Genomic DNA, 72,089 nt, shown 5'->3' on the forward strand with positions numbered 1-72,089 from the left:
CAAAACCTGAATATGTGTACTAGGGAAAAATAAGTTTTCAAAATAACTTATAAACAGCTAATATATATACCTACTTGTTTATATTTATAATTTTTATATATATGTGCACATACATATTTATGTATAGATACACAGACAGAAAAAGTTGTAAAATTTTATGAAAAAGTTATATATTAATATTAGATATTTCCACCTGATAAAACTAATAAATATGCTGAAGCAAGAGAGAAAATATCTTGCTTTTTATTATTGGCATTGAGAAAAACAAGATTGGTAAGAAAAAATGGTAATTCTGATATCATCTCTTTAGGAATTGATAAAGAATTTTGTAATTGATTCTCATACCATGCCTGTGAAATAAGCATTACACACATTATAAGCAGTGATTAAAACAGAAATACCAGAAAATTACTTACTTTGGCTTATTGAAAAAATTCGCCTTAACTGTAGAAAACAGATTATCCAAAAAATTATACCAGGATTAAACAATATCCTTTAAAAATTTCATGAACAGAGAAAATAAAACAGACTGTGAATATCCTTCCAGATCTTTCACTGTTCACCTGTGATTTCAGATTGTAAGAGAGTTTGAATTAAGTCCAGTGGAGAAATTAGGCCCAAGTTTTTCTGTAAACATATTGGGGAAGGTATAAATATGAAATCTGCTATTTATATTATAAAATAAAACCTGCCCCAGTTCACAATCCATCTATATGAGTCTTCCTGTATCTCCTGGACCACACAGACTAGTTCAGTGCTGCATCTGCTCCTTGGGGGATTCTGATGGGAAAGACTCCTTGCACACACCTACGGCCAGCCACCTGTGCCTCTCCAAACCCTTCAGAATTCAGGACAGCTTGATATTTTTTAAACTGTAAAAATGTATTAGTACTATATGGAGAGAAGAGAGAAATAAAGAAGACATGGATAGTTGGCACCCCATAATGAATTAGAACTAGGAGCAATACTAGCTGAATAAGGTCCAGTAATTACTCGTCTTCCCTAGTAGACTAGTTCCTCTTTCAACACTGACTGAAAATAAAAATATAAAATGTTTATCTTAAAAAGTCATCCTCTTCACCTCAGTTTCAGGAGGAAAGGTCATGTTCTGCAGAAAAAGAGACAAGATGCTTACCTAACCAGCTCAATCAGGCATAATCAACGTTGGTACTGAAATAGTTACAGATAATGCAGGCTGTTCAACCTCATGTCCAAATGCACATCCCTTACATGCAGAACCTCTTCTCCAATCTGACTGCCACTGTCCTCATTCAAGTGACATTATTTCTTACCTGCATGATAGCAGATGCCTACTAACTATTCTGGCATCTCATCTCTACCCATCCTACTCCATTCTGTGCAAAGATTCTAGATGAATATTTAAGTCATGGCTCCAGGTTGTAAGCCACAAAAACTGACTTGGGCTAACGTGCATAAAGGAATTGTACACAGATTACTAGGAAGTCCTCAGAATCAGTTGAAAGGCTATAGAACCAAGTTCAGGAAATTGGAAAAAGTCAAAGAAAGCCAGAAAGTGGGGATCACAGTCATGTTACAAGAAGAGTCAGAGGAGAACACAGTCGCTTGTGCCACTGCCACTGGACACTCTCCACCATCCCAGTTAAATGTACTGTTAACATAATGGGTTGCTGTATGTCACTACATCACTGTGTTCATCCCTTAAGTTAGAGAATTGCATAGTGGTTTTTAATTGGCTGAGTGAAGGCCATGTATCTCCAGCTCCAAGTGAAAAGAAGAAATATGTGCCCCCTCTTTGGTTTCCATAGTGGAAGACAGATGTCAACCTCCAACTAATACCTCACTATAGGGAATTCCCACAAATTGGAATGGTGATTGGATTCTGGGCACCCAAACAAATAATTATGTTACCTACAATCTTCTTTAAAGGAATTCCTTACCTTTGAATCCACAATCCTAAATACAGCATCAAGGCAATATTTCCATCCCCCAGATGACTCCTTTTTCAGCATTTTTTTCTCTTTTTTTTCTTTAATTATTCACTGACCATTCCCCAGTCTCACTGCACCTCTCAGATAGCTCTTTCTGCTGGTAATTACCTTTTCTTGTTTCTATCTATACAAAAGTTACACCACCTTCAAGACTTCTTCTCAAATCAACCTCTTCCAAAAATCTTTCATGTTCCAAGATAATCTCTCCTTTTCAGGGGAGGGGGGGGTCCCAATCTATAATACTTACTTTCTTCCCAAATTATATTTTAATTATTTGCATTGCATTTTATCTGTCCCTCTAGATTATAATCTCTTTAGGAACAGAGAATGATTTATTTTTCACATTTTTACAAATATCTTTAACATAGTGCCAAATAAATGCTGAACTGAAGGTATAAATGTAGCACTCAAGCCCTGGCTGGTGTGGCTCAGTGGTAGAGTATAGGCCCATGTACTGAAGGGTCAAGGTTTCAATTCCCAGGTCAATCCCAGGTCCTAGTCGCAGAGCATGCAGGAGGCAAACAATGGATGTGTCTCTCTCACATTGATGTTTCTCTCTCTCTCTTCCCCCCCTCCCTTCCACTCTCTCTAAAAATTCAATGGAAAAAATATCCTCAGGAGAGGATTAACAAAAAAACAAATGTATCACTCATACAGATATAAAACACAATAATACACAAGCAGAAATTGATGACACAATTGCTGTGGAACAAAAATTCAAAGGTGATATAAAAATAGAAAGGGCCTCTACTTTAAGAAAGCTCTATGTAAATATAAAAATCTGAACTTAATCAATCATCTCTCTTTATACATTTACCTAAAAATGTATTCATTTTCAAAAAGTCATGATAACCTTAAAAAGGTAAACTTGCTAGCAGTATTAAAATATCACTTGCTTTGCAAAAGTTTGTTATTTTAAAGGTCTATTATATAAAGAAAGGTACACATCTATGTACACAGAAAGGATAAAATCCTTTCATCAACCTACATGTCCAAAAATATCCTCTCTGGCTCTCTGAGCTACAAGTAAGCGAAAAGAGCTGGTTTAGTAGAAAGCTACAAATCGTGATTGAAGGGTTTGGAAAAAATCTATTAAAGAAGGTCAAAAGAATGGATATCATTCAGCTTGAAGTTTAAAGGTTGATTTGAGATAATTTAATAACAATCTACAAATAAATGAAGGGCTTTCACACAGGGAATAATCACCAGCCTCACTCCAACTTCAATTTGGACCAGAACAAGAAAAAACTTGTTAGATAAAAGGAAGAATTCTTGAGAGTAGGAATTATTTAATACTAAAAGGGGAACTTAAGGAGAGTTGTGAACTCTTGTTTCCTGTGAAAGGGCTTTAAAGTGTAGCTCAAAATATACGGCCTGCCTAGGAGTACAGAAATGCACTAGATAACCTTTCAAAGTCTCTTTCACTCTCTAGAGTCAGTAGTTCTAAATTCATTGTCTTTTAGAAAATTTTACTATTTTTTGGATTCCTTGTTTTGCCTCTGAAAAACAGTGTTGAACAAATAATTTTAAGATTTGGTTATATTCCATTTGCTTCCCACATCCATCTTAAAGTTCTGCCATTTTGATGATTACTTTCTGGCATCCATTTGAGTGTTAAGCATAGGGGAAAAGTGAGCAAAAACATATGCAATATAAATTTTGAAATAGTTAACTTCTTTTACATTATAGTTTCTTGATAAAATAAGCTAACTATAATATAGTTCAAATTTTATATTGCATGTTCTTGCTCACCTCTTGCATAGGTTCTTCTCATCCTCTTCATTCCTAAGAGAGTTCCAGCAAAGCATGACTCTCCACTTCCCTAGCTCTACCTTTCCCCATGCCCCAAAACTGGTTTATATCTGTATCAAATAATCCCTTCTGCCTCTGTTGTTACTTCCCACAAGCTTGTCTGTAATTCTGATATAGATCAACAAAATTAATAAAGGGTGAGATGAAAACAATGTGAAGATAGCCATGACAAAATTAGGCTCAAGGTTAACCATGTTACATCTTACATTAAATTTTATATTTATTTTCCACTATCTCCAAATTAGTGGAGGAAAGTAACCTAGTATGTTGAAAGTCTCACAATTTAAAGAAAATAATATTTTTTTCTAAAAAAATCTCTATACACTAACAATGCATTCAAGTACAGAAAGTTAAAGAGTTGTTAAAATAATTGTATTGGTGTATCAGTCAGGGTTCTCCAGAAAAAGCAGAACCAACAGGATATATGGAGAGAAAGAACCAACAAGATATATGGGGAGAGAGAGAGAGACAAAGAGAGAGAGAGAGAGAGAGATTTTAAGGAACTGGCTCACAAGACTGTGGGCTCTCAAATCTGTAGAGCAGATCAGCTGGCTGGTAACTCAGGCAAGAGTTGATGTTGCAACCTTGAGTCCCAAATTCGTAGGCAGGCTGGCTGGCTGGTAATTCAGACAGTATTAATGTATTACAGTCTTGAAGCACAATTCCTCACTCTTTAGGAAATCTCACTTTGAATCCTTAAGGACTTCAACTGATTGGATAAGGTCCACTTACATTATCAAAAGTAATCTACTTTACTTAAAAGTCAACTGATTGTAGGTATGGTTACATCTACAAAATACCTTTACAGCAAGTTCTAGACTAATGTTTGACCAAACAATTGGGCACATAGCCTAGCTAAGTTGATTCATAAAATTTAACCATTGCAACTGGATTTCTTGCTTTTAAACTTAGAAAGTGAAGGTTTTTATTGGTTTATTTGTTCTGAAATCCCTGATAATAGGTATAGGCAATTTGAAACTAATTTGATTTGTATATTTCTTAATTTAGTCAACAAATATTTATTGAGCACCCCTATAACCTGGCACTATTCTGTGCACTAGGGATATAGAAATGGAAAAGATGCACAAAGCCCTTGCCATCATATACTTCACATTCATCTTATTTAGAATACTTATTGCCACTCAACATTTTATATCTGCTAGCTTTTTTATTAGTTTATCCCCAACAATAATATCATTTTCAATAGCCTGGGAAATTTTTTCTTCGTGTTGTTTATAACCAATCCATACAGGTCCAGGTAACCAAGACATGTGCAAAATAAATAGTTTGCTACAGTCTTTCCATCTTGCAGATGATAAAACAAAGACTCAGAGAAGCTGACTTACTTAAAGTCATACATTTTTTGTCATTCAACCAAGAATAGACCACAAGTATCGTGGTTCAAATATATTCTAATAAACCACATACAAAAAGCACGCTCAACCAATTTTTATGAAAACCATTTCAATATATTAAAATAATGGTCACAATAAAGAGCAATTACACTCATGAAGCAGTCCAAGAATATCATTCATCCTATATCATCTTTTTTCCTTTATAAATTAATGTCAGTGTGATGACCTTCATTCTTAAATTTTAAAAAATTGCCTTGGTATTTTAGAACAAAAATATAACCAGTGCTCCAGTGACAAGTGCAAAAGAATTAGAATGAAGAGTTTCAGAGCCTTAATATAAATAATTTACACTATCAATCCACACTGCCTAACACTGATGCACACAGTTCAGTTCTTGAACTAAACTGTAATAGTTTGACAATCTATCTCATGTTTCCTCCAAAAATATCCCTACTTTCCTCTCAGAAATTCATTTCATGAGGTTGAAATAAAAACAGTCCCCAAACTCCTATATTCCCTTCTGCACCATGAGTGCAGGGGTAGGACCACAACCAGAACAAGTGATTCAAAGTATTTGATTTCTCAGAAATTGGTTTCTGGAGAAATCTACAATGTGACACATTCAAATTAAATAGTCAAAAGTCAAAGACAAAGAGAGTTTTGAAATCAGAAAAAGCGACTTGTCACATACAAAGAACCTTCCATAAGAATATCAATATCTGCCCGTGGCTCAGCGGTTGAGCGTCAACCTGGGATCCAGGCGATCAGGGTTCGATTCCTGGTCAGGGCACATGCCTGGGTTGCGAGCTGCAGCCGATCAATGACTCTCTCATCATTGATGTTTCTGTCTCTCTCCCTCTCCTTTCCTCTCTCTGAAATCAATAAAGATATATTAAAAAAAAAAAAAAAGAATATCAATATCTTTCTCAGCAGAAACCTTAGACAGCAAAAGAGTATATTCAAAGTATTGAAAGGAAAAAACTTCCAACCAAGACTACTATACTTAGAGACAGGGTTGGGGGTTGTGGGGGCACTATCCTTTAAAAAATAAGGAAGGGATATAGGCTTTCCCAGAAAAGCAAAAACTGAAGTTCATCATCACTAGGTCTGGCTTATAAGAAAGGTTAAAGTGAGTTCTTCAAGTTGAAGCAAAAGTACAGTAAACAGAAAAATAAAATTATAAGTATAAATTTCACTGGTAAAGGTAAATAGATAGATGATAGATAGATGATAGATAGAGAGATGCTAGATAGATGATAGATAGATAGATAGATGATAGATGATAGATAGATAGATAGATAGATAGATGATAGATAGATAGATAGATAGATAGATAGATAGATAGATGATGATAGATGATAGATGATAGATAGATAGATGATAGATAGATAGATAGATGATGATAGATGATAGATAGATAGATGATAGATAGATAGATAGATAGATAGATAGATAGATAGATAGATAGATAGATGATAGATAGATGATAGATGATAGATAGATGATGATATAGATAGATGATAGATAGATGATGATAGATAGATGATAGATGATAGATAGATAGATGATAGATAGATAGATAGATGATAGATAGATAGATGATAGATAGATAGATAGATAGATAGATAGATAGATAGATAGATGATGATAGATAGATAGATAGATAGATGATAGATAGATAGATAGATAGATAGATGATAGATAGATAGATGATAGATAGATAGATGATGATGATAGATAGATAGATGATAGATAGATAGATATAGATAGATAGATGATAGATAGATAGATAGATAGATAGATAGATAGATAGATAGATAGATGATAGATAGATAGATAGATAGATAGATAGATAGATAGATAGATAGATAGATAGATAGATGATAGATAGATGATAGATAGATAGATGATAGATAGATAGATAGATAGATAGATAGATAGATAGATAGATAGATGATAGATAGAGAGATAGATAGATAGATAGATAGATGATAGAGAGATAGATAGATAGATGATAGATGATAGATAGATAGATAGATAGATAGATAGATAGATAGATAGATAGATAGATAGATAGATAGATGATAGATAGATAGATATAGATAGATAGATAGATTAGATGATAGATGATAGATAGATAGATAGATAGATAGATAGATAGATAGATAGATAGATGATAGATAGATAGATAGATAGATAGATAGATAGATAGATAGATAGATAGATGATAGATAGATGATAGATAGATAGATGATAGATAGATAGATAGATAGATAGATAGATAGATAGATAGATGATAGATAGATAGATAGATAGATAGATAGATAGATAGATAGATAGATGATAGATAGATAGATAGATGATAGATAGATGATAGATAGATAGATGATGATAGATAGATAGATAGATAGATAGATAGATAGATGATAGATAGATAGATAGACAGATAGATAGATAGATAGATAGATGATAGATTAGATAGATGATAGATAGATGATAGATGATAGATAGATAGATAGATAGATAGATAGATAGATAGATAGATAGATGATAGATAGATAGATAGATAGATAGATAGATAGATAGATAGATGATAGATAGATAGATGATGGATAGATATAGATAGATATGGATAATGATAGATTAGATAGATGATGATAGATAGATGATAGATAGATTAGATAGATAGATAGATAGATAGATAGATAGATAGATAGATAGATAGATAGATGATAGATAGATGATGATGATAGATAGATGATAGATAGATAGATAGATAGATAGATAGATAGATAGATGATAGATGATGATGATAGATAGATAGATGATAGATAGATAGATAGATAGATAGATAGATAGATAGATAGATAGATGATAGATAGATAGATAGATAGATGATAGATAGATAGATGATAGATAGATATAGATAGATGATAGGTAGATAGATAGATATTCTCTTTATTCTTTTCAAACTAAATCATACTACACTCTAGTTTTGCTTGTTTGTTTATTTGGACATCTTAAAATTTTTATTTTATTAAATTTATTGGTGTGACATTAATTAATAAGATAATGTAAGTTTTAAAGAAATTCACTATAAAGGATTTCTTTTGTGAGGACCTCTTGTAATTTTTCAGAGACCAAGACAGCATTATCACTACTGTGAAAGCCCACTGAAATCAATTGCAAAGGTCTCCTTCTAAACGTGTATGAATTGCTTTCATTCACAACTTTAGAAAAGAAAACCTGTCAGGGCATTATAAGAGTAAAATCCATTCTTCTGTTCACTAAACCTAAACCATTGGATTGGCGTAGACCAAGACAAACACAAAATATCACAATAATGCTTTGGGGATATACGCTTCATTAAAGATAATCCACTACAATATGACAAAACATAAAGTAGCTATTCTTTCTGGAGCAACACAGATGAAGACTTTATTTTAAACCCATAGCAGATTGAATTTTTGCAAGATGTTTTCTTTAAACTGCTTTGCTTAATCTAGAGATACATTAAAACACTCATCCACCAGCTGTGCAGGTTTCAGCTGCAGCAAATTGATGATTAGCTTCCTCCTGACAATATTTTCCTCCCACAAAATCTTTAAACTGACTGAAAGAACATTAAAATTCAGGAATGGAAAATACAACTTCATTATTATTAAACTTTTTTAAGCTATTTCATCTTTAAATCATTAAATAACTAACACATTAGATAAAATTATTAATAATAGAAAACATTAATTAGGATAATTAGTATTAACTTTTTATGTTTGAGATAAAACTCAAAACAAATCATCCCCAAATCAAGCAAATAGGAAAAATTAGTTGTAATTGCCTGCATTAAACTCCATCATACAATTTTTCACTCTTGTCATAGTCTCAGAACTTGTCAGTAACTTAAGGTAAGCTTAGCTATTGATGCAGACCAATTTTTTTTTTTTTTTTTTACCTTCTCTGCTATCTGATTAAAAGGCCAGAATTTTCTTTTAGTCAAATTCAAGTACTTTTTTTGTATTTAAAGTTAATTAAATTTGACTAAAAGAAAATACATGTACATGAAAAAAAGTTACATTTAGAAGGATCTAAGCAAGAGTTGGCAAACTAGGACTTATGGACAACTGCCTGTTTTTGTAAATAAAGTGTTATCAGAACACAGCCACACAAATTCATTTCCTATCGTCTGTAGCAGGCTTCACTCACTGACAACGTTGACTAGTTGCTACAAAGACCTTATAGTTTTCAAGGCTAAAACATTTACTATTTGATTCTTTAAGAAAAAGCTGTCTAACTCCTGGCCTAAATAAAAAGTTTCAAACCACCTCTCACCCCCATCCCGTCAAGATTTTATGTATGTTCTTCCAGGAAGAGAAAAAAATAAGAACTAAAAAGTTAGTTCTCTAAATTGAATCAATTACATTAAAATTAAGAAAAAAATTTTAAAATACCCACCTCAGCATTCAGCATTTCACTTGTCCCTTTGCCTGACAAAGATATGGCATTGTTCATGCTTATACCATTTTGATTAAAATATGTACCCTTTTCACTTTCCACTTATGATATCTCACATCTATCATTGTTTTCATTCATGTTATTTTGCATTTCCTAAAATTTGTAATAATCAGTACCAAATAAAGGGAAAGTTAATGAATTCTGACCCCTTCAAAGTATAGGTGGTTAAAGGCTTCTGAGCACAATTCCAGTGGATGGAGGGCTCCTCCCCATCACTGGGTGTCCTACAAATCAACTCAATTCTGACACTACCCAGAGATAAAGGCATATCCCACACAGTGAGAGCTTAGTCCCATAAGACTGCCCCCTCAACACACACACACACACACACACACACACACACACAAAACACGTTGTAACCTGTGCTTCTGACTGACCAGCTACAAGATTGAAGGTTCCCACAAGCCCCTCAGACACCAGTCACAAGTTTAGGTTTTCATGCCCCCACCTTGGTGGAAGAGATGCATAGGGCAAAATATAAGGAAAGGGTATGGAGCTCCCATGCCCTCACCAGGTGTGCCACTCTTCCTGATTCTCCATGTGTTCACCAACCTGAGAGCTCTCCAAACCCAGTCCTTTGGGAGTTTCATAGAGACTTCATTACATAAGCACAATTGATTAAATCATTGGCCCGTGGCAACTGATTCAACCTTCAACCCCTCACCCATCCCTGAGATCAGGGGATGGGACTGAAAGTGCCAACGCTCTAATCACATGGTTGGTTCTGCTGGTAACCAGCCCTCATCCTTAGATACAGTCCAAAAGTCACCTAATTAGTATAACAGAAGCCACCTTTTTTTTATCACTCTCATCATTTAGGATATTCCAAGGGTTTTAGGAGCTCTGTGACAGAAACAGGAGTGAGAACCAAATATATATTTATTGTAAGTCACAATATCACAGAGACAGACCAAATTACTTGACATCCAACACATTTAGATTAAAACCTTTCTTAGATCATTTATGGTCAAAATCTATTACCTTTCAGAATTCTACAAGCCCATATGGGGAGGTAGTCATAAGTGGTCTTGTAAACTGAATATGTACTAATTGGTAGAGTCTCCTTGGTTATGAGATCCTGCATGTGCTGAGCACCGACTTCATTAATAAAATTGAAAATGTTTAGATTATCTTCAAAACTTCAATTGAAAGAATATTACAACCAAGTACCTATTGCTGTTATGAGACTCAGTATCAGATAAGCTACTGTCAAACACTGGAAACATTTTCTACCTTCCATCTGACAGCAGAATTAAAGAAGAACTGAAGCCCAGAGAAACAAACCCAAATTCACAAAAATCCCTAAGAGTACTTTTTTAGGAAAGTCTAGTTCTATGAGTTCTAAACCTTCCTGCACATCAGCACCTAAGAAACATATTACAAAATAAAAGATACTATTGTGGGCCCTCCCTCTAAGATTCTGACTCAGTAGGTCTGTTGTGGAATTTAGTATTATACGGATTTAATGAACACCTCATGCCATTTTGATCCGTGGAGACATGGAAAGATGTTTGGGAAGTGATGCAGTTGATATCAGCACAATGTAACAAAAGACTGATAATCTAGATCAATTTTTATTGTTTTTTTTCCCCAGTAACAATCTGTTTTGCAATCAGTGTAGAAAAGAGGTAAATCGATCTCTAAAAGTCCAGAATTCCTTATTCATATCCAGTTTTGTGACTATCAATCCCTGTGATACTGGACAATTCTGTTGGATCATGCATGCTTCTTGTTAACCTACCAATAAAAAGTCAAAGGAAGAGACCACAAGCGTTTATTTGAGATAAAAAAGAATTAACATCAGGGGCAGAAACAAATTATGTACATATTTGTGGGGTGAAGGCAAGGAATTTTTATGAGAAAAGGAAGGGAAATAATTACATTAATAGAAGAAAGGAATTTCTATTGGTGCTAAGAAGCTAGGTTACTCTTCAGCTATACATGGCTCGTTACTGATTCTAAAGAGTGTCCATAAGCATCAGTCCTTGTGGTCAGGATGGCTGCTTCCCTGTTAGCTTTACAAACAGTTGTTTGTAAGAAAATGTTGACTTGGCACAACCCAAGCATTCCAAAGTTTTAAGGAGTAAGATGTACAAAGCATTTCCCCTGGAATGGTTCTAGCACTACTTTTTAAATGGTTCCATTTATGTCAACTTTTCACATTCTGTTTTCCAACCTATTAAGTGATAAGGATTCCTGTCTGTCTACCTCACAGAAATATGAGAGTAAATGCCAACATATTTTAAAGAAAGTAACACCAGGGACACCAGGGTACATATGGCAAATTGGACACACACCTAACTCCATTCTCCTAAGTGACAATCATGACATTAAAAGTATATTTAAAGGAATTATACCATAAAAAAAAAAAAACAGAATGGGAAAGGTCACTGTGTCAACAAAATTTAAGCAGAGGATAAGTGGTGATTTAGTACACATGAGAAAGCCAAATCCAGAATAAGAGTTACAGAAAGTTGATATGTAGCCCAATTTGTACTGCAGAACCCTCAAAAGGTTCAACACTGAGTGGAGGTAAATGTAAAATTGGGGCTGTAAACAAACAAACAAAAATGGAATAGTTGAAAGTTTAAGATGTAATTAAGTCCCAGCATGCACTTAACTGGACAACCACCACTCGCCTTGTCCAGCAGAAAAATTAAGCTCTATTTTCTGAGTGAGCCAAAAAGATGTTACCAGATTTGGGAGATGCCAGGCATGACTGATGGTGAAGTTACCATATAAAATCAGGGAGATTCAAGGAACATTTCACATCAAATATTGGAAGTCCCTGCTCTATTCTTTAACTCAGCTCCCTAAACACTGCCAGGCAAGCTTATATTGTAGGCAGGCAAATGGTTCTTTCTACTACATCTGACCAGATCAAGGGGGGAAAAAAGCCACAAAAGGTTCCAAGATTAAATGGTCAACAAAATACCCTATGGTTCGCATACAATCTCCCAACTTCTCAAGTATATAGAGCTTATAGTAAGCACAAGGACCTGTGGAAAGCCTCTAACACAAAAGACAGAAAGCCAAACAGAGTAAATACCACTAGGAAGAACAGCACCTTTGCAGGAAGATGGAGAGCTTTAAAAACTGTAATTAGGTCTGCAATCTATGTGTAAATGGAATTTGTTTATTTAACTATATTTCTGACTGATTTGCATAATAATTTCAGAGACACAAACTTTTAACTTCTAAACTGCAAAAACATTCATTTCAAAACGTAATAAAATAACATAACATTATTTACCATAATTTATCTCTTGATAAACCCAGTAGTATCTATATATTTAATTATCTTACACAAGCCCAAGACCATGCTGACTAATAAAAACAAATCATAAAAAGTAAACAAAATGTTTTCTGCCATAATTAAGGCAAATTTCAATTGAGCATGTATTTATTTCATATACATATACATGAAATATCCTCAGTGAGATCTGTGTGCTTCTGCTTGTCCACCCCCTACAGACCTTTTTCAACAGAGCAACCAGAGTGATCCTGCTACAATAAAATCCTGAATCATGTTACCACTCTGCTTAAAATTTTCCTTTCTCATTCAGAGTAAAATCCAAAAGCCCACCTCTCTCTGCCCACTCCCCTCTATGATCACCCTCCTCACTCACTCCTCTGCAGCACTGGCCTCCTTGCTGTTCCCTTGGGAGCACACTGTCACATGGGGCCTTTGTACTGGCTGTCAGTTAGCTTGGAATGCTGTTCCCACAGATGTCCATGTAACTTATTCCTTCAACTCAGTCTTTGTTGAAAATGTCACCATTTCAATAAGGCCTACCTGGATTATGCTGTAACCTACCACTCTTCTAACAATATCAATTGATCCTACTCTCCTTTACTTTTACACAGAACTTTTTGCCACGTAACATACTATATATTTTAGTTATTAATTATCTTAATTGTTTATTGTCTTTCTCTCCTTGCTAGACCATAAGCCCCATTATAAAAAGGCAATGTATTTGTTTTGCTTATTTATGTATTACAAGTACATAATAATTTCTTTTTTTTAATCCTCACCTGAGAATATATGTTTATTGCTTTTTAGAGAGAGAGAGAAACATCAATGTGAGAGAGAACATCAATGGGTTCCCTCCCCTACGTGCCCTGACCGGGGATAGAACCCTAGGTATGTGCCATGACTGGGAATCAAACCCACAACCTGTTGGTGTATGGGACAATGCTCCAACCAACTGAGCCACCCAGCTATAGCCACAAAAAATTATTTTAAATAACTACATGTTCCTGCATAGTAGTCACTCAATAAATATTTCGCTGAAAAGAATAAATAAATAAATAAATGAGAAGACTGGGATGTTTCTTAAAATAAAAGAGAAATAATCAGAGAATAAGAAAGTTTTCTATAAAAATTAAAATATGATAGAAATTTAAAAACTCAATATAAAAAATATATGAAAGAAAGCAAAAAAGACAAAGAGACTTAAAAAAATAGCAGAGAATAAAAACACTAAAGGTTTAGTCCAGAAAGTTAATATCAAAATAGGTGTTCCAAAAAGAAAAAAAATAGAAAAACAAAGGGGGGTATTAAAGAAATAATTCAGGGAAATTTCTGAAAACCAAAAAAACAACCCAGTAAGTTTCTATTTTGAAAGGGCCCATTAACCTCCCAGTATAATGAATGAAAATAGGCTCACACATATTAGAGCATAACACAGTGCAATTTTCTGAACACTATGCATAAAGAGAGGATATTAAAAGTATCCACAGAAAAAACAGAACAGTTCCCATATAAAAGCTTAAGTGTCAGAACGACCTTGAATTTTTCAAGACAACATTGAAAGCTGGAAGACAATCAAGGCATGCTTCTGAAAATCTAAGGAAAAGTTATTTTCAACCCAGAAAACCATAAAGAGTAGAAAAATAAAGATAGTTTAAGGTATGGAAGATCTCAAAAACATGAAAACTTCCATTGCTCCCTTTTCTAGGAAACTAATGGAGAATATACGCTACAAATGTTAGGGGTAGACTAAGAAATGGAAAGACAGGGGATCCGTGAGAGAGAAGCAAATTAGAGAGGCAAAGGCTATCCCAGGAAAATGGTGTTATGTTGACGTCCTAACCACCAAAACCTGTAATGTGACCTCATCTGTAGTCTTTACAGACGTAATCAAATTAAGAGGAGGTCATAATTGGATTAGGGTGGACCCTAAATTCCATATGATCCCTGTCCTTATAATAAGAGGAAAATCTGAACATACAGAGATACACAGAATGCCATATGAAGAGAGAGAAAAAAACTAGAGTGATGCATCTGCCAGACAAAGAATGCCAAGATTGCTCACATCCACCGCAAACTGGGAGAGAATCATACAATAGTTTCCCTCAGAGATCCCAGAAAAAAGCAACCCTGCCAACACATTGACTTCTTACCTCCAGCCTTCAAAACTGTGAAAGAATTCTGTGTTTTTAAGGCAACAAGTTTGTGGTACCTGGTTACAGCACCCCTAGCAAGCTAATACAACTGGTGATAAGAAATCTTAGAAAGACAGGTGTGCAGTCAGTTTAGAAAACACTCTGTCCAGGTCAAGGCAGATCAGAGAGCTCTGGGAGAACGGCATGAGGAGGCACAATTGACAGAATATCTGATATGCTTTTAAGGTACTGAAAGGAAAAGTAGACAACTAGGGAGGGCTTGGAGAACAGGAAAACCAAACAAGTAGAAATAAAGACAAATATCAACTCAGGAAAAACAAAGAGTGTGCATCAAAGGGGGAAATCATATTCTACCTTGTGGCTCAGTGGTGAGTAGGGTTTTCATAGTAATCATAGTGTAAATCCTGAATATTGAATTAGCAAAATTATAACTACACAGAGAGATGATAACAAGAAATGAGAATATATGTGGTAGAGATTGGGTGGTGAAAGAGCTAAATCTTCAACTTCATAGGGATAGATAATGCCAAAAATTGAAAAACACTGAGAAATATAACTATAAGCATGTTATCAATAATATGAACATTATCAAAAGGAAGCCAGAGCTCAAAAATCTCTGTTAGGAAAAGCTAACCTCAACCTCGCTTCCTATTACAAGTACAGTATATTAAAAGTAATTTTATATTAACAATTAACAACAGGTAAGTATTAAGGTCAAATTCCATAGAAAGTAGATATAAAAGAGAATATAAAGCAGAATAACATCTCAATAAACAATGAAGAGATGTCAGAAAGAGATGGCCATAGAACACATAAAAACTATAACTTTCTCTTTCAGAGTAAAATATATTAATAAAATTATATAAGACACAGAAAACATAAGTTAGAACAACAATTAACAAATGAGGTGACAAAACTAGAAAAAAAACAATAAAGAAAAAAATTAAATTTCAGAAGTGGAAACTAAACTAGAAGGAACATGAGTGTAATATATCATAGATAATGACTTAAGAGAAACAGGAGGAATAGAGAAAAGAAAGAAGGGGAAATATAAGTCAAGAAAAAGTGACAAATATTGACCATAGGCAAGGAAAATCCTACATATAGAAAATTAGCCCCTAAAGAAGAAACAAAACAAAGAGGCAAAACCAGCACTAAAAACTATAACTCAGCAAACTTACCTGAAATAAACAAAAATTTAAAATTACATATGAATACAGCAAGTGTGAAAATACTGGCCTACAATGGCCAACATAAAGATGCAGAGAAATAGAAAAAATATTTTGGATACATAACTTATAAAGGAAATAAAATTAGATTAGATCAGACTTTAAGACAGTGATAAGTTATGATGGAAGAAAATGGAATAATATTTAAGATACTAAAGGAAAAAAGTGAGCCCAAGATTTTACATCCTGCAAAATTGACTTTAGGGTATAAAGGGCAAGGTTAACCTCTTACCAGAATGCAAGAACTATTTTAGTCTTACGAACCCTTCCTGATGAATCTACTAGACAAAAAGCTCATACAACCAAAATGTCTAGAGAAGCATCAACATAATACCTGATAGTGGGCATTAAAAACATAATTAATACCTGATAGTGGGCATTAAAAACATAATTACTTATACAACTAAGTCTAAATGAGTACCAAACAGAAGACAGTTCAATGTGAAATAGCTATACGCTCAAAGAATGTATATATAGTATAACCATAAAAAATTTGAGAGAAGAATGGGAAGAGTGTATTTTAAAATGATCAGTAATTTTATTGGTAGTATTAACTTTGCTATTTTGAGACTATTGTATTTGTGCTGTGGATTAAAGTAAATTATGGGATATTCTAATTATATCATCCCCCTTGGTCCTTGAGAGTCCAGATTCTCAGTGTAAAGTAGATACAGATGTAATACAGAAGGTCAGTATATAACCCTGTAGTTGTGATTTTGACTTGCAAGTATCAGCAAGAACTCATAAATATTTCTTTAAAATATTATATATTAATATATTCCTAGTATGTCCACTAAAAAAGGCCTAGAAGCAATGATCAGCCTACAAGTAAAGACATCCCTTGACTCCAGACTATGGTCTTGAAAAACCATTTCCCATGAAAGGAAACCAGGAATGATTAGGTCAGAAAATGTAAAAGATGAATGTGTAAGAATTTTATCATACCAAATAGTAAAAGAGCTATGAGAAGCTAATAAGGTAATGTCAAAGCAACCAGAAGTTTATTTAAGGAGGTTCCCAATGGCCAAAAATGGGATAATTCGAATTTCCAAAAAACTAGTAATTGCAATAAATTGAAATCTATCAGTTTTATTTAAGTCAATGAATTCATTATGACATTAAAACATAAAACTAATTGATTCTTCATGAAGAATTATAAGAAAGCATTCATTATCTTGAAAACTGGTACATAAAGGGAAAGAATCAACATATCCTGCCTATACTATCTAACTATAAAACTGGCAACTAAATACTAAATGAGGATATATATCATGAAAGTATTGCAACTATAAGTAAAAAAGAAATAATAGATATAGAATATAATTTACACATTCCAATAAATTAATGTGTCTAGGTTTTCAGCATCAACAAATGCTTATATCTCAAAAAGAGACACAACAAGACATTACGTGCTTCCTGATGAAAGAACAGTACTACTTGTAGTTGTACCAAAAGAATCAAACATAGTCTGATCCAGCCTCTGGATCCAGCTGCCAAGTCGTGGGAAATTCAGAGGACAAAGAAACACATTGAATGCCTATATGAGCATGCAATTTAAAAAGTCCAAGCCATGCCCTGGCCAGTGTGGCTCAGTTGGTTGAGCATTGTCCTGTATACTGAAAGGTCGTAGGTTCGATTTCCTGTCAGGGCACATACCCAACCAATCAATGTTTCTCTCCCACATTGATGTTTCTCTCTCCCTTCCTCTCTCTCTAAAGTCAATAAAAACATGTCCTTGGGTAAGGATTAAAAATAATAATAATAAGATAAAAATCCAAGCCATGGGACATTCTATAGATCCAATGACCAGATTCTTCAACAGATAAATTGTAAGGAAAGGAATAGATGAAGAGAAAACATGTAAATTAATAGTAAACTTAAATACACCTCAAGTTTTTATAAAAACAGGCAAGACATTAGTGTCTAAGATACACAACTGGGTGATAAAATCAAAAGGATCCCCCACAAAATGATTACTATGATAATCAGGATAGTTGCTATTTGGGGGAGGAGGGGGAGGTCTGTAATTAGGAAAGGAAACAAAGAGAGGCTTTGAAGGTTTGGAAAAATTCAATTTCTTAATATTAGTGGTAGTTACAAAGCCTTTTAAAATTTACTAAGTTGTACATTTATTTTGTGCAGGTTTTCTGAACCCATTTCTACAATAAAAATCTTCCAAATTACTCATGTGAAAAAGTACACAGAAAAGAATGGCTAAGAAAATTTTCTAGAATAATAAAGAAGATGGATTTAACCTACCAGCTGCTGACACTCATTATATAATATTGTGATTATATGTACTATAAAGATATCTTGTGATATCTAGCAAAAGTTGAAAATATTCATGCACTATAACTTAGCTATTTCCCTTCAAATTACTTTCTCTAAAAAACCTACATGTGGAGAGAATTAAATTTATTCATATTTTTATGAGTAAAATACTGAAAGTCTGTGAATAGGAATTAAATTGATAAACGAATTGCGCTTTACTCATAAAATATGTTAAACATCAGGAAAATGAAGAAACTAGATCTACATGTATCTTTGATAATCTCAATAGGTAACCATGAGTGCCAAAGGAAAGCTACAAACTCTTACGTACAATACTAGAACATTTATGTACATTTTAAGACACACAGAGCAGTAAAAATGCAAAATAGTAAATATATTTAAATATGGTAGGAAATGGACCGTGGAATTGGGGAGTAACACAAAAGGAGCCTCACCAGTATCCATAATCGCTTGGAGAAACAAATGCTCGGAAGCAAGTGTTACACGATTATAAAATAAAATATGTCAGTGTACCATGTTACCTTCCTTATTTTGTCAATAATTTATTCCACTTAATAAAAATAAAAGGTAGTTACTACATTAGTTATGAATGCAGGTTCAATATAGGTTCAATATACTAACTTGCATCAACACATAGGCTTTGATTAATGTTTTACATTAAAGAAAAAGTAGCCTAATCCTTTCAGTTTTTTAATTCAAATCATTCATTCCACATGCCACATTAGTTCTCAAAAAGACACCTCATTCACTTCATTTAAATTCATCTTTCTGAGAGAGCTTACAGCTCTTTCCAATAAATATGCAGTTCTTAAAAACATGCCAGTGAGAGGTATGCAAAAAAACAGGGAGTAGTGATGGGTTTGCTATTTCAGACCAGCTATCCCACTGAGAACAGCAATCTGAAGATGTCAAAGATATAACAACAAATAAGTGAAGAATTTCCAGGCCACAATTCGGCGGGGGGGGGGGGGGGGGGGGGTGTATAGATCCAGCAAAAGCACTGGCATATGGAGTACCTCTTTTCTGAATGGCAACTCCTGAGAGGACAGCTGAAAGGCTGAGAGACTAATTAAGCAAAACTTTGGGGAAGTTTATGGACAAGGATAGGCCAGATTTAGCAGTTTGGGAGAGCCCTGGTGAAACCCCCTCACTTTGATTTGGGTTCCCAAAGATTTGCACCCCAGAAGTAAGAATGAACCATAAGTGCATAGGTCCTCAAAGGGATTTAAGCTCAACTTCAAATTCTCTCAGTCTTAAAATCAATTTGTGGTAATCCCTGACAGAAATTCTGAAGTCAGATCACCCTGGATCTTAAATCATTTTTGTAAGCAATGTTGCAAATACAATGTCTTGCACATAATAAAAAATCAGCAGGATGCCCGGCTGGGCATGGCTCAGCAGCTGAGCATCAACCTAGGATCCAGGGGACCTCAGTTTGATTCCCAGTCAGGGCACATGCCGGGGTTGCAGGCTCGATCCCCAGTCGGGGGCATGCAGGAGGCAGCCGATCAATGACTCTCTCATCATTGATGTTTCTCTCTCTCTCTCTCTCCCTCTCCCTTCCTCTCTCTGAAATCAATAAAATATATTAAAATAATAATAAATCAGCAGGATAAAAAAGACACAAAGAAAATTTTTAAAAGTCGGGGGAAAAACACAAGAAAAATGGGCAAGGAGATCAAGATATTGGAATTATAAGAAATAGACTTTAAAATAATTCTCTGGTGTGCACTGAAGCTGTTAAAGGCTGTGAACACTGGATAAAACGCAAAAAGGAGCTACCTAAAAGCACGAAAGAGAAAAGAGAAAGTAGGCAGACACTGCAAGGAAATGACACCTGAAAGAAGGTTGTGACACAGGGTGAGTTTCCTGATTTTGCTGCTTTTAGTCTTGGAGCACAACCCCATCTGTAACAAGGAGGACAGCTAAGATCTTAATATATAACTTGCAGCTTACTGAATTCCTAGATGACAGAATTTAGGGCAACTATAGCCACTCCAAAGGAAGGAGAGAAGTCTCAGGAAGAAGAAAGCAAGAATTAATTAGTCTAGTTCTGTATATAAAGTATGCTCAAATCTCTGTCTGACTCCTGAACCACAAAAATGCAGAGGACCAAAAGACCATGTAAGAATAAAAATAAATAAATAAAAGAATTTAGATGTGAGCTGCTACCCACAGCAGAAGAGGCACTTTTTCCAACTTAACTACCTAGTTAAAGTCAATAATCTTCAGGGAAATATAACAACATCAAGAGACTCTCTCATTCTCAATATCCAGAATACAAAGAATTAGAATATAAGACAGGTTTTCAATGGAAAGGACAGAAAAAGAACCCTGAGATGATGAAATATTAAAATTATTTTTAAATCATTTTAAATCAGCAATTATAACTTTGCTCAATAATGTAAAGAAAAATATGCTCATAATGAATGAAAAGATAAAAATATCTCAGCAGAAAATGGAAGCTATAAGAAAAAACATCAGCCCAGCCAGTGTGGCTCAACAGTTGAGCATCAACCTAGGATCCAGCAGATCAAGGTTTGATTCCCAGTCAGGGCACATGCCAGGGTTGCGGGCTCAATCTGCAGCAGGGGGCGTGCAGGACGCAGCCAATCAATGACTGTCTCACCATCGATGTTTCTCTCTCTCTCTCTCTCTCTTCCTCTCCCTTCCTCTCTCTGAAATCAATAAAGACATATTAAAGAAAAGATTATATAATCTGAAGAACAAAGAACAAAAAACATTTAAACTATAAACAGAATCTTAAGAGGAATTAGTGGGGGAAAAAAAAAATGTTTAGCATACACTAAATTGAAAACTCAGAAGGAAAAGAGAGGGCAAGAGAATGGAACAGTAAAAGCATTTGAAGAAATAATGCCTGAAATTTTTCCAAAATCAGTGACAAACATAAATTTACTGATTCAAGACACTTATCAAACCACATGCAGAAAAACACAAAGAAAACCACACCTAGGCAAAACATAGTCACATTGCTTAAAATCAAATCTGAGAAAAAAATTTTTAAAAGTCAGATCAAAATTATAACATTGCATACATCAGATCAATAATTCAGATGACTGATGAATTCTCACCAGAAATAATGGCCATAGAAGACAATAGAACATGTTTAAAGTGCTAAAAACAACAACAACAAAAGACTGCCAACTCAGAATCTAACATCTAACAACTAACAAAAATATGCTCTAAGGATGAAGGCAAGACATTTAAAAATGAACAAAACTAAGAAAAACATTTTTTGGCAATATGCCTACCTTACAGGAAATACTAAAAGATGTTCTACAGGCTGAATGAAAATAGAACCAAATGGAAACCCACATTTGCAGATAGTAATGAAATTCATCAGAAATTATAAATATGTTGGTCTAAATAAAGACTATTTCTTCTTCATATTTAAATTATTTCTATTTAAATCCTTTAAAGACATGACTGTTTAAAGAAAAATTATAACATTGAGGTGCAAGGTTTATAAAATACATAAATAACATATATATGACAACAATAATGTAAAGATCAGGGAAGGAAGCAAACAATCCTATTTGTTTCTAAGGTTTCTGCATTTTTCCTTAAGTGGCATGATATTACCTCTAAATAGATTACAAAAAGTTGAGCATATATATTGCATTCTCTAGAGTAACTACTAAAAAATTCAAAATATAAAAATATATAACTAAAAACCAATATATATATAATTTTTTACACTTCAATTATTTTTTTAAAGGCAGTAAAGAGGAAAAGAACACCACCAGACAGTATAAAAAAAAACCACAACAAACAAACCTAAATCAAGCCACATCAATGAGTACATTAAATGTTAACGAATACAAAACCACAATAAAAGGTAGAAATTGTCAGAATGAATTTTAAAAAGCAAGGCCCAACTCTAAGCTGTCTATAAGAAACATACTTTAAATGTAAAGATACGGTAAAATATGAAGTAAATAGATGGAAAAGAATATAAAAATAAACCTAAGAAAGCTGGATCAGTATATATATTTAATATCAGATGAAGTAGAATTTAAGACTAAGAATATTAACACAAATGAAGACAAGATTTCACAAAAATCTTTAAGACATAACAATATTGTGTATTCATCTAACGATGGAGCTTGAATACATGAAACAAAAATTTACAAAACAAAAGAAAAAATAGAGATAGTAACACCTGTATCTCAGCAATTGATAGAAATACTAGATTAAAAATTTAGTAAAAATACAGAATATTTCAACAATGCTATTAAGTACTTTGACTTAATTGATATTTATAGAGCACTGTATGCAGCAACTGCAAAGTACACACTCTCTTCAAATATGTATGGCATGTTAACCAAGATAGATCAGATCAGCATCACATTTAAAATTTTCAATAAAGGATTGAATGCATACTGATTATGTTCTCTGATCACAATAACATTAAATTAGAAAATAACTATGGTCAAAGAAATATAGAAGAAATTTGAGCATTTTAGCAGAAAACTGGAAACTATTTTATTTATCTATTTATTCTTAATTTATTGATTTGAGAGAAAGGAAGGGGAGTGGAAAGGGAAGCAGTGATTTGTTGTCCCACTTAGTTATTCATTCATGAGTTGATTCTTGTATGTTTCCTGACCAGAAATCAAACCCGCAACCTTGGCTTATCAGGACAAAGCTCCAACCAACTGAGCTACTCGGCCCAAGCTGAAAATGCTGCTTTTTTTTTTTTAAAGGACCATCATGGACATGGACATCAGTGTGGTGATTGTGAGGGCGATGGGGATGGGTGGAGATGGAAGAGGGAACAGAGAGGATAAATGGTGATGGAAAAAACAGAAGAAAAAGAAAAAGAAAAAAAGAGCCAAATAAAATTTTAGACCTGAAAATTTAAATAAAGGTATTAAGAATTCAGTGGATGAAACAGAGCTAAAGAGGTAAAATTAAGTAGAGGTCGGAAGAAAATGTCAGCATAAATTACAGAGACAGAAGACATAGACAATGACGTGATAAAGACAAAAAGCATACAGTGAAGAGAGCAATCATAGAGCAATCATAGATGCACTAGAAGTTTTAGGAAAAGACAAAAGAAATAATTGGCTAGAAACAATAAAGAAATAATAGCTGAGGATTTTCCAAAACTGATATTTAAAAAATCAAGCCACGGAGCCAAAAGCACTATAAATGACAGCAAGATAAAAAAAATTTTAAACTACATTGAGGTACATAAAAATAAAACTGATGAAATCAAAAAAGAGGAAATCTTAAAAACAACCAGAGAACAAATACATTACCTTCAAAGAAGCAAACATTAATAATAGCAGACTTTTCAATAGAAATAATTGAAGAAAGGGAATCATTTTATTTAATAATTATTATATATTTAATATTTTAAAATAAAATTTAAAGTGCTAATATTCATAAATTCAACTTAGAATTTTATATACACAGAACATATTATTCAACCATAGGTAAAATACATTTTTGGGAAAAACAAAAACTGAGAGACTTCATCATCAGAAGACTTGCACAAAAGGAAATAACATGGGGTTTTGAGAAAATAATTCCAGATGAAACTCAAAAGTGCAGAAAAAATGGAAAGTAATGAGAAAAGATAAGACAGAGATAGAGATAGGTAGAGATAGACATAGATACACATATATATTCACATATAGTATGTTTACTACATATAAATATATAGATAGATACATATGAAGATATAGTAACTATATAGTAATTGTAAAAACCAATATTATATATTGGAATAGAAGTAAAATATGTGACAACATAGTTGGGAGATATTCAAATGGATTTAAAATATTTAAGAGCCCTTGCTTCTTCTAAGAAGAGGGTGAAAAATGTCAATATCAGACATTGATAAGTAAATGGTGCCTGTGTAATTTCTCAGAAAACCACTAAAAGAATAGAAAAAAAGGGTTTAATTTCTAAACCAGCAGGGAAAACAAATGAAATAATAAAAATATGTAATCAATCAAAAAGATGAAAGAATAGATAGAAAAATATTGAACAGCATAGACAATATAAAACATTTAATAAGTTCATCAATTTCAATAAAATTAAATAAGTAATTACATCAAATGTCAATGGGACCACTGTTCCTAATGAAAACATAGATAGAATTGTGTGTTGAGGAGGGAGGGGTGCGTGTGTGTGTGTGAGAGAGAGAGAGAAAGAGAGAGAGAGAGAGAGAGATTAAAACTTGACATTTGACATTTTCAAGTGTATTCTAAAAATTTAGGCATAAATGTAAAGGACCAAAGGCCAAGAGTAGCCAAAACCCTATTGAAGATTAATAAGATGAGAGGATTTGTCTCCTAGATTTTAAGACTTATTATTAAGCAACAGTAATTAAGACAATGAGGTACTGCCTCAAAGAAAGACAAACAGATCAATGAAATAGATCAGTTGAAGGGATAGTCCAAAAACAGACCCACACTTACGTGGATACTTGATATACAACAATTGTTGTCTTTGTTATAAAGGTGAATGAAGAAAAATCTTTTCAATTAATGATGTTGATACAATTCTACATACATATTTGAAAGTTGATATTTGACCCTTGTCATAAACACAAAGCAAACAAACATAAAAAGCAATTTCAAGTAAATTTTATATCTAATGTATACGGCAGCAATATAGCTCCTAGATAATCCTGTAAGAGAATATCGTCATGACCTCAAAATAGAGGACTTCTTTAAAAAAACACAAAAAGTATTAACCACAAAGGGAAAGGCTGATAAACTGTACTAAACTAAAATTGAAAACTTCTGTCCATCAAAAGATACCATTATTAAAGTAAAAATGCAAGTTCAAAGCAGGAAATGTTTGTAACATATAAATTCAATAGAAGACTCATATCCAGAATACGATATTAAGCATTCCTATAAGTCAATTTCTTAACAGACAACCTTATGAAAACTAGTAAAGAGCCCTGGCCCGTGTGATTCAGTGGTCAGTGGTTAAGGTAGGACTTCTTATTTGCAGCATTTGCTGATTTCCATGAAGTAAACATTCCTATGATGGCTGATTCCAAGCTACCAACAAAATGTCACTGAACTCAGAGTTGGGAAGAGATGAGCATAATTAGCTCTTATGAGCTAGTAGGAGTCAGCTTCAATATACAACTGAAGCTGACAATAGAATAGACAATTTCTATGACAATAGAAATGTATTCACATGTCCAAGAAGAATGTTCGTTAAAGTATTATTAGCATTAGCCAAAAACCAAAAACAGTCTTAATGTTCTTCAACAATATAATGAGTAAATAAATTGAAGTATATTAATACAATGGACTATTACACAGGAATAAAAATGAACAAACCATGATTACATGGAATAAATCTGCTACATAATAAAATAAAATATTGAAAGAAAAAGACCCAAAATAATAAATATAGTATAGTTACATTTATTTTTAAAAGTTAAAAAACTACCTAATAACAACTGACTTCTATGGCCATTATAGGATTAAATAAGAACTATAAGTAAAACACAAAGCATATGATAGGAACTAAAAATTGTTAATGTCTATTACTCTAAAGTTCTTATGTTGAAAACAGGGGGCCTTAAATATCAGTCATTCATACATAAAATATTTTGTATATTTCTGGGTTTTGTTTTATTTTGTTTTTGTTTTAGCATCCTTTATGTTGGTGACTTTAGCCATGTGTGTGTTTGTGTGTGTGCATGTGTGTGTGTGTTGAGAATAGTTAAATTTTATGTTACATACTTCACATGAGGGATCTAGGCTCTATTGATCTTGCCTTGTGCTGAATTGTGATAGAAAAAAAGTGAAACATTAAGCATAAGTGCACTACACAGACTTCTTAATGAATTTCCTATTTGTCTTACCCTCATTCAATCTGTTATAGCACAGATGGATGAACATAAAGCTGATACATTCTGTATCAGCTTTTCATATGCTTTGTTTTAAAAGTTCTGTTGATTTGGGATATTCTTATTTTAAAAATTTTGAAGAATTTCTGCTAATTGAAAGCCAGATGTTAAAGATTATGGGAAGAGAATTTCTTAAATTTCTTGCCATCTTTGTGAAAAGCATGATTTTACTGAATGGTCTGACCATAGTTGGCTAAGTGGACATAATTTCTGTGTCCTCTCTGATTTTAAGTCAAGGTTCTTCTACTTCCTGTCAGCATCATCTTCCTTGAACAGTTTGGCCTCACAGAAGCTGAAGGAGGGAACAGAGCCTTGCCCTCAGTGTGTTTCACAAACTCTCATGAGCAGAGTGAGAAGTAACTGTGAAGGTAGGTGTTCAAGTGGAAGTTCACTGCAGTTGAACTGAACAAGGACTCACTGGAACAAAACTGTCATTCCCTCCATGAGTCTTTGATATTCTCCACTACACCATATTGATGAATGCTGGATGACTCCCAAATCTGCCCTAAGACCCTCACTGCCCTTTCAGTTTCTAATGGTATTGTGAAGCTCTTTAGGGGGTCTTGACTTCATGCTTCTGTCAGATTGACTCTTTTCATGAGTCCAAGTTCATGCATATGACAGTATAGCAGACACTATTAAATATCCCAAATCACATATCAAAGAGACATTTTAAAAGGGTTGCTAAAGGTAAGAGATATTATAACACACATAAGAAGAGAGAATTCCATTGATCCACAGGACAGAAGTTCTGTAGGAAGCCAACTAAACCATAAATGTGTTCTCACATTTAAGTCTCAAAAGTTAACCCCATGCAAAATATTAAAATTGAGGAAATGTGATGGGAAAAAATGAGTGGGCCTGATTTCATAGACAATAGCAGGTGTGTGAGCCAGGTTACACAGTGTATGGGATGAACACACACAAACACACACACACACACACACACACACACCCCTTCTGCTCCTCTACTTTCCACGAATTAGATTCTTAAAAGCTATTCATTAAGAAATTCCTTGTTTGGTAAATCCAAAGTAGCAACATTGTGCAAGGGATTTTTGAAAATATTAGGAAGCGGGTTTGCTATTTCACTGTGAGGTTTGATTGCATTGGAATAGTAAGATCCTAACTATACGAGCTTCTACTACACCTCTATACCACATGGTAAGAGAGGCTGAAACTTGTCTATTTACCTTGGAAGATGATTTTCAGTTACTTGGCCCATCATTTGTCCATCACACCATTCCTTCAGGGCTAGGATGGCCATACTCTACTCTCAGCACCAATTGCCAAGAGCAAAATACCCCTGGCTCTTAACAGAGCAAGAACAACCATTTAAAGGGATTTAGCCTAATGGCATGTCATGAAATGCAGTCAACCTCAGCATATATGCTAAAAACAGAACAAATGGGCTACTGCTCAGAGCCTCACTTAAGTAAAGTGGTAGACTAATTCAAATATAATCTTGAAGAATGGATTTCAGGAGAATACATACTTTTGAAAGAAAATTCTGTACAAATTTTAAACATGAAGGAAAATGGGAGGGAACATATGACATGCATTGAATAATATACAGCATATTCAAAATACCCTAAATATTCCTGTCACTTGGGCTGTCATACATTCTACAGGCATCTCTAACTTTTTCATTAGAGGCGCCCAGGAAATTACCACAAATGATATTTAACTTTGCTGCAATTTGAAACACTTGTAAAATAATATAAATTTTACAAAGAGTTACAAGGTTTTTTAAAAATTTACCCCAAGGATATTTGCATTTTTATTGTTTCCTTTAATTTAGTTTTAAAAGCAAAGTGTCAAAATTATTGATGGTTTAATTTGAATCTCTAAAAATTTTAAAGATACAAATAATATATTCTGCAAGGAAACAAAAGAAACAGCCAAGAGTAGCGCTCTAGTGAGGCCATTAAACAGGATATAATTGCTGAAGAAGACTCACAGGATCCAGAATGACAATGCTTTTTTTCCAGAAAAGCACACAATAGATGCTCCACATCACATGGCATCAAGGAAATGCAAATTAAAACAATTATATATTACTACACATCTATTAGAATGGCCAAAATCTGGAACACTGACAATACCAAATGCTGTCAAAGATGTGGAGCAACAGTACTTCTCATTCATTGTGGATGCAAATGAAAAATAGCACAGCCACGTTGGAAGACAGTTTGGTGGTTTCTTACAAAACTAAAACATCTTCTTACAGTACAATCTAGCTACTGTGTTCCTTGGTGTTTATTTAAAGGAGTTAAAAATTGACGTCCACACAAAAATCTTCACATGCATTTTCTCACAGCTTAGTTCACAATTGCCAAAACTTGGAAACAGCCAACGTGTCTTCCAGTAGGTGAATGGATAAACTGTAGTAAATTCAGACAATGGAATATTATCCAGAGCTAAAAAGAAATGAGCTATCAAGCTATGAGAAAACACAGAGGAAACTTAAGTGCATGTTAGTAAGTGAAAGAAGCCAATCTGAAAAGGCTACCTACTGTATGATTTCAACTATATGACATTCTGGAAAAGGCAAAACTATGGAGACAAAATGATCAGAGGTTGCCAGGGATTGGGGCCAAAAGGCAGGCAGAGCACAGAGGATATTTAGAGCAGTGAAAATACTCTGTAGGATATTACAATGGTAGACACATTCACATTATACATTTAGAGTACAATCAAGAATGCACCCTAACCCCAGCTGGCCGTGGCTCAGCAGTTGAGCATCCACCTAGGATCCAGGAGATCCCAGCTTGATTCCCAGTCAGGGCACATGCCTGGGTTGCAGGCTCCAACACCAGTCAGGGGCATGCAGGAGGCAGCCGATCAATGACTCTCTCATCATCAATGTTTCTATCTCTCTCTCTCCCTCTCCCTTCCTCTCTCTGAAGTCAATAAAGGTATATTAAAAATTTTTTTAAAGAGAGAGTGCACCCTAAGGTAAATGACAGACTTCGTGTCATCATGATGTGTCAATTCAGCGTCATCAGTTGTAACAATCCACCACTCTGGTGGGCCATGTTGATAATGGGGAGGCTATTGCTGATGTGGGCAGTGGAATATATGAGAAATCTCTTTACCTTCCCCTCCATTTTGTTGTGAATTTAAAACTGCTCTTTAAAAAACTAGTCTTTATTTTTAAAAAATTGGAGACAGAAGTTCAAAAAATCAAGTAGAGCCAGTCAGACTGAATATCTACAAAACTCTGATATTTTTTAAATAAAGTTTCAATGCCTAGAATTTTTTTTTAATTTTAATATGTTTTTATTGATTTCAGAGAAAGGAAGGGAGAGGGAGAGGGAGAGAGAGAGAGAAACATCAATGATGAGAATCATCGATCGGCTGCCGCCTGCATGCCCCTACTGGGGATCGAGCCACAACCCGGGCATGTGCCCTGACTGGGAATCGAACCATGACCTCCTGGTTCATAGGTCGACACTCAACCACTGAGCCATGCCAGCTGGGCATGGGATTTTTTAAAGGATACAATACAGCGACAGCATTAAGTAAGGACATGCATCTCAGCCAAAACCTGCCTCATAGCAAGGGCTCAGGGGAGGCTGGGTATCGGCTCCTTCGCCCTCCTTCTGTAAAACTGCTCTTTCTCTCTTGGATCAGGAACCACCAGTACGTGCATGGGACTCAATGGAACCAGAAAGCCTAACCTGGAGTCTCAGCTGGGTTACTTGCTTGTGTTTTAAGTTTGCTGGTTATGGAAGCATAATCCGACTACATCATTAGCCTCCACAGGAAAGCCCTCCCTGAGTCTCACTGAGACCAAGCAAATCACCAGTCTCGCTGTAATTAGGAACAATGCTAACAAGATGATGCAAACCACCCCTGAACTCCTGGTCTGTGCTTACAAAGTAACACTTCCTCTGTTTCATGCCGTGGCCAGGAGCCAGTGTAGCACAGGCACATTCTTATTTCAGAAGGATACCTCAGGCTAATTCCAGACCTGTTGATTTGGCCTCACAGAGCAAGTAAGTTTCTTTGGTGAAGAACAAATCAGGCGTATTGACCAGTGAAGCAATTTTCCTTTTCTTTGTATACTTCGTTACTGCTTAGAGCTTCAGCACTTTAAGGAAGTATACCATCTGCTCTAAGCGAAACTGGAAATTCATTGTTGTCAATAAAATTCATGCACAATTGTCATGAAAAGTCTTGCCAGTAGAAGGCAGGGATCCTCTGTACTTGGTGACCTCAAGAATAATTCAAAACAAGAAGGGAGAACCAAGTCCCATCTGACAGACATTTAACTTCAGTCTTCTCTTTTAGGAAAATAATTCCCGGCACCTTAGTGGAGCATGGGAGCACTTTATAGCAGATCATATAACCCAGAATGAAACGCGGAATCTCTAAGAAGCTTATGCACCCCGAACACTAAGCTGCTGAACATAAGAACAATTAAGACCTGTTGAAAACTCTGGCACTGCCACTCCTCGATTCTTTCTTCATCCATAACCCAAGGCTCAAATTTAAAGCTGTAAATCCTATTACTTATAATAATGCTGCACAGGGAAGAGAGTTACATGTCCCTGTCTCTACCTCAGGGATATGGGGGGAGTTCAGAAGGAAGAGAAGTTGAAGCCGAGTAAGAAACAATAACAAAGGGGGTACATGAAAGCTACCCTAATTCTTACCTGATGAATTCCACCTATAATTTATAGCTGAGAGGTGAAGCTGAGCAGTGATCATGAATTTAGCCAACTATAACAGAATGAAGTTTTGAGTCAATTAACAGGCATTTATTGAGCATGTGACAAGTGCCCAGCACTGTCTTATCCTTGGCTCTCAAGGGGTTCACAAACACAGGAACTTGAACTTGTCCCGTGTTTGTCTTGCACTTCAAACATCATGAGTTTGTGTCACTGTAAAAACACTGGTTTCAAGCTGGGTCTCATATTGAATGAAATCCTACTTCAGCTGCTAGGATATTTTGATAGTCTACTGTAGTTGTTTTAGAAAACTTAAAGCTGGTTTGTGATTTATTTTTGTCTCTTAGTTTGTTTGCTTTTTAATTACTGTGATTTGTAGCTGAGTAAAAAAATGCTGGCAGTTTAATTAGTTGAAGTTCCAGCTACTGTTTTCTAGTTTAGGGTTCTCAGTTTGGCTCTAAGTCCTTCTTAGTCACTATATTGTTTTAAATAAGCAAAGTATGAGCTTCCCTCAAAATACTTTTTTAAAATATTCACCTAGTGACATCACCTTTTCAAAGCAAATTAGTCTTCTTGGAATGTCCATAAAGAAGAAAATAAAATTCTGAAACTACCTGCTTAGTGAAAGAAGAAATTTTCTACATAACGTGAGAAATGCGTGAAACTAGTGAATGGCTCAGGGAAACAAAACTTTTCCTCAGTCATAACAATTACTCCCACAGAGGACACATGCCTATTCTTACTGTGAAAGCTTTCACTTCATTTCCTTATTTCCCACCAAAGAGGGTGAATAATATAATTAGTAATAACAATAATAATAATGTTAGTGAATGAGTGACATTACTAGGACCACTAACCCCACTCTAATTGATAAGTAAATCAACTACAAATTTTAATACATCAACAATTAATAGTAACATTATTTGCAACACACCTTGCATCTTGTCAAAACGCACTGTGTCAAGACACCGTGGATGAGACGTGCAGATGACACAGTATTATCCCAGGGCTGAACATGCCTTAGGACGTAAGCAGAATCTAAGAACCTCGACGAGGCATTGGGTGGGAAGTTTTGTACTGTTTTGAAGGTAGGGTGCTGATAGAAATAAACCAGCAGAGTAAAGGGAATTGATCAAATAAAAGAGAGAACTATAGACGCAAAGTTCTGAAAAGACAAAAAGAAATGAGATCATCCAGGGCACAAAGAGGGTGGAGAACTTGACTCTGGTTGGGGCCTGGGCACACCAGGGAAAGCAACAAACAAACAAACAAATGAAAACGGTACAAATAATGCAGGTGAGTAGACAGATTTGGAGATGTGAGTACAAAAAAGTCCTAATCTGGTGACTCCGTCCCTCTTACTGAAGTATCAGGGCAACTGTCTCAGCACCGAATGAGACAGAGAGGTGGAGAGTAGACATGCAAGGGGAGTGTGGAGGGATTGCTAGGCATCATGAGCACCCGTCTGAGATGTGAGTCCTCTGCCCTCTGTGCAAAGGCTCTTGTCCACACATTACTGTGTCACTGGGTGACCCATCGCTGAGGAAGGCTCCCATGAGCCCATATTATTCTTTCCCCCGCTTGCTAGAGTGGGGGTCTCTGCCTCCTGGTCCTCTACTGCCTCCCCACTCCCACCTCTAGCCCCAATCTTTAAAACTCCTTGAAAGAAAACAAAAAAAAACACCCTCAGCAAACACACAATAAAATTTTTCAGATTCAGAGTTCCTCCTAGTCTTCCTTTTCTTTCCCTCCACAGCACTCCCTTCCCTTCCTGAGAACTCAGGAATCAAACAAGCAGGTGGGACAGAGCAAGGCAGGGACCAGTGCTCGAGGTCAGGAAGAGCAGCGGAGCCTACGCAAGTTGAGGAGGGCATTCGCATCGGGTACACATCTCCTGGAAAACTTACATTTCTAATTAGCTTACGTTTTTTAGACACAGCGGGGTGGCCATGAAAGGAGCAAGAAGTGAAAGCATGGCAGAAAGCACAACTTCTAAGGGGGGTTCTGATGAGCATGATGACAAAAGGTATCTTTGGAGAAAATGCTGCTAAGACTAGCGGACATATACACCCACAGAGCCATACCTTCCAGGACACCCCAGCGGGTGTTGGGAATCCAGACTCCCCAGGTACCTGGGGAGATCACCAAAGAGCCAGAGTTTTCACACAAGTCCTCTGCCCCTCTGGAGAGATACTAGGTCATTTCAGTGGTGCTGCAGACCTGCACCTTCCCAACTATATGTGCTTGGGGCAAGAAGCAAATGGTCCAGGTCAAGGTGCCCAATTATCACAAAGGGCGTGCTCTGAGTCTACATGCAGGGACTTACCACTTGCTGGGCTCTGTACAAAGGTGAGAGGCAGCGTGGGAGGGCAAGAAAGCATCTTTCCTGAGGCATGTCGACAGCAAACCTTATTTATTAAAAGAAGTCTCCATTCAAGATGAAACATGACTGGAAAATATCAAACTACCCACTCTGGTAAAATAGCTTGCCAGGGGCATAATTTTCTCAAATTGCATCCATTTTATGACTAAGTGGGGCACTTGGAAGCAGTTCTAAATGATGTTCGAGACTGAGCATAGCTCTTGGTCCTTCTGGGCAGAGCATCTTCTTTCAGTGCAGTCACCACCACATCCTGATAACGTCATACATAGCATCCTCTCTCTACCCACCCCTCCCCACCAACAGGGCCTAAAGGCCCCAGACACCTGCCACCTCAATTCCAGAAATGCTGCTCCCCTACCTCGAAAGTCTAGCAATTGAATCATATGAGCAGTTAGCATGACTGTCCTCTCTCCTCTCAATAACCAGGCGGCATCCCTTCCCAAGCAGTCTGCCTTTCACTCACTCCAAACAAGTTAAACAAGGCTTCAGAAAGCAAACAAGACTTAGTGCTTTACAGTTAAAATGACTTAGATCAATTATCCCATTAGTTTTCATTTATATATTATCCAACCAAGTTTGAGATGGTTATTAAACTACGGATTCTCAGCTCCAAACCTACCCCCTCTCTACGTTCAGCTTTGTGGGGCTGGGGCTAGGACTCCGCAGACTGTCTCTCACCTCTGCCAGCTGGGTGTCTTAGATACTCCAGTAATGGGTACTAGAGGGAGGCTGGAGGCTGGAGGAGAGAGGAGACTTCTTCCAGGTCCCCCTGGTGGGCCCTGAATGCAGTCACCTGTATCCTCATAAGAAAGAAGCAGAGGGGTTTAGACTCAGACACACAGAGAAGAAGCCACACAAAGAGGAGGAGAGACATGGCCATGGAGGCAGTGAGCGGACTGTCGCAGGCACAGGGCAAGGAACATAAAGGATGTCAACAACCTCCAGAAGAGGCAAGGACTGCATTCTCCCCCAGAGTGGGCAGGGGGAGCACAGCCCCGACTGCACCTGGCCTCAGACTTCAGGTCTCCAGAACTGTGAGAGAACACACTACTATTGTTTTAGGGCACCAGGGTTGTAGTGATTACTTATGGCAGCCCAGGAAACTAAGTCAGGTCCCCAAGTATAACAAAATAATACAACTGCAAAAAAGTGTTCTGATAACATTGTTAAAATAAATCCAGATTTAGATTTGAGGGGGGCAGGGAACAGCTGCCATAGGACTTGTATTTCTGCCTTCAGGTAGGAAAGGGAGTAAAGTAAGTATAGACTTATTTATCCTATTTCAAAATAGTTTTTAAAGTACAAAAGTAATTACTGTTCAGTCAGGTGGCTTTTTTTAACCAAAAAACCCAAGTTACTTGAGAGTTTCAAGGACCAAAAAGCCCCTCAAAATTAGTGAATCATTAAATGTATGTAGCTAATCAATTCCTTTTAATAATGACTGTTTTTTAAAAAAAATAAACCAAAAACCCTCTACATTGACATTGCCTCCAGCAATTCAAATAATCCCAGTGGTATTTTCTGTTCACTCCCTATAGATTTTCAACTTGAAATCTTTCAAGTCAGACAGTGCTATTATAAAATAAGTGAAAGAAATTGAACTATAGCTGTCTCCTTAATAAAAGAGAGAAAATCTAACATTTATCTTAATGTGCACGACAATTTAAAATCCTCTAAAACTGTTTTTCCTTTTATTCATGAAGCACATGAAAAGAAATGTTCCTAAAAGTAAAGAAAAATTGCGAAAGAAATAGCAATTCACTTCATAGCCTCTTTCAAGTTATGATACCTGTGTGTTTCAAAACTGTTTTAAAGGACTCAGGTATTATCACCCTGGGTTAGATCTAGAGATCATCTCAGCCCAGTTTTCTGCCTTTCATAGGTTTTAAGAAACAACCTTGCTGACCTCAACTTTGGAGCATTCTAACATTTCAGAAACATCTGGGTTTCCCTAACCCATTATATCTGTCAACTGAAGAAGTAAATTATCTAATTCTGTTTCTTTGTTTTAATGCTTAGTGCTTCACATATGATATCAGACAGGAATGAGTTAACTTAATATTGAGAAAAATATTTTCATAAAATGACAAATCATACTATAATTTTCCCAGAGGCCATTGGCTTCCAAGGTCAAGACTAACTAGAAGTTCTGAGAGACCTTTCTGTTCTGCTCCCACCAGATCTCGTGCCTATGGCACTCTGGACTTACAGGAAATAGAAAAGCTTTCAAGGTATCCAGACCTGAGCTTTAAACAGCGAATGCTGGGAATGGGAGAGTTAAGAGTCTACAGCCTAAGCAGAACTACCCAAGGCCATAGGTGGAAATACCAGACAACTGCCAGAAATGGGGAGTTGGTTCTTGAGTTGCTGGGAGTCTGAGTAAATGGGGATCAGGGTAGGCCAGCAGACCAGGAAAGGGCAAAGTTACACACAGATGCCACAAGCCCCGTGATATAGCTGCACGTTAATCCCTGAACAGGGTGAGAGAAATCTGAAACTGACTCTCATACCAAACACTTGAGGAGGAGGGTACTTGCATGCTCTTCATGTCTCCTCACAGACTATTTATTAGTTGCAAGGAGTGGAGGAAAGCTGTAATTATAGAGTGGATAAATCAAGCAATTAAATATATCACCACCTGTGAGGGACAGATGGCTATGTATAACCTCTACATGTGATTCCCTGAGAAAAATGTAACGTCACCTATCCAGCACGATAGCAGAAAATTAGAAAATGTTTTTAAGACAATATTTAAAATAGAACCAAAAAACTATAAAATACATTACAAACGATGTGCTATAAAACTTTAATAAAAACATTGAACTAGGCCTAAATAAATGGAAATCTATCCCCACCCTCATATATAGGAAGTCTTCATACCATAAAAATGCCAATTCTCCTCAAATTGATATATAAATTCAATGCATCTCCAATCAAAATGCCAATGGAGCTTTTTTTAGAATTATAAAACTGGTTCTAAAATGTCTATGGGAGAGCAAAGAGCCAAGAATAATACTTCAGAAAAAAAGCAAGGAGATGTGTCCCACCATATATATAGACTCATTACAATGCTGTACTGAAAAGGCAATATGATATTAGCATAAGGAAAGAAAAACTGACCGATGGAAAAGAACAGAACCCAGAAATAAGCCTAGACTATATGTGGAATTTTGATAGGTGGCAGCAGTGACAGGCCATTCAGTGGAGAAAGGAAGGATTGTGGGAGAAAAGGAGCTGAAAAAGGGAGGGAGGGAGGGAGGGAGGGAGGGAGGGAGGGAGGGAGGGAGGGAGGGAGGGAGGGAGGGAGGGAGGGAGGAGAAAGGAAGGAAGGAAGGAAGGAAGGAAGGAAGGAAGGAAGGAAGGAAGGAAGGAAGGAAGGAAGGAAGGAAGGAAGGAAGGAAGGAAGGAAGGAAGGAAGGAGAAAGAAAGAAAGAAAGAAAGAAAGAAAGAAAGAGAGAGAGAGAGAGAGAGAGAGAGAGAGAGAGAGAGAGAGAGAGAGAGAGAAAGAAAGAAAGAAAGAAAGAAAGAAAGAAAGAAAGAAAGAAAGAAAGAAAGAAAGAAAGAAAGAAAGAAAGAAAGAAGGAAGGAAGGAAGGAAAAGGTTATCCACATAAAAATAAATAAATACATAAATAGATTCTTTACCTCACCCCAAACATACTAGCCAGCTCCTCCAGATGTATTAAAACATTACTATTCAAAGAAAACCTTTAAAAAACTGGAAGAAAGGTGTGGTTAATATTTTTCTGTCCTTATGGATAGAAAATTCTCCAACTCAAAAAAATAAACAAAGTAGATACAGAGGCATGGATTCATGGAACCAGGCTGGCAGCTGTCAGAGGGGGCTGGGGGGGCTGGATAAAGAAGGGGAAGGGATTCCCATAGACACAGACAGCACTGTGGTGATGGCCAGAGGCGGGCAGCGGGGCTGGGTGGGGGTGGGCAAAGAGGGGCTGGAATGGGGACATCTGTAATAGAGTAAACAATAAAAATAAAGTTAAAAAAAAACCCTGATAAAATTGATTTTACAGGGTGGGGGCAAAAGTAGGCTTACAGTTGTTCACATGGAAAATAATACAACTGGAAACCTACTTTTGCCCCACCCTGTATATTATTTGGCATATAAATACATGGGATAAATACTTTAAAAAAAAAAAAGGAAAATAAAATTTAGGATAGTGTATACATCTGAGGGTTCTATGGAAATGGAATAGGAGAAGCACACAGAAGTAAATGTAATTTATTGATAAATTTCTAGTTCTTCCTTTAAAAGTGATTTCTTGGAAGGGCGGGGTGCCATATATAGACCAATGATGATAAGTGTCACCAACCAAAGATTGTTATGATTAATACAATTCTGTTCACCTGAGTGTTTTTTTAAGTCCTATGAAGTTCTCACAACATTCAGGGTACTTTTCAACACAAGATGAATTGTTTCAAAAGTCTTTTGCCTTTTTCCTATTTCTTTTATGTTTCATATTTGTTATTTATTGATAAGGGGAAGAAGAAAGAGAATGGAGAGCAAATGGGCAAATTAAAAAAAGACTCTCGGCCTTGGCCAGGTGGCTCAGTTGGTTGGAGCGTCACCCTGTACACCAAAAGGCTGCGGGTTTGATTCCCAGTCAGGGCACATACCTGGGTTGTGGGCTCTATCCCCAGTCAGGGCATGTACAGGAGGCAACTGATCTATATTCCCCTCTCACATTGATATTTCTCTCTCTGAAAATCAGTAAAAACATATCCTCTGGTGAGGATTTAAAAAAATAAACAAATAGACGTCTCCAAGTCTTCTCTGCTGCTTCTGTTGCTGAAAGAGACAGTAGTTATTAGAGCCTAAGCATTTTCATATATTACATTTATAACTGCATCTCTTTGCAAACAAGTTTAGGAAGGTTCATGAGTTGTAACACACAGTTTTGTTCAGATGCAAGTTGGAATAATAGATATAGTGTTTCTCAGATTGTAGTGTGCATAAGAATCATTCAAAGTGTTTGGAAAAAAAAGAGAGATTTGGATTCAGTAGACCTGATGTGGGGTCAGGGAAACTACATTGTTAACAAGCCTCCAGGAGATTCTATACCTTTTGAGAAACACTGTGATAAAGGGTGAGTGAGACCAGAGGTAGATGCCTTTCAACATGCTATGTAGTCTTTTCCTTGTCAACAAATTCCATGGTGATGCATGGAATAGACCGACAGATCTCAGAGGGGAGGGGGGCGGGAAGAGATTTACTAAAGAACTTGTATGCATATATGCATAACCCATGGTCACAGATGATAGTGTGGAGAAGGCCTGGGGTAGGGGCTGGATGGAGGGGAACAAAGGGAGGGAAATGGTGGACATCTGTAATACTGTCAACAATAAAAATGAATTTTTTTAAAGAAAGAATTTGAACTTTTTCAAATGGCCCTACAACATCCTGGTAAATGTCAAGAGTTGATTGTAAATCTAAAAGCCTACATCTCATGCCTAGTCAGTTATGTCACAGCCAACAACAATCTTTTTGGAGTATTTTAGGCTAATGAGAAAACATAAGGGAGCAATGTGAAAAGGTGACAAACCTTGCTAGATACAGAATGAGGAACATTATTTTTGTTCCTGCAAATTCACTTCCCTCCCCACCTCTCCCATGAGGCAGCTTGGCACTGTCTTCGTAGTTACTGAGATTTCCCCACAGTTCACAGCAGCAGGGCTACCAGGACCTTGTACCACATGCAGACTTATTCCTACCACATGCAGACTTGAAGGCATTGGCCAAGCACAACACACACTGCCAAACTCTATTAATTTCCGTCTGGGAGTGACACCATCCAAGCAGTCCCAGCACTGGCCTTGGCCATGGATCCCAGCTTTGCATTTAAAGGCTGAGTGAGGCACCAATCCCTATACCCCTAAAACCTCTAAGAAGCAAGCCTCACTGACCATTTCTTGTAAAAACACACCAAAATAATGTTTTCACGGAATATTCAAAGTCTGGTGCATTGCACTTTTGATAAATGGGAGAGTAGGTACTTCATGCTTTCTACTTCTTTAACTCTGTTTCTAACCTCTTCTGTTCCTCGTGACTACAGTTGACTATTTCTTCCTTTAATCAGGCATATTTTAAAAGTTTACATTGTCTTGGAGAGTCTGAGTCAGGCATACTTATACACGTATTTGTATAATTTTTTATAAATAAAATATACGAAATACTTGTAACTGGAGTGTCATTAATAATTGTCCCAAATCATGGGCCCCAAGCTGGTTTATTTGCCCCCCTCAGTATAGGTGTAGAGGATTTCCACCCATCACCTTCCCATTACGTATCCTTTTCTTAGGCTTAGGTTGTCTAAGGAGAGAGATACAAGTGGCATAAATGATATGGAAACTGAGCAAGTCTTTGGCAACCACAAGAGGTTGCTCCTGGTGAATGCACACCAAGGGAGGTACTGGCTACCAACAAAGGGAAAGCTTCACCATCTGCTCTCTGAAAGAACTACTGTGGCCCATGTGTGTGAGCAAAAGTGAGCTTCCTCTGAGGAAAGCTGGGAAGTCTATGATCCAGTTCCCACATTGATCCTACGTGTGCAAACATGCCCCTCTCCTTGCTTGGTAGGGCCTGAACTATGTCCCCCAAAAATCATATGTTGAAGTGCTAATGTTCCCCAGTACCTCAGAATGTGACTGTATTTAGAGATAGGGCCTTTAAAGAGGTAATTAAGGTAGAATGAGTTCATATGGGTGGGCTGTAATGGAATATGGCCAGTGTCCTTATAAAAAGAGAAGATTTGGACACAGCAACACACGCACAAAAAGATTACAGTGAGAAGGCAGCCATCTGCAAGCCAAGGAGAGAGACCGTGGAAGAAACCAAACCTGCCAATACTTTGATCTTGGACTTCTAACCTCCAGAACTGTGAGAAAATAAATTTCTGCTATTAAAGCCACACAGTGTGTGCTTTTAGTTATGGCAGTCCTAGGAAAGTAATACATGGCCAAGTAAATTATTTTGGCTCTTCTGGGCAGAAGTCACTTTCTCTTCTTGGGCAACTTCTCCAACACCAGCTCCTTACTTCTACCCTGCCCTCAACACACCTGCACCTTCCAATCCTTGTCCATCCTACTTCTTCATTCTTCCCTCGCTACTTGTATTAGTTTCTTAGGGCTTCCATAGCAAAATAAAATGAATGGATGGCTTAAAACAGGGAAATTCTTTCTTCTGAAAGTTAGAAGTCCAAAATCAAGGTGTCATCAGGGTGACTCTCCCATCGAGACTCTAAGTAGAACACTTTCTTGCCTCTTCCTAACTTCTGGTGAGACTGTCAATCCTTGGCATCCCTTGGCTTGCAGCTGCATCACCTGGGTACCTCTGGATACCATCACATGGAGTTTCCTCTGTTTCTCTGTCTTGTCATGACCTTTCTCTCTTCTTATTTGGACGCCAGTCATATTGGATTTAGGACCCAGACTAATGACCTCATCTTAACTTGGTTGCATTTGCAAAGAGCCTATTTCCAAATAAGATCACATTCACAGGTGCCAGGGGTTAGGACTTCAGCATAAGTGTTTGGAGGATGTAATTCAACCCATAAGACTACCCAACTCCGGGAATATTTAGATTTTCAGTCTCAAAAAGCCCTTCACCATCTGTGTTTCTAATCAAAATGCTTTGTGCTATGAATGCCCTTCCTTTTGCTTCCTCTGCAACAGTCCCTATATTTTTCTAATGCTTTGAGGACTTCTAAAAATAGTAACCCTCACTAAGTCTATTGGAGCAGGGTTTGTTTTTTAATCAGTTTTGTTCAGCACTATATTCCCAGCATCTGGAACAGCGCCTGGCACTTAGAAGGGCCCATAAATATTTCTTGAATAAATGAATGGCTACAAATGCTTGCAGGGCACTTTACTTTCTGACTTGCCCCATACCTGCCATTGGCAAAGGAAAAGCCAGCTAATTACTTAAATATGAAGATGGCAAAGTAAAAAATATAAGAAAAAAAAATGTTACTAACTAAAAATATTATCCTGTTACAATAGCCTAAAGACATATTTCCAAGATAAACAACAATTATATATCAGGCCCTGGCCAGGAAGCTCAATTGGTTGGAGCATCATCCCGATACGTTAAGGTAGCAGGTTCTAACCCCAGTCAGATGTATCAATAGGCAACTCAAATGATTATTAACATATTATAACAAATTATTGCCTTTTTAAAAAAGTTAGATAGGGCCTGGCCAGGCGTGGCTCAGCGGTTGAGCATCAGGAGATTGTGGTTTGATTCCCAGTCAGGGCACATGCCTGGGTTGTGGGCTCCCAGCCAATCAATGACGACTCCCTCATCATTGATGTTTCAGCTCTCTCTCCCTCTCCCTTCCTCTCTCTGAAATCAATAAAGATATATTTTTTAAATAATAATAAATAAAAGTTAGATAGGAATTTAAAGTATGTGCTAGCTCATATAATATTCAGACTTAAGGGCCTTTGGGAGAGTCATTAGAGAAATTATTAACTGGACACTTCACCAAAAGTTTACCTCCTGGACAGTGTCAGCCTACAATAAAGACACATATTTAACCCTCAAACAATCTAACTCAGGGGTTGAGTGTTGCATGTATTGAAGCTTAGAACTGAGAAAATAGAATAATCTTATTTTCAAAAATCACTTTAGCAGGAATAGTGTCAAATTAAAGATGTTGGGGGCATTAACAAAAAATACAGAAAAATATTCAGCTACAAGGACCAAGCAAATGAACACAAACTCTCTTCAATAGCAGAATTTGCTGACATGTCGGCCCTTCCCATGGGGGCGTGATTTTCCTTCCCAAGGTTGCTGTTCTCAGCCAGGTTCCTCACTACTACCACCTCCATTCACTGTCAGAGTTAGAAATTATTCCATGCTCTGTATTTCTCTGTGTATTCGTCTATCTCTAAGATGAGCATCTAAAGATTAGGAACTTTGTCCTTTCCACAGGTGAATGTTTAATTCTTTAAGTCAATGCTAACACATAGTAGCAGCTCAATAAATCTTTGTTAACTGATTGACTAAAAGATTCAGTAGAATGTTTCTAAACACGGAAATCACGGACCCAAAAGAGAATGATAGAATTATAAGAGAATCCCATCCAAATAAACAATGAAAATCTACACTGCTTGCAGATAGTGGGCAACAGGCTACATGATAAATGAAGTGAGGCACAGTTCAAATAATAATTTGAACCCACTATGATTTGAAAATGGCAATTCTTAGTAGGAAAAGGGCACTGTGGAGCCTTCCGAGTTTCATAGGGAAAAGTCTTATGTTTCAAATATTGAAAGGTCATAATGAAATATTTCTATGTGCCCATCATTACATTTATTTTCTTTATATAACAGCAATAACAATAAAACCCTGCAGGTTTTATGGAACAGAGTGAAATGTTATTATTATTGCTATTTTACAGATGAGGAAACCCAAGGCTTACAGAGGATGAATAATTGCTCAAAGTCACAAAGTAGTAAGTGAAAGAATTGGACTTTGGATCCAGAAGATGTCAGGAATATTAGTTAACATCTCAAAGCCACTCCATGTTCAATTCTGACTCCAGTGCTTGACACAGTCAATATGTTTCAAAAGCAAATCATTTCACCTCTCCCCTCACATGAACTTGAGTCTGGGCATATTACCAATTACTATAATTCCCATATGATTACTCAGAATTTTTCTAGCTCATTTGTATAGAGGATCCCAGAGCACTCTTAGTAATTGTGATGATCAAGTTGTTAACATTTATACTTGCTGTCAGATTACAAATCAGTTTAATATAATTAACTGTAGCATCATTGAATTTTTGAAAAATTATATTATGCATTATTGAATAGTCTCTTTCCACTATACTTTCTAAAGCAAGCAATGGCCTTTTTCTGTGTTGTGGTACAGTATACTCTTGGCTTCTAAAAGACCAGAAGGATAGAAGGACATGTTATCCCCCCTAGAAAAATAAAAGCACAAAAGAAATTTTTAAATAAATAAAAACTGTGGGAGAAGTGAATATACCAAGTAAGCATGAGTAAGAGACAATAACTTTTTGTCAGGGTACATAGCAAAGAACAGCTAAAAAGAATGAAATATGCTCATATTAGATATATCAAATGCATAGCCTCCAAGTCTTCCCATCTGGCCTGTCTTCTGGGCCTTCAGCCTGTTCCATTAAGTCACCACCTCATAGGCCAATTCTAAGACCGTGAATGCTGTGTAGTTCAACCCACAGCTGACAAAACCTGTAATCTCTGTCTCTTCCCACCACTTCTAGACCCAGGTGAAGTATACAGCTACAGGACATGGGATCTGGGCTCCCTTGCTGCACAACCTAGTGACAAAATCAAACATGTGGGGGTGTCAACTCCCTATGGAGTTTGACCAGTGAGAAACTGGAGATGGGAGGGAGCCTACAGATAAATTCGCTTTGCATCCCCCCTCACAGTGGACCATTTAGAAGCAAGGTGCTTTTAAACATCCTGAGAGGAGACCTCTTATGGCTGGAAAACCACGTTTGTGAGACAGAAAATTGCTCAGTAGTACAGCATCTTATGTTTATTTTCTTCCTTCTTTACCTAAATCCCTTTTCTATCACTCTCACTGCCCTGGGATTGGATAACCAATAAAGCCTTAGCTCCTAAGCTTTGCCCCAGGCTCTGTTTTCCAAGAACTCTAAATATAGTCCTATGTATTATTTGAAAGCTCTCCACGCACACCGGGTAAAACTGGGTGTAGAATGAGCCTCCTAATTAGTAGAAAAGATAAACACTTTGATGATAAACAGGGATCATGCTGCTTATTCAAAAAGATCCCAGCACAATTTCTGTGCTCAGTACAAAAGTCACCTGCCAAATGCCCACCATATTAGCATTTTAGTAGTGTAGCATGGAGGGGAAAAGTATGTTTCCATGAGGCCACTTTTTCCATTTGAAAAGAAAGTAACACAACTAATCACAAGTCCATTTTACAAAGATTTTTTTCTTATGAGAAAAAATAACAAAACCAATCATCCAAGGTACCTATCTAAAATTTAATTACCATTATCAAATAAAATCTAGGAAAACAGCATCAGAAACTATTAAACATATCTTAAAACCCACCAGCACCCAGCAAACCTTCAACTTCACCCAGCTGCCTCCTGTTGTCTCGTTACCACCCTTCAAACTGAGAACAATCAGCTGAATTTCAAAATGGAATTATGCAAGTTGATTTCCTCTGCTCGTCTCTCATGAAAAGACATAAAAATGAAAATGGATTGGTAGAAGTGGTAGGAACAGTCAGGTGAATGCAAAATACTGCCATCAATGTCATTGTTTCGGGAAGCCATGGGCATGGTGGGCACAATCAGGCTCAACAGAAAAGGAAATTTATTTCAGCTGTGGCCACCATGAAAAATGAGGTGCCATGGAACAAGACAGCAATTCTGCACGAGGAAATGAATGTACTTTCTCGATAAAAAAATCTCCAGGGCAGTCGGAAATTTTAAGTAAAAGGATTAAGAGAAGAGATGTTTTGAGGAACCCTGGACTTTTCTCGAGCCCCTACAAAATTCCACCAGAACAAACCCTTCAAGCCATGAGGATGACAGACCATGAGGATTGCCAGTGATAAGAGCCATTTCAACAAATTGTTTTGCTGATTACTTTGAAGATTTTAAAAAAACGAGGAAATGAAAACATTGCTCCTTGGCATAAACTGTTTATTGAGCTTTAAAATCTCCCCCTTACCCTAGCTGGTTTGGCTCTGTGGTTAGAGCGTCAGCTCTGGACTGAAGGGTCCGGGGTTCAATTCTGGCCAAGGGCACATATCTCAGTTGCAGGCCTGGTGCCGGTCAAGGCACATGGGGGAGGCAAACAATCAATGTGTCTCTCTTACATCTGTGTTTCTTTCTCTCTCTCTCTCTCTCCCTCCCTTCCACTCTCTGAAAAGCAATGGAAAAAATATCCTCAGGTGAGCATTAAAAAATATATTTTTTTCTTGATGCATTTTGGCCAGTATCAATGAAAAACATTGATAAATTAGAAAGTATGGTCAGCATTTAACCCTGGGATTTGTCTCTGGGAGTTAAAAGGCAGAATCCTTCTTACTGAGAGAGTCTACCATTATTTATACAAGGTAATAAATAAATTGCTAAAATTCCAAAGAAGGAAGCTCAGTTACTATTCAATTTCATTTACTGCTATTGGTATTTGAAGCTACAGTCTCTTTAGTTCTATATCAGACGTCCTGTTCTTGATTTGGGAGATTCTTTGTCTTTCAGGCAATGTCGTTCAATGTCACTTTTACTGTGTTCTAACCAGACATCCTGTGAACCTCTTCTCTCTTAGGATAAAATTATTCTTAACGAGCTACACCTATCCCTGCCCTCGTTCCAGGGTAATACTAGCAATGGAATACAAGCCAGAGTCTGTAAGAATTTTCCACCATCTCAGACAGCTAATTTTTTTAAGAGAGCGCCATCCCAAGATTGTACTCTTTATCAGAACTGAAATGTTTTGTTTCCTTTTTATTTGAGGTCCTGCCTCATTTCCAATTTCAATGGATTATGATGAATGAGATGAATTAATTTGTATATAATTCTAGCTAATGTATTATCCTTCCTTGAGAACATAATAATCTAATGATTTAAAAGAGCAACATTTTCATCACCATGGAATGCAAGTGGTAGGAAATTTTTGGTCAGGGACCCTTTCTGTTCTCCAATTATAAAACTTGGAAGGTTGCCCCGCTGACCAATGAACAGTGCCAGTTCTAGGTTAGAGAAACAATTTAATTAATAGCACAGGCAAATAAAACAGCCATTTAAACAGCCAAATAATGGATTTCTAGGGTCAGATTCTGGACCTCAAGTATCCACACAATTATAAAAGCAAATGACTGTGCAGTTACTGTATAGCTGCTTTTATTGCCAAGGTCGTTATACATAAATAGATTTCAATACTTATTTTGTTCCCATCAAATTGCCATCACATTGCTAAATAGCAAGAACATTCGGACCAGAAAATTGAGTTATTTTTTATAAGTAAAGTTAAGTGGACAGCAGCTGCAGGATTAATACATTCCCTTGATTTATTTTTTATTTACAGATGCACATTTTCCTTAGCTGGGATTTGAACAGAATGGATTTTTACAACAAAAGCAAAAGCAGCCCAATTCTGGCTTTTATACACAGATGGGCTTCTCTTAGCCTCCTTGGGCAGTTCTGAGTGTATCTTCTTTCTACACAGCCCAGATGCATCTATTTGTAATGCTCAGCTTGCAGCCTCGAGGCGGAGTACATAATTTCCCTCCCTAACCTGCAGAGCAAATCTCAGATCCAATGTGTTTTCTGTGCAGATGCAAGGGAGTCTCAGAGAGTTGGGCTGGAAATGCAAACAGAATTTTTCCCCCTTCCTCCTGTGTAAACTAAGGCATTTCATGCCTCCATGATGATTTCTTCAGTTATCTATCTATCTTTGCTACAGTGATTTCCTGAATGGCCTTAGGCTGTATTACTTCCTCTTGCCTTTGAAACCAACTGAATCTGTGTTGCAAGGGTCCCAGCCTGAATGTTCTGTTTGATCACAGTTAATAGACTATCCTCATGCTCTGAAATGCTTACTGTCTTAGACGTCTAATCACAATAGTTATGAATAACCACAGATTCTCAAAACTCCTGTATGTGGTATACATTCTCACTGACCAGTCTTACTCATTTGGGGCCCCAAGAAATGTTTGATAATTGAATAAATGCACCGTAGATGTGGCAGAGAACTTGGAAGTCTCTACACAACCCTTCCTTAGCTTTGGGGATGGTGCTGCCAGGATATCTTCAGGAGTTCTGAGTAGGGATTTTACTCAATTTTCTAACCGTGTTAGGATAACAATACGGTATCCCATACTGCTACGAAATTTTAGGGTAAAGTGCGACTGGCCTGGCCAAGACAGTAAATAGGCATCAAAGCAATTGATGGTGAATATCTAGAGCACTGGTTGGAGGCAAGAGACCGAGAGTCTTTGGGACAAGAGGACCACAGGTTGCAGGAGACATCTGAGCCCTGGCCCCAGGGTTTGTGCTCTGCTTGTGCCCTGTTCTTCTTCCTTCCCAGGCAGACAGAACTAGGGTAACAGGCAAGCCTTGCCCACTCCATACTTTTAGCCATATCCCTGGGCCTAAAACAAAGACAGGGAACGTGGTTGAAAAGTAAGACAGGAACTAAAATGTTGGCAAAGCCACCAGGACCTTTTCCCTGTAACTCTCTCCGTTGCAAGCTGCCTGGCCCATTGTCTCAGGCCCAGAGTTTTACTTTTCCTTCAGTGATTGTGATTAGGTTTTATTTGTCCAATAGAGTTTTACTTTTCCTTCAGACATTCTTGTGTATATTTATGGGTGAGTGAATTATCACTAGGTAAAGACAATCTGAAACTATAAAATGCTTCTTCACTGGATTATATTTCCCAGTTGTTTTACCAACAGGGTCGTAAGCAGGATGACTTAGAGAAGTAAAGCAGCATCAGCACTTTCTAGGCCAAATGTAGGAAAAGAGTTAAAATGACGCTCCCAAGCTCCGGTGGCCCTTACTCCAGCAAACGAGAATGAGCGCTGCGCCTTTTAAACAGAGTTAAGAGAGAAAACTCAGTTCCCTGTTCACAGCTCGAACCCCATCACCTCAAGTGTTATGTGTGCTTCCAGGTAAGGGTCTGTACTCCAAGATTCAACCCAGAGGGTACTTTTTTTTTTTAATTGATTTCAGAGAGAGGAAAGGAGAGGGAGAGAGAGACAAACATCAGCGATGAGAGAGTCATCACTGATCAGCTGCCTCCGGCACGCCCCCTACTGGGGATCGAGCCCACAACCCCGGCACGTGCCCTGACCAGGAATCAAACCAGAGCTCCTGGTTCATAGGTCGAAGCTCGACCACTGAGCCTCACAGGCCAGGCCCAGAGGGTACTTTCTAACAGTTTATCTGTCTCACTCAGCTTCAAGCAAGTGAATGGTTAAGTCACAATTTAAAGGTGCCTTCTTATCAAATCCTGCAGAAATAATCCTCTTTGAATTTTACCTTCATTTTAGATGCAATATTCGTTGCATGGAATTTATAGTGAGTGATTGCGATTAGGTTTTATTTGTCCAATTTTTTAACTTGGCGTGAGTTCTTCCGAGATTCACCTCTGCTTAGCTAAAGCAATCATAGAATAAAAACAAATACATAAATCAAAAGGATTTTTTTTCACAGACATACTGACACAACCTTAACTGGAGTAGAGGGAGTCATGCAGCCGTAATAATAAAAGTTGCAAACGTTAGCAATCTGCTTCATAGTATGAAATAAAATGTATTTTAGTAAAAACATGAACACTACTCCAACTGTAATTTTTCACACAGCTGTGATAAAAGAACAATAAAAGTGATAAGGCATAACAATTCCCAAGTAAACACACATATAAAATGAAGTGGAAGTTCGGGCCTAAAGTATTTTGTTTTACTTGCAGACTCTAAACATAGTATGGCTGATGCTTTAATTTTTTTTTAACAACTATCAATTTTGTTCACTTGTACAATTTAATGGATGCTAGAAGCTTCCAAAAACTATGTTGCATTAAGAGATACTTTCCCTTAGCCTGTGCATTTGACATCTTGTCGTTTCGTAACATTATACACTTTTTAATAGATATCCTATCTATTGCTTCTTGATAGAAAAAAAAAAATAGCAAAAGCAGTACCAATGAATCTTTCCTATGGGGAAGAAAAACACTTCATTCCGTCAGAAATTATGTGATTCTGTCCCTAGCTCTTAAAAATCTGAGCCTTTCCCAAGGTAACGGAACACTTCTTTAATCATTAGAACAAATGGGTGTTTATCCAAGAACAAGAACAATTATTTTCTAAAATAGAAACATACCTTCTAAAATGTTTTGGGGGTAAATAAGTGATTTTTAAAGCACTTAAATGATAAAATATACTTTAAAAAATGACTACATATTTTCTTAAGTATTTCACCACTATTTCTGTAGAATAATCTGTGACCTTTGGATCAAGACATGATTAAAGAGCATAGATAAGTCCCAAACTAATTATTTCTCCCTTAGAAGCAAATAGCTACTCTACTACCCACATGAAGTTTATGAACTATCACATCCAGTAGCCATAAAACATATGCTCTCGCCTTCTAATTGCCTTTACCCTTGCCCTGGCACACGACATTTATTCATTCTTTCTTTTTTTTGACAAACATATAAAGCACCTCCTATGAGCAAGAGGGCTGTAGAAACCTATGACAGCCTGTATCACTCAACAAATATCTGTGTTCCTATCTCATACTCTCTAGGGGAAGTGTCATCCAGTCAGATGCTGTATTTCCTGGTCTTTTTTTGCATCTGGCTGTGACCAGGTGACTAGGGAACATAAGCAGAAGAGAAGTGAACCCTCTTGGGCCAACCTGGTTTAGATGCAAATGTGCTCTCTCTACCCTCTTTTCTTTACATGGCATCCTTGGAAGCCACATGGTTTTTTTGTTTGATTTGTTTTTGTTTTTTAGTAAAGCAGAGTTGGAATACAATATTATATTCATTTCAGGTGTGCAACATAGGGATTCCAGTCTTATGTATCTTATGATGTGGATGTCACACTGTCTGTGTAGAGGACGGCAGTGCCCCAAGACGGAAAGAGCCTGGTTGCTACATCACCATACAGAAGACTGCCCGTCAGCAAACACACTGAAGGGTTATGAGTGAGAATAAACTCCAGTTGTGTTAAACTATTATGATTTGGGGAGTTATCTGTTATGATAACTAACAATCATATATAATAATCTTGTTCTCTGGAGCTTACCTCTAGTAAGAGAAATAACTACTTAAAAACTTTTGAAGCACAAAATCAGATATATTTATATAAAGTCATAAGGATAATAGGCAAGGAACCAAAAATTAGAGTTTAGAATATCATCACCATAGTAAAATTCAGGGACGTGAGTGTCAAAGGCAAACAGGATCACTTAAATCTAGACTCACTAGAAAAGGCCTCATGGAGACAGAGCCCTTTTAACTTGATTTCAAAGGATGTGCAGCAGTGTGACAAGTCAGAAATGAAGTTGAAAGGCAGAGGAACTCTGTGATCAAGCAGGAAGGAAATGAAGTGTAATCATTTGGGAATAGTAAATTGCCTAAAGGACTATAGCTAGCACAAAAGTAGCCATGAAATGGTTAAACGGAACCTCCCAAGTTGCTATAGTTCAGCACTTATTGATAACCTGAGAAGTGAATTATAAAGCCACAGTTCTGGCATTGTGGAGGGATTAAGATGTATTGGAGCAAAGTCCTTTCATCTTAAAAGATTTTCCCTTCTTTCCAAAAATCCAGGAGCTACAATATTTCTCTCACCATTGCAGATGAGAGGGCAATACCAGGACTTCAAACATCTGAGAGGTCACAGAACAGAGAGTGACAAAACACATACCCAGTGAGCTCCAGTGTAAAAAAAGGAAACGATTCTCCTAGAAACTGACATTTCTCAAGAGACAGAAATCCTCCGGGTCCCAGAATGCATGGCTCTGTGCAGTTGTCAGCAAAGGCAAGGCGAATAATGCAACATCAGTTAATTACAAAGCCCTCTTCGACTTTATGGGTGAGACTAAAAATTCTGATCTTAATATTCAAAGATCTAATGAGCAAACATTCTTCCACAAATTCACATGGTTCACAAAGGGTGAGGAGGAAACCTAGATGATGAAAGAAGATAACATGGCTAAGGAGTTCCCCAACCTTGTTTAGAAAGGATTGAAAACTAAAATGAGAACCCCCCACTATACAATAATTATTCCTAAATATTCCTTTATGCTTGAGTTAAGAATTTTTAAAGCATTAATGATTTTTATTCCATAGTATAAATGCTCATTTTTAAAGAATGATTCTTTAAAGAATTCTTTAATTGACAAATAATGGATTATTTAATAAGTGATGTTTATCTAAAAAAATATATGCATTGCATTTTTGTTTATTTATAGTATTGCCCATTTACAGACAAATGTCCATTGGCAAATAATTCTGTTTCTCTGCAAAAGTCCAAAAAAGTCTTGACTACAACAGAGAGAATAGTCTTTATTCAAGGTTTATCTTCGTAAAGTGTACAGAAGAGACCTACTATTATGAACTGAATGCTTACGCCTCCCACTCCCCACCCCCAATTCATATGTTGAAACCCTATGCTCTAGGTATTAGGAGGTGGGCCTTTGGGAGATAATTAAGATTAGATAAGGTCCTGAGGGTGAAGCACCCACAAATGGGATTAGTGTTTTTACCAGTGTCAGGAGAGAGTTTGCCTCCTCTCTCTGGTCTCTGCCATGTGAAGATACAAGAAGTCATCAGTGTGCAACCAGAAGGGCTCTCACCAGACCCAGAGCATGCTGACACTCTGATCTTGGGCTTTCAGTCTCAAGAACTGTGAGAAAAAAATTTCTGTTGTTTATAAGCCATCCAGTCTTGGGTGTTTTGTCAGAGCAGCTCAAACTAAGACACCTACCCAAACATAGATTAGTTCCTACTACCTTCTTTTTAGAAGTCTGAATTACATTAAAGGCTGACTCTATAGAAAGAAAAATGTTTCCTTGCCTGTGTTTGCCTTTGTAAAGGCAAAGCATACTTTTCAGACTTTTTTGCTAACATTTGGTGTCCTAGTGTTCTGTGTTATTTGTTCAGCTCTCTTGGGCTAGGGAAAACAACTTAGAGGCTCATTTCCAAGAGAGTACGGTGTGAAAAACTGTGAAGAAAAAGTGTGGAGGGAGCAACTGCAGCAGCCCGAACAGTTTTCTCCAACAGCTTGGCAGGAGCTTTGTGTGCCTGGGACTAACCTTGCCAATTCTCATTCTAATCGCCAACTGCATCCTTCCCCAGGGTCCCCAATTCTTTTGTCATTATCTCATTTCTTCTCACCATGTGCTACAATAATTTACAAGAAAGTAAGTTTTGGATGAATGTATTCACACTCTAAAAAGGAATTTTCATTTAATGGATGTGAACGTCAAAGGACAACAAAAATATCCCCTTTCTACCCAGATCAGTAGCTCTTTTTTGTCGTAACATATTTTTGCAGAAAATCTAAAATACGTGAGGCTGAAGATTCTTTTGGATAGGAAAGAAAGGAGATGTATTCTGAGCATGAAAAAGAAAAATCATTTTTCTGAAAACTTAATTCTTTTTAAAATGGAAGACTATTGGAAAACAAACTAGCACAATGCATTTTCTTAAAAAACATTTTCATTAAAAAAAAGAATGTATATGCATATACGCATAGCCCATGAACACAGACAATAGCACAGTGAAGGCCTGGGGAGGGGAGGGGACAGGAGCAGGGTAGAGGGGGCAAGGGGGAAAGAAGGGGCCATCTGTAATACTCTCAACAATAAAGATTAAAATATATATATATATGTGGATATGTATATGTATACACACATATATATAACAATAATTTAACTCAAAGACCTAAACCCTAACAGAATTTTCTCTTTGAAAATCTCTTACTCCACATGCTTTCCTGGGTCTTCTCTCCTTTCTGAACAACCTTCCCCAGTTTACCCTCCCTGGAGTCATGAGAACAGGCGACCTAAAAATACAGCCCTCGTAGCCCCAAACTCTGGTTAAATTAACTCAACAGCTACTTAATGCCAGCTGGAGAAAAGCATACAACTCACAATAATCTCTTTTCTTTTTAACACACCAACCTCATTTTCTGTCTCTCACACCTCCTTACACTGCGGCATTCATATTGCTTTGATTCATATTAACATACCATACAAACTAACGGGGGGCAGCATTTCACGCCCCCCACTAATTTGTTCTCTCCGTTTGCTTTGAGTGGAATGGACCCTTCTTCCTTTGTTCAGGGGGTGAGCGCCTATTCATCTTCCAAACCTCTCTCTCAGTCAGAGTTCCATGTAGAAAACAGAAGCCACTCTGGGTATGCCAGGCAGGAAGGCATTTAATGCAGGAACCGAAGTCCCAACAAACCTGTTGAAAGGATTAGAAGTGCATGAGTTGAGCGCCACCAGTGACCTTTCAGGTCACAATGCTGCTGGTGTAATCCAAAACCTGGGAGCTGCTGCTGACACTCAGAGGGTCGGAAAGCTACAAAACTTGTGCCAATGTCACCGCTGCCCCAACAGCCAAGGCTGATGAGTTGGCAGTGAAACGGGGATTCTGATCGCTGTAAAACCAATGCTTGCTGGAGCCTATAAATCAGCTGCCATCATTGCTAAAGGCAAATGACTCTCTTCTCCCCACTTTGCAAATTTTGCACTAGAGCATCTCATTACAGTCTTTAGCCTTCCAACCTCTGTAAAGGTGTGGGGACATTGAAGAGGAGAAGATAGGTGCTAAGTGTCAATAGATAATATCAGGCACTATGTCCTTTGCCAAGCCCTTCTCTGGACTTCCCAACCCTAAGAGTCTTGGTTAATCATTCCCTCTGCTGTATCACCTCTTTACCAAGCATAGTCTTCGATTACCTTAGTAGACCTACCTACTGTAATATATGTGGATACATGTACAGCTCATGTATTATAAAGATCTGATTATTATTTTATTCATCTATTTTTGATCCCCAGTGCCTAGCATAGCCTCTGGCACATAATACGCCTTGCACATTTTATTTCACCACATATTATTGAGTAGCATTTTAATTTGTTAAAAACATATCAGCTTTAAACGGTGAAACGTTCAATTTCAATCTCCTCTTTCAGCAGATTCAAAAAACTATAGTCTGTAAGTGGTGACATTCAACTCTATTTAGAATTCAGTAAATTCTCCTTTTCTTAGAAGAATAACATCTTAGGATGTCATTCAATTAAAAATGCAAATTTGAGGATTCTTTGGTTCTAGTACATATTCTACTCATTGCACTCTCCAGTGATCAATTTGCTCATCCCAATGCAGAATAGAAAAGCAGGCATTTTACTGCACTTATGTAAATTGTACTTCATTTTATGCATTGTGTTAAATAACCTCTGGGCATTCTTATAAGCCTTACAAGTAAAAACACAGTAAGCAATTTGAATTTATGTTCTACTATAGATTAATTGTCAAAAGGATGTTGAAATAAGATTCAGGATATATTTTATGTTCCACGCACAGTAACTTCTTTATTAGAGTGTAGGTATCTAAAGAAGAAGGTCTATACCCAGCTTCTCACATGTCTGGAGTAGGCTGCTACTTTCCCAGTGCAGCGTAGGCATAGTCCCGTGATTCTAAACCACCAAGTCATATATTAAAAAAGAAATAAAAAGCCCAAAGACACAATATTCCTCCATACAAATACCTAGTCATCTACTGGAGGCTTGATTAGATGGAAAACTACAATATAAAATGAGCTATGCATTTTTAAATACTGAGCTAGAAATGTTTTATGTAAAATTATGCCACATACTAAGAGAATATTATATGGCTAAAGAAAAATTTTACTTTTCAGCTTTATTTAAACTCAGTAATAAGAATCAAAAGTAAAATTAGACTACAGAAATATTAAGAGCAGACATTGCAGTTATCAGTAAAGAAATTAACTGCAGGGAATATAACTGTCATCATTAGCTCTCGGGTGCTTTTAAATGTTTCTCTTGATTTTTACATATGAAGGAAATGAGGTACCTAGAACTTGTGCTGAGAATATCAGAGAAGTAGAATTCATCCGTGTTATAGACTAAATGTGGTGTCCTCCCCAAAGTCATGTACTGAAACCCTAACCCCCAGTATAAATGTATTTGGAGATGGAGCCTCTAATGCCGTAATTAAGGTTTAATGAGGTCATGGAGGCAGCTGGGTAAGGTTGGTGGAAACAGATCTAATAGGATCAGTGTCCCTATAAGAAGAGACACCAGAGAACTCTCTCTCCCTCTGCTGGAGTAATAGAAAAAAAGGCCATATGAGAAGGTAGCCATCTGTAAGCCAAAAAGAGAGCCCTCATCAGAAACAATAATCCTGGCACCATGATCTCAAACTTCCAGCCTCCAGAACTGTGAGAAAATAATTTCTGATTTTTAAACCACAAAGTCTGTGGTATTCTGTTATGGCAGCCCAAGTAGACCAACATAATCAGCAAGCCAACCAAGATTCTTGCTCACTCGGGTTCTTACCTGGATACTCATGCCTTCATCAAAAAGCTGATGGCCCAGGAAGCAGCATGTGGAAAGAGGGTGACAAGTACTAAAGTTCTTATGCACTTCTGTTAAGAAAAATGCCATACACATACTTTGTCCTCTGAGATTTCTCACACTTGAGGCTACCCTTGATATAGATGTTTAATAGGTAAAACTAATGTTACACAGCCTTCACATGCATAAAAATACTATGGTAAGAGTACTTCTCAAACATGGTAGAAGAGAAAGATGGTCCTAGTAACATCTTTTCTACACTATCTTACTTTTCTGCTTCTGCTTGAACATAATGGCCATGGTCCCAACCCACTCCTGACCTACAACAAAAACAAAGCTTCTTCCAGCAGTTTTTCTCTAGTTTCCTTTTCAAAATCTTAAATACTGACCTATTCAACAAAACCTGCTTTGGAAAGCCTAGGATGGGAAGAGACTAAGGTCAGGCGAGAGTGCATTTCAAGTGAGTGGGATAGAGAAATTAAAGAAACTGATAGCAGGTAATTTACCTCCTCCCATGCTTGTTAACCCTGTATGGGCTACATGGTGCTGACGCTCTCTGCCTCCAATTGTATCTCTCCTTTATGACAGTGACAGCCTCTTGGCAGAACCAATGGGGATTTTGAAATTATTCTTGTAAAGAAAGTTACATCTATTTAGATTGTATGGCTCTGTGGCACCTCTATGTACCACTCTATCTTCTTCTATATTTTCACACAGTGAGTTACTAGAGATATTATTATTTATTCACTTCACTCAGCATCCTGTGAGTCGAATAAGCTCAAATACACACAGACTTTAGAATCAGAAGACAGCCCGGCCGGGCATGGCTCAGCAGTTGAGTATCAACCTAGGATCCAGGCGATCATGGTTCGATTCTGGCTCAGGGCACTTACCTGGGTTGTGGGTTCGATCCCCAGTGGAGGGCATGCAGAAGGCAGTAGATCAATGACGACTCTCCCACCATTGATACTTCAACTCTCTCTCTCCCTCTCCTTCCTCTCTCTCTGAAATCAACAAATATTTATTTAAGAAAAGAATCAGGAGGCAGAGTTATAACTCATATTTTATCAATAAACATAATAATTTGTGGGAAACATAATATGTGTTCAGTTTCACTATCAAGATGAAAAAAAAAAAATGCCTCTCTACATTTCACTAAATCATACATGTGAAGTATCTAAAATATATAAAATATGAGGGCACACATTAAGTAGTCACACAGGTTTCTTGCTTGAAATACAAGGCAAAGTATATTGAGCTTAAAATATGTAGAAATAGTAAATTCATAGCTTTGAGGAGAAATAAGTAACATTAATCCCAAGAGAAATGGACATGTCAAATAACCAAGGAAGAGGGAAGAGAAATTCTTACAGCAAGAATAAAAGAGAAATGGCTGAAACTAAAATTGTGATAGAAACACCTGGGCATAATAAAGAAGAAAAGAGCCTAATGTCAATGATGCCACCCCAGTTAGCATTGCCAGAGCAGGAGGTTTAACGGCTTTCTGGCACTTTACCGTTAACTTTATATTGAATTGCCAATAAAAAGCTCTTACCCCAAAGCAGGTTAAAAAATAATTTATATGCAAATCAAAACCATGACAGTCTAAATTTTGACATTCTCTCCTTTTTAGAAAGAAAACAAAACACTCACAGTTCTTGTTGAAATCTCATACATGTGTCATTTTTCTTTTGTTTTATGTATTTTCATTGTTTTATTTTCATGTGGAAGTCCCTCACCAGAAATTAATCATAGGATATTGTCCAGGTATATTTTTAGTTTTCCTTGAAGAGATAAACAGCAAACCCATCATAAGGCTTGTTCAAGGCCTAGCAATCACTAGAAATGCTGTGGCACAGTTTGGAAGGCCACCTCAGTCCTTATCATTGCTCACAGACAGCGATAAAGCACAAACACACCGCTATCTGGGTAACAGCTAGTTAGCTCATCACTCTTTACTGAGGAGTGCTGTTCTTTGTCAGAATCAGTCCCAAATCAATTGCTTAGAATACAGCCCCAGCTATAAGCCCCCTTTTGCCTTCTGTTTCAGTGTACTACAACCATTCTGTTTGCCCCTCAGTTTCGATTTGCAGGAAAAGAGCTGCAGAGATCAATTGGAAAGCTCACCTTACACACAACTACTTGGAAATAATTTCTTTAGTATTGATATGGTGTCAATGAAAATGACAGTGAGCCCGGCCAGGCGTGGCTCAGTGGTTGAGCATCGACCTAGGATCCAGGCGATTGGGGTTTGATTCCCGGTCAGGGCACATGCCCGGGTTGGGGGCTCGATCCCAGTCAGGGGCATTCAGGAGGCAGCTAATCAATGACTCTCTCATTATTGATGTTTCTACCTCTCTCTCCCCCTCTCCTTTCCTCTCTCTGAAATCAATAAAGATATTTTTAAAAAAAAAAAAAAAAAAAAGGAAGAAAATGACAGTGAAAAACACTACTCACTTGAGGAAAAAAAGAAATACTCTCAAGAGCAAGGGTCAAATACAATAGAAAGGCTGAACTACTGAAATTCTTTTGTAGATACTCTGAGGAATGGAGGAAGAGTACTAATAAATTGGGCCTTAGAAAAGTGTTATCCTAATAACCTTGGTACTCTCTCACAGTGTGTGAGTATGAAACTCTTAATTTAAAAAAGAAAAATAAAAGTACGGAAAGGTTGCTATTGCCAGGAATAGGCAATAATGACGCTTGGAAATTTAACAAACCAAAGGCAAATCTAGGACTTGAAATCCATTCCAGACAATAATCATCAATTGGTTAGGAAATATATCACCAATGTTCTACACCACGTCAGAGGGGCACAAAAGGGGATACCCCATTGTCCAATTGCCACCCTCTCTAAGTCCCTTCCGAAACTCCCATGGCAGCCTATGCCACAGCTTGGGGGTCCTGTTAGTTGGTATCAGCATTATCTTCCTAGGATTGATTTTGAGTCACCTGAATTTTATACAGAAGCTCCCTACAGATTTATATTACTGAAGAAAACCATTTCTCTGAAGTTAAAAATAGAAAAAAATGCTGTTATTTATTCTGTATGATGCCAAACAAGAAACAGAGCAATATTGAGTCCAGGAAACTCTACAGCTAGGATTGGGAAACATTGTAATTGACCATAATACCATGGCAGACAAATTTTTGAAACCTGAATTTTTGTTCCTCTCTATTTTTTTTTTTTCCATTTTTCTTTCCCAACTCAAAGAAAAAGCAGACCCTGTGATTCTTTACCTCAGGGAAGAGAGTAGGACCAATGGAGCCAAAGAGAAACAAAGGAAGCAGTAGAAATTTCTCTGAAGCTAACAAAAGAGATTCTCCAGATTGGGGGGAAAAGAAGTCTGTAGATGTCCTCACAGATAAAAACCTGTCCACTGCTCAGTAACATGGCAGGACCTCAGAGGGAAAGGCCATTGTATAGGTTGTGGAGTAAATTGCCATCCTCAAGAACATAGTACCCCAAGGATGTCACTGAAGCAGTAGAGAGGTGGGTGAAAAAGCAGGAAGGGCTGGGCAGATAGCGATACCAGGTTCTCTGTCAGTACACAAAGTAAAAAATGAATTAGTCACAATTATCCTTCACAATGCTTGCATTGTCCATTAGGTACAGCCCACCAACTACCTCTCATCAAATCCTAACATCAGCTTTCTTCTAACATTGGAACAGATCATTATTTCTTCCTTTGGGCCCCAGATTATGTACCTGGAATGTAGAAAGTGGTAATGTTGTACAAATAAACACCCACCAGAAGCACACTCAGTTCATCAAGATGCTCACCCCAGGGAAGCTGAACCTGAAACATGGAGCAGCAGAAACACAGCTTTCATTCAGGTTCACTCCCAGTGTCACCCTCTTGAGTTCCCTCCCTATAGGTGAAGACAATTCCCTGACAGTTTTCTCTCTTTTTCTCTGGCAACAGAGAGATGAGTTCCACTGAGTCACATAAAAGAATTGAGCTTGGTTAAAAGTGACATACAATAAGCAAGAACCTCTGTAGGGAGAAAGTTTCCCTAATAATCTGTGTTATTACATGATATTCAGAATCATGGGTTATGTTGTTGTGTAGAAAGTAGAACAGAGGGTTGAGAATTTGAAAGTGATTACTTCTCAAAGATAGAGTGTGTTTTTTTAAGAAGAAAATGATATTCCCAAGATCCATCCATGTTATCTCCAATGGTAGGGGGATGGAGGGACAATAGTAGACTTTGGGCGGTGAGCACACAATGCAATATACAGATGGTGTATTATATAATTGCACACTTGAAACTTATATAATGTCACCCCAATACATTTAATTTTTAAAAAAAGAAAATGAGCTTTAGTGCTAAGTTGACCTAAGGTTAAATGGTAGGTGGAAGGTTAAGATTCGGTGGTGCACGGGCTAAAAGCCATCTCAGATGGTGAATAAAGGAAAATTGTATTTATTTAAGGAAAAGGGGGTGGGGGGTGGGGATATCCAAAGGGAAAGTCTACACAGCACTGAGTCAAAGGGTATTGGGTCCATGATGGCAGCAAAAATATACTTGGGACAGTGAAACAAGGAGGAGCATAGAAGAAGCAACAGGAGAGCCTAGGCTGGGCTGCTTTGGCTCACTGAGAACTCAGAGAGAGAGAGAAGGGGCCCCTAGAGACAGGTTCAAGGGGTAAGCCCAGGATGAGCTGCCGCTGCCCATTGCTCCCCTGGCTGCAAGTCTGGTGGGGTCCCCTTGGAGGGAAGAAGGGGGAAGGAGATGGCACTGGGGATGGGTTCTTTGTCCTGAGCATATTTATCTCTTTTTGGCAGGTCTTAGGGGAGGTCTCAGGGGAGGGTCTCAACAGAATATTCATCAGTGTTCCAGGTGGGCTCTTTCAGGGTCGCGACCTCCACTGATTGGTGGGTGCCAGGGCAGGGGGTCATTAGTCAGTGTAGCTGGTCCTGAGGCAGCCACAGCACCACTTGTCTGGATTTGCTGCTTTTCTGGGCCTGGAGCTGAAATACAACTGAGGCCTAGATGTTATCTTTAGGGAGGAAAAACTCAGGGGGTCTAAACTGCATGACTATAGATATGCTAGGGGAGGATAGGTTCCCCTGGGGACAAGGTTATTGTTTTCCCAGTTTTGCCCCTTGCTAGGCATCCGGGGCTTTCTGCTCTGGTGAGTTTCTGTCTCCAAGTTTTCTGTACCTGGCCCTGTCTAACAGTAGGTCTCCGTTCTCCTGTGTATTCTGCATGTCTCCAGCAAGTTACTGCATCTCTGCCCCTCACTCACCTTATTTGTGAAAAAGAAAGAATGTATAAGTTTGAAAATATACACAAACTATGTGTCATAGTCTATCCCCAGGAATGTGGTAACTGTTGGGTTTTTTCTCCACACTACTCTCCCCTCAGTCCCTATACCTTCTAGCCTTGCCATTCCTTTTTTACCGAAGTTTGGAGAGTGTCATTTTAATTTTCTAATGCTTACTATAATGCTTGCAATGGATTAGGATCCATGTAAAACTTATAAAATCTTGTTATACTTTCAAATTTTTTTATACCAACAATTTTAATTCATTTTCTTCAAAAACTTCTCGATACCTCTTAGCTATTAACTATCAAGCAAATAAAAGAGGGCTGAAAGAAATTCAATAAAAATTGGATTTACTTTTAAAAATGAAAGGCTTTAATCTTCCTTAATTGGCCATTTGATATAGACAATTTTCAAGAGTGGAATATGTTACAGACTAAAAGTTCATGTTAAAGTCTTCCTTTATGGTAATCAGGATTAGGGGATTCTTTGGAAGAACAGGAATGATTAGAGATGGGAAAAGAGAAAGGAGTTATGAGATGTAGAAGATGAAGGTTTCCAATACATTAAAACAAGCAGCGCAGGTCTGCAAAGTCTAGCAGGCTGAAGATAACATTTTCACTGCACATTTCTTTAAAAGAAGATAAAGAACATTGAATCAATATATCATTGAAGAGATTATTATTTTGTACAAGCTGAAGGTCGGTGCGGGTCATTCCCACTAAAGCAAACAGAACTTGTTAATTTCATCCAACAGACTTGGCAGTGAAACCAAACAGGAATTTAATCAGCAGGAGAAGGTGGTGAGCATCTCTGAAAACTGAATGCTCGCTGTGCAAACAGTAAATATTATTATGGGAGACTGAGGGAGTAAAAAGGGTGCTCCTGTCATGATTTTCAATGAGTTCATCAAACATAATAAATGCTTCCAAATAAACCATTTCTAGAGCTGCAACAATGACTTAATGTTACTTGTGCTGGAAAGTTAAAATGCATAAAGTTTTCCAGTCTCTGGCCTTTCTTAAATACCTTTCTCAAGAACTGCAAGGTTATAAAATGAAGGATTAAGTGTTTTATATTCTAAATAAAGACAGCAGCTGACTTTTTAGTTTCTCGTTTCAACGTAATATTCCAGCTTTCTGATGCCACCTTGAAGGCTTTTTAAACATAGACATTCAGAGACACAAAGCTAAGTCGTAACAAGAGGTATTTAATTGAACAGTAATTGTTTTCATTGCCTTCAAAACAAAGCATTTTTAAAGTACGTACACTGTTGCACAAGGATAAATAAAACAGCAGCCCATCCCTGTCTCTCATCACTTCACTAAAATTACCATCAAAGCATATTCAGAATCTTTCCTACTTGCTGGTACCACAGTTTTCAACTTTGCTTTGCCCTTGTTTCTTTCCTTCTCATTTCTGCCTTTCACAAAACTCTATTTGTAAGCTCTACTTATCCCCCACTCTAGTCTCCTTGAAGCCCTTGTTATGAAAGCATAACCTTTTGAAAGCCTCATGCAGAACAAGGCATATAAGTGTACAGTATATCCAAAAAAAGCACACAAAAGGACTCACTCAACTGTGTTTTTTTCTCTAGCTAGGAAAACACAGTGTTATTATTAAACCAGTGTATTCATTAGCCCATGGAACTTCAATAAACAAATGTCAATTGGCGTTTCCCAAGAGTGACTAACAGAAATAAGTCATGTAATAATTGGCAAAAAAACATATCTTATTTCGTAGTCTCATAGAAGATGTTTTTTAATGTTCAATTATTCAAAGTTAAAGGTAAGCTTATTCTGAAACTCCACAAAGAAGGCTGTCTAGCTTCATAGAAAACTAGACCAAGAGGTGAAGAGATAATGAAGAACTCTATTACATTAAGCTATTAAAAAGAAAGAAAATAATTGGGAGAATCAGGAGCTACTATTTTAAAGGTATGTACTCAGAAACTAGATTGAAAACCTCAGCTTTAGGAAGAAAAGAGAGATACTTTTTCATAAATTTTCTGTGTCTAAAAATGGACAGAAGATACATGCTCATTTGTTTCTAGCCCAGTTTTTATCTATCTCCATATTTCATCTCCGAAAGTAACCAAATATTCTCTTTGTTTATGTGTGTACAGTTGCACCATCTTTTCTTCAAAGTTTTTGAAAATGATGGAATATTTAGTAGAATTTTAGTTATTTTAAGAGTCTATCCCATTAAGTGTTTATGGCATATTGTTCACGAAGAGAGCCACAGAAATTCTTCTCATCCCTATACGGACATCATCCTCTGCAATGTGACTTTGCAGCTTCTTTCATCAAGAGGGAGAAAATATTTCGCCACACCTTGAATCTGAGCTGTTCCTGTCACATGCTTGGACCGATAGAATATGGTGGAAATGGTGGCTGTGACCTCCAAGTCTAGGCCTCAAGAAAACTTCCAGCAAATCCTCTTGGAGTGGTGCATTGACACTGCCATGGGAAGAAGACCAGACTCTAGGAATGTGAAACATTGTGCAACTAAGCTATCCTAGCTGAAGCCCTCCAGATCAACCAGCCCACAGCCAATCAACAGCTACCAGATATATGAGCGAGGCCGTCTCAGACCATCAGACCTTGGAAGTGGGATGTTACAAGAAACCTAGAACATTTAACATTGGCTTTGGGACCAGGAGGTACACAGAATCTAAAAAGTGATGAGGAAATTGTTAATGAAACCCTGAAAGTGGTGTTAGAGTCTGGAAAAAGAGTGACCCTTGTCATATAATGACAACCGTGATAAATTACAATGGTAACAGTGATACCATACTGTTGCATGATAAAAAATACAATAACTTGAAAATTAGAAAATATGTCTAATGAACTTAATGATCGAGCTAAAGAGATCTCTACTCAGCATGTTCAAAGTCAGAACATTGGGTGTTTCTTACTGTACATGACAAGTCAGTGGGCAAAAGAAAGAATGAAAGAAGAAACTTATTGTTTCAGAGCAGAATTTAAAGGAATTTGCTAACTTGGAAAATAAATCTATTTCTTATCCTCAGTCTCTCCAGCTGGCAAAAGATCCCAAAATTAAGACATGTTAGCAAGTAAAGATCAAATCAAAGGTGTGGGTATAAAACCCTTTGTATGGCCTCAAATATTTAAGGTAAAACCTAATAGATTCTCACACATAAAGAACTTGTAAGAGCCCAGCCAGGCGTGGCTCAGCGGTTGAGCATCAACCTAGAATCCAGGAGATTGAGGTTCGATTCCTGGTCAGGGCACATGCCAGGGTTGGGGGCTCGATCCCCAGTTGGGAGTGTGCAGGAGGCAGCCGATCAATGACTCTCTCATCATTGATGTTTCTATCTCTCTCTCCTTCTCCCTTCCTCTCTCTAAAATCAATAAAGATATATTAAAAAAAAAAAAAAAACTTGTAAGAACATTAAAGACATTGTCCCACAACATACTAGCATAAAAATAGAAGTCTGGCTGAAAAAGAATGGTGGTATGGCTTTGGGGGCACATAGTAAACCCTAATAAGGTTCATGAGAAATGCACAAAGTTTTTAAGACAGTTGTCTTACTAGCAAGAGCACCTCTATCTGTTATTAAAAGGGACTGAGAGATTGCCTAATCACTAAGCTGTACACTTGAAACTAATAAAAAATAATATTGACTGTGAATTGTAATTTAAATATATATATTACCTACCCCCCAAAAAGGAAAGGGTATGGACCTCCAGCTTATTATGGACAAGAAGAAAGCTAAGAAAATAACTCAGCTACAAATATTGTAGGGCATTTCTTATAGAGAAGGAAATATCTCATAAGGTTGATCCAAGAGCTGAGAATGATGGACTAGGGAATCAATCCACTGGAATTAAACTAGTCTCCAATCAGGGACCATTCTTGGCCCCTAGAATACAAAAACCTGGCAACATGTGCCTGGCTAGATTTCAGAATTGGACAGATGATAGCTGTGTGCTCCCATTCTTTCCCTTATTGAATGCAAATGTGTATTGCAGTCAGCCTTGTTCACTCTTATCATTATATGTTGTGTGTAGAGTAAAAATTACTGATCCACTTATTTCACAGTTCTCTGGGTCAAGAAAAGTCATAACCAAGGAGCTGCCCCGAGAGTACCTCATCCACATCTGGACCTGATTTAGATAATAAAATTCTGGACTTCGAGGATTATTACATATGAATATAAGACTTTTGTTGGAGGGGTGAGTATATTTTCATGTGAGAGACATGTAAATTATTGTTGCCAGAGGGCCAGTTATGGTAGGTTGTATACAAAGATGGCTACAAAAATTCCTCAAATCTCTGTATGCATGTTTGTTCTTTTGTAATGTAACTTTGGTGCTCCTCCCAACTAGGGATGGAGTTTATATCGCCAACCCATGAATCTGGGCAAGCCTAGTATTGTGGAAGCTTCAAGTCCTAAGCATCAAGAGGTTCTGTAGCTTCCTATCTTGTCCTCTTGGAATGCTGCCCTGAGATTACCATGAAGAAGCTCAGTATAATGTTAGAGGATAAGAGACTATATGGAGTAGAAATGAGTCATCCCAACTAAGACCCCTAGACAATCAGCCAAAATCCGGTATCAACTGCCAGACATGTCAGTGAGGCCATCTTATGCTATCCATTCCCACTTGAGATGTAGAATGTAGCCACGTAAGTGAACTCAAGAGAGATCAGCAGAAGAACCACTCAGCTGAGCCCAGCCCAAGTTATTTACCCACAAGGGGGGAAAAAATGACTATATAGTTTCCTATATAGCAATAAATAACTGATGCAGTTCCTAATTTTCCAAACACAATCCAGACTTTAACCATTCTGTTCTGTTATATGCTGTGTCAAATAGATGGCATTATTTTTATTGGAAACATGGTCCTCAAGGAAAGCAAGCACTAAAATGTGTGCTATAATGATGGTTGGCCTGTAGAACATTGCTCGCTTCCTTGAGGGCAAAATTGTTATTATTGTCTAGAATTAAAATAAAGTTATTTAAATACTGAAGCCAGATCGTTTTCCTTCCAAGGATGCAAATCAAAAAGGGAAGGAGGACAATCAAGTTCAAATGCCTTCTATCCGCAGAGGTATGGTAGATACTACTTAGTGACATTTAAGTTCAATAAATTCCTTCAACATTCTTCCCCAGGTGTCATTGTGTCATAAACCCTCCTGCTGCTGCACACATCCATGGAAAAGCACAGGCACATAAAAGATAAAGTGAGGAGTGAGAAAACTGCAGATTAAGAGGCAAAGATGAATAGTGGTTATAATGACACAGTGAACAACCACATTTTCTATAATATATTTTTGTTGGAATTGCTTCCCAGCTAGACCTCTCCTTTGGGAGTTGCTGTGTAATTTCTCTGGTTATGTGATAGAACCGGATGAAAGATAACTCACAACTCCTGTGGCTTAAAATACAATGGTGAAAAATTGGTGGATTGTTTTTAAAGGATTTTTTTCTTCTGTTTGACAAGGAAAGGCAGAGTGATACTCACCACCCCAGTCCTTCTCCAAAATAAAGGTCAAATTGTTTCTTTTTTGTTTTTAAAGACATTGCTTAAAAAAAAAAAAAAGAAAGTTAATGAGAATGTATAATGAGTGTTAATTTAATGGTCCAAATAGCACCACTCTACAATGAAAGCCAAAAGATCTAAAACTTCTTAAAGTAAAGTATATTCAGATGTTGAAGAAGAAACCAAATTTAAAAAAATCATCTATAATTGAATATCTGTAATTGCAAAAACTGTCCCTGTAATATCATATACCTCATGAAAGAGTCATTTGGGTTATACGATCATTTATTTTAACTCCCACTGTTCTTGGAATAGATAAAATTCAAAAATTTATAAATCCAGAACCTCATCTCTAAGTATCACTAACTAATTCTACCAAAGTTAGAACTTATTTAATATTAATTATTAAAATTAAATTATCTTAAACCTCCCGAACTAAGGTAACACTGGTAGCACTTCTGTTCAAATATACAAATTTATTTGATGGTATTTTTTAGTACATATGCTAGACATAGGTAAAGTTTTTTTCTTCAGTGAGAAAAAAAAAAAATCATAGATTTAGCTCTAAAAGGAACCATAATTAAATTTCTTAACTTTATATATGAGGACTCTAAGAGTTTAAATGTGCCTAAAAGTAGCAGGGCTTATTAGTGGTGATGATAGTTTAAGAATCAGGTTTCTGTCCAGCCGGTGTGACTCAGCGGTTGAGCATCAACCCATGAACCTGGAGGTCACGATTCAATTCCTGGTCAGGGCACGTGCCCGGGTTGTGGGCTCAGTCTCTGGTAGGGGGCATGTAGGGGGTGTGCAGGAGGCAGCTGATCGATGAGTCTTTCTCATCATTGATGTTTCTCTCTCTCTCTTCCTCTCCCCTCCTCTCTCTGAAATCAATAAAAACATATTTTTTAAAAATTAAAAAAAAAAAGAATTGGGTTTCCTGGACTCAGACCAGCGATCTCCTCACTTTACCATGTGGACTCAAACAGGATTCTGTGCCTGCTGTGGACAGGAGGCACTGGCTTCTCCCAGTCCTGAATCCAGGAATTGCCATGCCTAAGTACAGAATTTTGATGATCCTTCAGCCACAGCCCTATCCCCGATTTATTAATTCAGATTTTCTGGGAAGGTGCAGGGCACTAGTAATGCTTATAAAGCACCCCTGGAGATTCTAATATCACTGAAATGGTTTCTCATTCTCACTATCTTAAATGGCTTAGATTGCCAGGCTGGCAGTCAAAGCCCCACTCCCCAGAGTTTCTGGATCTTTGGCCCTTTGATACCCTAGACATCAAAAACTTAATTCTGAGTACACAGATTCTTGGAAACGGAGAAATAAAAAAAGGGAAGATAGTCTTGGCTGGTATGGTTAAGTGGTTAGAGCCTGAGCCCACACACCGAATAGTTGCGGATTTGATTCCCGGTCCAGGGCATGTACCTGGGCTGCAAGTTCGATCCCCAGCTGGGACCTGGGCGAATGCAGGACACAACCAATCAATGTGTCTTTCTTATATCAACAATGTTTCTTTTTTTTCTTTTTTTAAATATATCTTTATTGATTTCAGAGAGAGGAAAGGAGAGGGAGAGAGAGAGATAGAAACATCAATGATGAGAGAGTCATTGATCAGTTGCAGCCCGCAACCCGGGCATGTGCCCTGACCGGGAATCGAACCCTGATCGCCTGGATCCTAGGTCCACGCATAACCACTGAGCCACGCCCAGCCGGGCAACAATGTTTCTTTCTCTCTCTGTTTCTGTCTCTCTGTCTCCCCTCTCCTCTCCCCTCCCTGTCTCCCACTCTCTCTAAAAATCAATGGAAAAAATATCCTCGGGTGAAGATAAACCAAAAAAAAAACAAAGAAAGGGAAGACAGAGAACATTAAAGTACATGGTCTTAGGGACATGTATTGTCAGTGGCACTTCTTATAGACACATGAGAGCTAGTAAGAGGCCACCGTGAATAGAAAACTCAATTTGGCTATATAAAGTAGTATTACTTACAGGCATTTGTTCAAACAGCTAACCAACTTTGCGATAACATGTATCAGATTGTTTGTTGTTTCATCTGTTTACATCACTCAGCCACACATATCAAGCCATGGTCATCTGTTGACAAGCTCACAAAATGAGAGGTTGCATGGCTTAGACAGATTCTTAGACATCATGACAATGGAGAGAAGCAGAGGCCTAAATCGGTCAAAATCCAGTTTAACTCTATCACAACTACTGTCAACAATCCAAAGGGGGGCCTAAACATGCCAACTGAGCCTCCACTCCAACCCAGTCCTCAAGGAGCAAGCTAAATCTTGTTTATTTTGAACCTCAGCGGTGAGAAAAATAAAACCTACTTGTTGGAATGAGATTATAAAGCAATGATGGCCTCCTTGCCTCCTGCAACTCTTGCTCAACTCTGGCAGCTATGTTAGAAAAACGGATGATTCTGTGAATTGAGCCTGCAGGTCATTAACATTTCCAGGTAAAGAACAGACAGCTTGGTCGGCAGGACTGCCACATATTTCAGCCTGCCTCCTTGCACCAGCAGAATTGTCTTGGGTCAAATATTAATTTAAGTCATATTTAATACCAAATACTCTAAATCTGAGCTCCCTAATCAAGAAAGGCATGTCTATGAAGTTGACTCAACTCCATGCAGAGAATAGTCCAATACTCCAGAAACAAGTATGTTCCTAAACAGGACTAAAGAGGAACAAGTTAAAGTTTGTCTGTTTTACCTTCCTGTTCTAGCTTAAGGCATATTTTACAGAACTGATTGTTTAGTTTTTCTGCCTCTGTCACCAATTCCTCCCCACTGCAGTAAATCCCATGCATGGCAAACATGAGTTAATAAAGCGTTCTAGTACAGAGTATTAATATAAATGTCTGGGATGTCTCTCCTGAAACCTCTACGGCATAATCACTGTTGCCCCGAAGGAGAAATGAATTTACATTGTTAACAGAAATACTTAGAAACAAACATATTTAAATGTTCAGCTATCGGTTCTAAAAGAACAGATTAAAGGAAGCAATAGTTAAATCAGAATATCTAACATTTAGATAGTCCAGCAAGGTAATGTGAGAAGAGAATCCACACTTCTTACCATTTCCATCAGACTGAAAGAGCTTTTCAAATAACTTCATTTGCTTTTATTCCAAGAACCAAATATAAATGTTGTCGACCTCTCTCCTTAACTTCTTTCGGGCTAGTCACGAATATCATCAGGTGAGCATTTCTTCCAGCCCATCAAGCTCCCCGCCTTGGATAGATTAAGACAACCTCACAAACATCCACATGCCGAGCCCAATGTGAAACAACATTGGATTGAAATCACGTAGTTACATCTTTCAGCTGTTATACGGTGCATCTTCCACCTCCAAGATAATCATGTAAATCAGTGGATCTGAACCCTGGCTGCACTTTGAAATCATCTGAGATGTTTTTTAAAATTCCACGGTTCAGCCCTAAACCGCAGACATTCTAATTCAATTGGTCTGGAGATAGCCCGGGTATCTGTAGTTTTAAAAGGCCTCCAGGTGATCTTAATGTGCAGCCGAGTGTCACAGCCCATCAAACAAAGACCTGCAGTAAGAAAAGATTGGTTTACTTAGCTTGCTGCAGCGTGGGAGGCCCTAAGAGAATCTTGGAGGCTTCTCAGGAAGGGGGAGTTTAGAAGAGCTTTAAACTGGGCGATTTTAAGGAAAACTGAGGGAAGTAGGAGACAGTCTAAATTGGGTGACATCAAGAAATGGGACCCCGGCCAGGTGGCTCAGTTTGTTGGAGCGTTGTCCCATACACCAAAAAGGTTGTGGGTTTGATTCCGGGTCAGGGCACATACACCAGGCAACCAATCGATGTTTCTCTCTCACATTGATGTTTCTCTCTCTTCTCTCTCTCTTCGTCTCTTTAAAATCAATAAATATATCCTTGAGTCAGGATTAAAAAAAGAAATGAGGAAAACTCAGTCATTGGGTAGCTCAATTATCTTCATCAAAAGACAGAAAGATTAAAGCGGGACCATCATTGATAAAGAATCAAGATTACTCAGAAGTCAGAAGAGGTTGTTAGCAATGAGAAAGGGGTGTTAATCATTCGTGCGGTTAAGGTGTAGCCTAGTCACTGTCCGGTTCTACACATGGTATATTTAGGTTTTTTGGCAAACACTGTGGTCTGGTTTTGCAGTCAGGCTAATTTTCTCTTTCTTTTTATTTAATAGGACCAATTTTTATATTCTCACAAGGTTGAGAACCACTGATTTTAAACAAACTCAGAAACCTACCTGAATATGAGTGCTATCTGGTTGTGACATCTGTCATTCCTTTGAGTTCCAGGGGTAAAATGAGCTGATCTAGCTTATTAAACATATAACTGATTTCTCCCCAGTTTTTGCTACTGAGACGTTCCCAAAGCTGAACCTTCCCAAATAAAACTGTCCTCATTCCACTGATAAAATACCCATTTATGATCACAAATGTAACTTGCAAGAAAATACATGCTACATTCGAAAGAAAGATCTTACGTGCAATAGCCCTTTGTGGTAACATCACCATGAAAACATTAGTTCTGCTGTATTACAAAGTCATGTTCTACTTACTCTGTTCACAATGGGAGCCACTGTTAATTCATGATTATTGGCTCAGAGCTACCTTGGTATATAGCAGCACACATGAAGGGTGGGAATTATTTGCAGAAATGTTTTTGACACTGATTTGATGATTTACCTAATGCTCTGTTCTGTAAGAAAGTAAAATGTTGGCAATCATTTATGCTTTAAGCCAAGAATGAATACATGTATTCAATAAAAATTGGGGTTAACTGTTCTTTAGTAACCTGGAATATCTGTTTGCTCTCAGGAGATCCAGTAATCATGAGCCATATTTCATGTCTCCCTGAAAATTAGGCTCTTTCAGTATTTTACATGTATCAATACAGAAAGTCATAATTTTTACTTACTTATAAGACTCAGAAAATATATTTACCTCTGATGGTATACCCAGAGTGCCATTTACTCACAGGGAACTCCACTCAGGGCCACTTGACGTCATCCATCTAAGCCAGCAATTTTCAACCAGTGTGCTACAAGAATTTTTAAAACATGCAATACCTGACTAGTCAGGGGCACTGACCTTTTTGCCTTAGGTTGTCAAGTAAAAACATGACAATAGCCAACACAATAGCTGTCTGGTGTGAATGAATCAAAATGATATCTATTTTTTTGTCAGATAGGCAAGAAATATATTTTTTGGTGTGCTGCAGAATTTTGGTAGTTTACATGTGCCTCAAGATGAAAAGGGTTGAAAATCACTGCTCTAAGCTATACAGAGATGGGAAATGTTTTCCACAGGTAGACTAATTTATTTCCACTGTTGAATCCTAAGGGAGCCCAGAAATGACACCATTGTTTCCTTACTTGAGCCCTGAACCAGCTAAGAAAACCAAATATTAAGGCAGAAAGATATATAAAACCTTTATAACCAAAAGAGGCCACATCACAGATTGGGTTCTCCGGGTACAGACACTGAAACAGAATTTGAGTTCTAGATGTATGTAAGGGACTACAGGAAGGGGAGGAAGCAGGATTAAGCAGAAGAAGACACACTGTGATGTAGACCCAAAAAGCCTTGGCCAACTGGGGAGGAAGCTCTGGAGTGAGCACTGCCCA

This window comes from Miniopterus schreibersii (assembly GCF_964146895.1).
Source record: "Miniopterus schreibersii genome assembly, chromosome: 9".
Taxonomy (NCBI): domain Eukaryota; kingdom Metazoa; phylum Chordata; class Mammalia; order Chiroptera; family Miniopteridae; genus Miniopterus; species Miniopterus schreibersii.